Source organism: Narcine bancroftii, chromosome 3 (assembly GCF_036971445.1).
Source record: "Narcine bancroftii isolate sNarBan1 chromosome 3, sNarBan1.hap1, whole genome shotgun sequence".
In the NCBI taxonomy this organism is placed as follows: Eukaryota; Metazoa; Chordata; class Chondrichthyes; order Torpediniformes; family Narcinidae; genus Narcine; species Narcine bancroftii.
This window is the reverse complement of record NC_091471.1, coordinates 10,256,721-10,328,809: the sequence shown is the minus strand read 5'-3', so window position 1 is coordinate 10,328,809 and position 72,089 is coordinate 10,256,721. Positions and strand designations below refer to the sequence as shown.

The window sequence follows — 72,089 nt, the reverse complement described above, 5'->3', positions numbered from 1 at the left end:
TGACACGGGGAGAATGTACAAACTCCTTGCAGACAGCTGGAGTTCAGACCCTCGTCCAGATCAATGGCGCTGAGCAAGGCGTTGGGCTAACTACTACATCAACCTTGTCGCCCAAATATTCTGGAGAAACTCGCCATGTGCCCACTTGTCACTCTGTGCTCCTCCCCCACCTTTCATTCAGCTACCTGCTTTCCCTGATTCCTGACTCGGGGCCCACAGGCCTCAGACATTGGTCACCCTTTATTTTCTATGGATACTGCGTGACCTGCTGAGTTTCTCCAGCACGTTGGTGCATTGCATTCAACCCCAGCGCCTGTGGGCTTTCTTGATTGAGCAGCACAGTTGGCGTGGTGGTTAGTGCAACGTCTTTACAGCGTCAGTGATCGAGACCGGGGTTCGAACCCCACGCTCTCTGTAAGGAGTTTGTACATTCTTCCACATGTCTGCATGGGTTTTCCCCAGGGGCTCCCATCCTCCAAAACATATCGAGAGTTGTAGATTAATTGGGTGTAATTGAGCAGTGAGAGCTTGTTATTGTGCTGTATGTATGTATGTGGCTTACAAATATTTCCTGATCTAAAACATCCCATCCTGAACATTGATACTCAAAGTCTAATTTTATATATGTCTTTGTTATTTTTTTCCGGATGACCATAAATTGCAAGTCGTAACCAGCGTTTCAGGCTTGAGCCCTTCATCAAGATGTGAGCAAAATGTAGGTAAGCACTCAAACAAAATGGTGGGGGGGGAGGGAGGAAGACAGTCCCACAGGTCGGAGGTAATAAGGTTGGGCGGGCACAGCAGCAAACAAGTGGGAGGGAGGATTGTTCTGTGAATGGAAAGGGAAGGGGGTGGAGAGCTGAAGGAAAGAAGGTGCAGGGAAAGGGATGAGAGGGAGAATGGGGAATGGTCTGGCAGGAACTGGAGAAGTTGACGTTAATACCATCCGGTTGGAGAGTGCCCAGTCGGCAAATCAAGTGTTGTTCCTCCGCTGTATGGGTGGATGGTATTGGTGGGATGAGCCTATGGACAGACACGTCAGTATGGGAGTGGGGCACAGAGTTGAAGTGGTTGGCCACTGGGAGATCCCTGTTACTGATGCGGACAGAGTGAAGGTGCTCGGTGAAATGATCCTGGGTCTAAATTTTGGGTCAATTTCACCATCTAGTGGTGAGAGAAGAAATGGCAGCACAATGCCTGGCAGACCCAGCTGTCGCCCAAACAGCCATCGGGAGTCGATTCCTTTATTTTCATGCCCATCAATGTTTCAATTTTCATTTGTCATAAAGCCAGCACAGTTAGAGTATGGGGGCAGCACAGTTGGCGTAGTGCTCTAACCATGCCAGTAATCCGGGTTCGAACTCCACGCTGTCTGTAAGGAGTTTGCTTGTTCTCCCTGTATCTGCATGGGTTTACCCCAGGGGCTCTGGTTTCCTCCCTCCCCATCGTACTGGGGGTTGCAGGCCAATTGGGTGCGTTCGGGTGGCACGGACTCATGCTGGATGTCTAAATTTTTGTTTAAAATAAGAAGCAAAATAGAGTCCCAACAGAGTGGCAGAGGGCCCATAGATTCGCCTCCTGCATCCCGGCAACTTCCTGCCCATCCCAGCGGTCTACCCAAGCTCCCGGTTTTCGACCCCGGAAATGACTCAGGAAGGCTGCTGACGCCCCAGAACCTAATGGATCACAACTTGATCTTGAATGACAATAGATTAAGAGATGGGGAAATGCAGAGAGACCTAGGGGTACTTGTACACCAGTCTCTGAAGGCGAGCATGCAGGTACAGCAGGTGGTTAAAAAGGCAAATGGTATGTTGGCCTTCATATCAAGAGGGTTTGAGTATAGGAATAAGGATACCTTACTGCAGCTGTACAGGGCCTTGGTGAGACCCCACCTGGAGTATTGTGTGCAGTTTTGGTCACCTTATCTAAGGAAGGATGTTCTTGCAATGGAGGGAGTGCAGAGGCGATTCACCAGGCTGATACCTGGAATGGAAGGAATGACTTATGAGGAAAGATTGCGCAAATTGAGATTGTACTCACTGGAGTTTAGAAGATTGAGAGGGGATCTCATAGAGACATATAAAATTCTGGCAGGACTGGACAGAATGGATGCAGATGGGATGTTTCCAAGGATGGGAAAATCCAGAACCCGGGGCCATGGTTTGAGAATAATAGGCAAACCATTTAGGACCGAGATGAGGAGGAATTTCTTTACCCAGAGGGTGGTGAATCTGTGGAATTCATTGCCACAGAGAGCAGTAGAGGAAGGTTCATTGAATATATTTAAGAGGGAATTAGATCTATTTCTTCAGTACAAGGGTATTAAAGGTTACGGAGAGAAGGCGGGGACGGGGTACTGAACTTTAAGATCAGCCATGATCTCGTTGAATGGCGGAGCAGGCTCGAAGGGTCGAATGACCTACTCCTGCTCCTATCTTCTATGTTTCTATGTTTGAGACTCATTGATGCTCAAGATGGTCAGTGTTCTCCAGCACAGAAACAGGCCCTTCAGCCTGACCTGTCCATGCCTCTCCTACTTGTACATATTCCGCTAACCCTCTTTTATTCTCATACCCACCTAAATGTCTTATAAACATCTTCCATTTCCTCTGGCAGCTCTTTCTATACATCCATCGTCTTCTCCCCCTCAGGCCCCTTTTAAATCTTTCATCTTACAGACATCAGGGCAAGTTTTGTTTTAATACTCAGAGTGGTGGGTCCCTGGTGGAGGCTGAAACATTCGGGACATTTCAGAGTCTCTTAGACAGGCACGTGGCTGGAAGAGAGTTACGGGGTAGGGAGGGTTTAGTATTTTTTTTAGGAAGGAATTATATGGGTTACCACAACATTGAAGGCCGAAGGGCCTGTACTGGGCGATACTGTTCTATCTCTCACCTTAAACTTTCACCCTCCAGATCAGAACTCCACGCCCTGAGATAAAAGATGATCCCTATTTACCTTTTCGATATCCATCAAGGTTTATAAATCTCTATTTGTTCTCCCCGCCCTCCTTCGCCTCCTGCACGCCAAGGAGAAATTCTCCAGACTATCCATCCTCACGTTGTAACTCACTCCTTACAACATCCTCGTGAACCTTTTTCCGCCTCAATGGCATCTTTCCAATATTGGGCAAGAAGAACTGCGCTCAATACTCCACCTTACAATACGATGTCCCAACTCCAACATCAGAAACAGGAGCAGGAGTCAGCCATCCGGCCCGTCAAGACCGCTCTACTGTTCAGTAAGATCACGGTGATCTGATCGTGGACTCAGCTCCACCTACTCGCTTGTTCCCCATAACCCCTATTCTGTGGAAATGTGTCTTAAATACATTCAGTGAGGCAACTTGAATTTTCTCATCTGTCTTAACCTACATGTCTGAATCTTGAGGCCGTGTCCCCTAATCTCGTCTCACCTGCCCGTGGAAAACCTCTCCCTCCTTCCACCTACAGCACAGTAAGTGCAAACCTGTTACAGCGCCAGCTACCAAGGGTCAAGACTGGCATTGCCTTTAAGGGGTTTGTCTGTTCTCCCCATGACCTGCTTGGGCTTCCTCCAGGTGCTCCAGTTTCCACCCACCCTCCAAAAATGTATGGGGTTTGTAGGTTAATTGGGCAGCACGGACTTGTGGCCCGGAAGGGCCTGTTACCCTGCTGAATACCTACATTTAAAATTTAAATTTAAAAAAAGTAATTTAATTTAAATTTACCAATTCTTATATAATTTGCTGTCTCTATAAAACCCCCTCTAAGCTCCACTGAGTAGTCGCAGGCCACTCATTTCTGAAATCTTGCAGGCGAATCTCCTCTGCACCTGCTCCCACAAATTTGCAGACGTAAAAACAGAAATGCTGGAGGAACTCAAGCCTCAGATAGAAAATTTACAATAGTATGGTTAACAAGGGAAAGGATGGCAGAAAACATGCAGAGATGCCAAACAGAGCCCCTGTTTTGTCAGCTGCAGAAGGTGAAGAAATGTGGTAATGTGGTAGCCTTGCCCCTTCACTCTATCCTGACCCACTTGGAGAACAACACCTGCTATTCAGCTCGGCATTTAATATGATCATTCCCCAGAAGTTGTCCTCACTGGGACTCAACACTCCTCTCTGCATTTGGATCCTAGACTTCCTCACAGAAGACCACAGTCTGTCTGGGTTGGTAGCAGAATATCAAGCACCGTCATGCTGAACGCTGGCACACCTCCGGGCTGTGTGCTCATCCTGCTCCTGTTCACGCAACTGACCCGCTCCTGCATCACCAGATCCAGCTCCAACAGTGTCATCAAGTTTGCAGTTGACACAATAGTCGTCGGCCTCATCGGCAACGAGTTGCACTACAGAAAAGAGGTGGAAAATCAGGTGATATGGTGCGAGAATAAAAACCTGAGTCTCATCGAGGACAAGATGAAGGAGATGATTGTGGACTTGGAGGACCAGGAATGACCCCCCACCCCTCCCCTATGCATCAACAACTCTGAAGTAGAGAGTGGAGAGCACCAAGTTCCTTGGAGTTCACTTAACTAGTGACCTATCGTAGACACTCAACATCTCCTCACTTGTCAGGAAGGTGCAACAGTGACTGCATTTCCTGAGAAGACTGAGATAACCATATAACCACTTACAGCACAGAACAGGCCAGTTCGGCCCTACTAGTCCATGCCGTAACAAATTCCAACCCTCCTAGACCCACTGACCAGCACCCGGTCCATACCCCTCCAATCCTCTCCTCTCCATGTAACTATCCAGTCTTTCCTTAAATGTAACCAATGATCCTGCCTCAACCACGTCTGCCGGAACCTCATTCCACATCCCCACCACCCTTTGCGTAAAGAAATTTCTCCTCATGTTCCCCTTATAATTTTCCCCCTTCAATCTTAAACCATGCCCTCTAGTTTGAATCTCCCCCACTCTTAATTGAAAAAGCCTATCCACATTTACTCTGTCTGTCCCTTTTAAAATCTTAAACACCTCTATCAAGTCCCCCCTCGATCTTCTACGCTCCAGAGAAAAAAGCCCCAGTCTGCACAACCTTTCCCTGTAACTCAAACCTTGAAATCCTGTCAACATTCTTGTGAACCTTCTCTGCACTCTCTCTATTTTGTTTATATCTTTCCTATAATTTGGTGACCAAAACTGTACACAGTACTCCAAATTTGGCCTCACCAATGCCTTGTATAATTTCATCATAACCTCCCTACTCTTGAATTCAATACTCCGATTTATGAAGGCCAAATGCCTTCTTCACCACACCATCTACCTGAGTATCAGCCTTGAGGGTACTATTTACCATCACTCCTAAATCCCTTTGTTGCTCTGCACTCCTCAATTGTCTACCATTCAATGTATATGACCTATTTAGATTTGCCTTTCCAAAATGTAACACCTCACACTTATCTGTATTAAATTCCATCAGCCATTTCTCAGCCCACACCTCCAGCCTTCCTAAATCACCTTTTAATCTATGGTAATCTTCCTCACTGTCCACAACACCACCAATCTTTGTATCATCCGCAAACTTGCTTATCCAATTCTCCACCCCACTTCCAGATCGTTAATAAAAATAACAAACAATAGTGGACCAAGGACCGATCCCTGAGGAACTCCACTAGTCACTGGCCTCCAATTGGACAAACAATTTTCTACCACTACTCTCTGACACCTCCCATCCAACCATTGCTGAATCCATTTCACTACCTCCTTATTTATACCTAATGCCTCCACCTTTTTTCCTAACCTCCTGTGGGGAACTTTATCAAAAGCTTTACTAAAGTCTAAATAGACAACATCCACAGCTTTTCCTTCATCAACCTTTTTTGTAACCCCCTCAAAAAACTCAATCAGGTTTGTCAAGCATGATCTACCCCTGACAAAACCATGCTGATTACTCCCTATCAATCCCTGTACCTACAAATATTTTCCATCAACTTACCCACCACAGACGTCAGACTCACAGGCCTATAATTCCCAGGTTTACATTTTGACCCTTTCTTAAACAGCAGAACCACATGCGCCACCCTCCAATCCTTTGGCATTTCCCCCGTGATCAGTGACATCCTAAATATCTCTGTTAATGGCCGCACTATCTGTCCACAAGCCTCCCTGAGTGTCCTTGGGAATATTTTGTCCAGTCCCGGAGATTTATCCATCTTTATCTTTTTCAATACAGCCATCACTACCTCCTCGGTTATTCTTATATGCTTCATGACCTCCCCACTATTTTTCTTTACTTCAACTGGTTCAATATTTTTTTCCCTAGTGAATACTGAGGCAAAGAAATCATTCAAAATTTCCCCCATTTCCTCTGACTTCTCACTCAGCCTACCTTCGCTTTCTACAAGGGGTCCAATTTTATCCCTCACTAATCTTTTACTTTTAATGTACTTATAGAAACCCTTTGGATTTATTTTTACTGAGTAAGGCTATCGGCCACCATGATGTCAATCTTCTACAGGAGCTCCATCAAGAGCATTCTGGCCGGTTGGATCACACTGTAGTATGGTTGATCCAGAGAAATGGATTGGAGATCAATCACAGGACCATAAGAGTGGTAGAGAGGATCACTGGAGTCTCTCTCTCTCTCCCCTTCCACCCCCACCACCTCAGCTGCTCCTGTCTGGGAAGAGATACAGGAGGATCAGAGCCAGCACCACCCGGCTGAGGAACAGCTTCTTCCCACGGGCAGTGAGAATGCTGAACGTCCAAAGGAAATGCTCACATTAATCCTCCGAGACGCTCATATTCATGAAACAGTATTTATTCATTTATGTGTACATTGAATACTTGCCCTGCTTCAGTATTGTACGTCTGTATGTGTGTTATGTCTGGTTGTGTGTCTGTTTTGCACCGAGGACCAGAGAACACTGTTTTGTCGGGTTGTACTGGTACAATCAGATGACCATAAACTTGACCTTAAGCAAAAACAATGCTTGAGAAACTCAGCAGGTCAAATAGTGGTAAAGAAACATAACCAATGTTTTGGGCTTGAGTCCTTCAGGAGCTGTCAGATATATTTCTGGGGAGGGACAGAAGAATCCCAGGTGTAGGTGGAGAATGGGGTTCCAGCCAGCCTGTTGTGGTGCCTGGATCAGGGGTGTTGCTTCACCCTGAACCCTTTTTTCACACCCCCAAATCACCAAGCTGAACCCCACAACCACCCCACTTCCGTACCCTCACCATTGGCCCATCCACACCTGCCTGCCAATCGGTAAGAGCTCCTCAACAGCTGATTGGATGATTCAGATAGCACAGGTTCTTCAGCCCATCTCATTCATGCTGATCATCTTGCCCATCCACCCCAACCCATTACCCCGCATTAGGCCCACATCCTTTTGTTACCTGCCTCCCCATCCATATGAATACCACAGAAAGAGACAGCATTGAACCGGAAAACTGAAGACACTCCGATGCAAAGGGACCTGGGAGCCCTTGAGTAGGATAGCCAGATAGTAAACTCATAGATTGAGTCTGTGGTGAAGGAGGCAAATACAAAGCTGGTGTTCATTTCGAGAGGAATATAAGAGCAGGGATGTGATGTTGAGCCTCTATAAGACACTGGTGAATCCTCACTTGGAGCATTGTGAACAGTCTTAGGCTCCTTAATTAAGAAAGGATGTGGTGATGTCGGAGGGGGTTCAGAGGAATGATTCTGGGAATAAAAGGGTTATCATATGAGGAACCTTTGACCACTCTTGGATGTTACTTGTTGGAATATCAGAATGGGTAGGGGGGAATTTCTTTGAAACATTTCAAATGTTGAAAGGCATGGACAGAGTAGATGTAGAAAGGTTGTTTCTTTTGGTGGGAGAGTCAAGGAACAGTGGTTCTCAACCTTTTTCTTTCCACTCACATACCACTTTTAGTAATCCCTATGCCTAGTAAGGGGTTGCTTAATGTGGGATGGGAGTGGAAAGGGAAGGTTGAGAATCATTGCTCTGGTCCCAATTGTTACTGAAATTTTTTGCTTGAGATAAATTGTCATTGGCCCATTTCCTTTGGAGTTCTGAAACCATGCACATAACGAGTCAATGGACAGATTAAAACAGTGGGTTTTCAAACTTTTTCTTTCCACCCTCATCGCTCACTAATCACAGAGCATCTATGGCATAGGAAATACTTAAAGCGATATGTGAGTGGAAAGATAAAGGTTGAGAACCACTGGTCTAGAACAAGAGGCCACAACTTCAGAATCGAAGGGCATCCACTTAGAAGAGATTAAATTTAAAATTTAAATTAAATTTTAGAGACACAGCGCAGTAACAGCCATTTCAGTCCACCAGTCTGGGCAACCCAATTTATAACCAATAAACCTACACCCCCAGTACATTTTGAACAATGGAAGGAAACAAGAGGCCCCAGCGAAAACCCTCACCAACACTGGGAGAATGTACAAACTTTTAACAGACAGCGAGGGTTTCGAACCCAAGTCCCAATCACTGGTGCTGTAAAGGCATTGAGCTCACCACTACGCCAATCCTGCTACTCCAGAGCAATTTCTTCAGCCAGTGGATGGTAAATCTATTGAATTTGTTGTATTAGGGCCAGAGTGGAGGCCAGGTCATTGGGTTTATTTAAAACTTATATTCATAGGTTCTTGTTTATCCAGGGTATCAAAGGTTATGGGGAGAAGGCTGGGGAGTAGGGCTGAATGGGAAAATGAATCAGCTCATGATCAAATGGCATGGCAGACTTGATGGGCTGAATGGCCTATCTCTTCTCCTATGTAAGTAGGTCCATTTTCTTTTAAATTTCCAAGTTAGATGGTCAGATAGTGAAATTAAATATTTAGGGATTAAAATTGATAAAAATTTGGATAAGTTATACAAGCTGAATTATTTACTATTATTTTATAAAATTAAAGATGATTTAATTAGATGAAATGATTTACCTATGTTTAATGGGTAGAATAAATTGTATTAAAATGAATATTTTTATAAGGATTCAGTATTTATTTTTCAATCTATTCCTTGTACACTTCAGAACTTTTTTCAAAAAAAGGTTTTAAATTCAATTATTAGGTCTTTGTGGAAAGGGAAAATGGTGAGAGTTTGTTTGGAAAAATTAATTCAGAACTTTGAATTAGGAAGTTTACAACTTCCACATTTTCAAAATTATTATAAAGTTGCTCAATTGAAATTTATTAATAGAATGTTTGATTTAGATAAATCTTTAACATGGGCTAAAATAGAATTAGGTGTAATAGATGAAAAATGTATACAAGAATTCATTTATAAATCAATATTCATTTATAAATCAAATTCAAAATTATGAATTGGTACTAAGGATCCACCTATATTGAAACACCTAATTGAATTATGGAATAAAAAAGATTATGAGACAGGTGGAAAAGGTTTGATTTTGTTGAAAAAAAAACACCTTTATACTAAAATAAACTCTTCCTTTTTACTATTAATAATCAATTTTTGAACATTTAGAATCAAATTGGGATTAAACAATAGAAGGACTGTTTTGAGGCTGGTAAATTTATTTATTTTCAACGAATGAAAGAAAAAAAATTAATGCCCAAATAATACTTTTTTTGTTGTTATCAGGTTAAAGCTTTTTTAATTGATCATTTGATAAATTGGATTACCTAGACAGTTTGAATTAGAAATATTGATTACTAAAGGGGATACAAATAAATTTACTTCAGAAATGTATAGATTACTTCAAGGAAAAGCACCTAAATTAGATAGACGCAAGTCAAGATTGGAGAAAATATTAAAGGTAAGACTCCCGTTTGATCAGATGTTATTTTTATTGGGCAAAATTAAAACGGTTAGACTTAAATTAAGATTAACTAATGCACCAAACTGAATTTTTAAGGATTAGCATTAGGTCTGTGGAGGAAGTGTATAGCTATTACTTGGAAATCTGATATGGATTTAGGAATGCAAGGCTGGCATACTGAGTTAACATCTTGTACTTCCACTTGAAAAAAATAACTTGTAGTTTCCGTAATAAATAGATATTTTTTTAAAATATGGAGCCCATATCTACAGTATATTGGTCTGAAGACTTAGAGAACTCCCAATAACTCACCCTAGTGGTGATTTTGGGCTCCACAGTAATCGATTTGAGGTTGCATATGCACTTTTGATATTCTCCTTCTTTCTTTGGGGTTAGGGGTAGCATGGGAGTGGGAAGGTTGTTGGTAGGGAGGGGATATTAGAGTCATATATAACACATATTTTTTTCTATAATTCTTTATCAATTGTTAAGTGTAATTGTGGTTTCAATTTTTTTTAAATCTCCCGTTCCCAAATCTCCCCAATGTCGTAAATGTACCTGGTTCCACCACAACTTCTCGCTATTCCAGTTCTCATCAGCAACCATTCCCCAATTTCCACCCCATCAAGAGTCCATCCCCTTTTTCAAATGCCTTTTCTTACTCCCAAGTTGCTGAGCAGCATTCAATCCCCCAGAAAATGTATCAGAGCCATCTGAGAGCTGCAGAATATGTATCAAAACGAAGGTGGCTTTTTCTTTGCCATGGACACAGTTTGGCACTTGGGACACTGCCTCCCAGAGCCAGAGACATAGGTTCGATCATGACCTTCCAAAGCTGTCTATGGAGACACACTCTCTTCTTAACTTGTGTGGTTTTTCCCAAGGGTGCTCCGGTTTCCTCACCCGCTCCAGAGATGCTGCAAATCGGCCAGGTGGAAATTGGGAATTGTCAGGATTGACGGGATTCAAGGTCTCAATCCATTCAGCTGCTCCCCTGTGAAATCTCTTCGAGGGATGCTGTGATGGAATATTAGGGAATGTTTTTTGGGAGATGAATTGGTAAAATTAGAGTAGGTTGCATACATACACTTTAAAACAGACCTTATTTGAAATACTGAAGAATTAATATTCAGTAACTTTATAGAAACTATGGAGAATGCTATGTACATTTCTTGGAAGAACAATCAGAGCCAGGTTGTCTTGTTTTTGATCTTTTTGCAAGGCATTTGACCTCTCTGCAAAGTGCTCACACAGTGGTGATTGAGAGGTTATTGTTTACCTAAAACAACAGATGGACCAGAAGACTGACTCCTATCGTTTGCTGGAGAAGGTCAGGGTTTTGCAAGTGAGAAAGAGAAGGACATGCTGTGGCAGTTTGAATCTCAGATAGAGAGAGAGACAGAAGAGAGTCTTTGACTGTGTGTGACACAAAACTGTAACAAGCCAGGAGAAGCTTGTTGGAACTGAAACAGAAGCTCCAGAGTGGCGGATGGCTGGAAGTACTATCTGTCTGATGTTTCTCTTGGAATAAGTGGAACAGAAAGGAACTCTGTGGTAGCCTGAAAGAAAGAGGTTATCATCTGGAGAACCCTGATGGGGCAAGTTTCATCAGCGAGACATTGAGGTGACTAATGGTGGTACCTCAGTTGTGGAAATCCTGGAACAACAAATCTCTCTCTGCAAACCTACAAGAACCTTCCTGAATGGTAAACATTTACCTTTCAAGCACCAAAGCTGGTGAACTTTATACATGTTAAATTCTGTGCACAGCATAAGAATTGCCTGCAACTAGTGAACTTAGAAGAATGAGAAGTGAGATTGGATTGTGAACCAAAGAACTTTTCTTAAATTTACACACACATTACATACACGTGCACTTAGAATTAGAAGGGGGTTACGTTGGGTTAGTGAAGTTAATCGTGATAAGTTAAAGTTTGATTCTGTTTAAATATAATTAAAAACAACTTTTGTTTCAGTGACTACTTGTTGTGGTGAATATCTATTGCTGTTGGGTTTTGGGGTCCTTTGGGTTCGTAACAATGCCTACCCTGAACAAATTCTCCTCCCCTCTCCAAAGGGAATTCTGTGAGAGTCTCTCTCACTACTCTCTATCTGTAATCCCTGCTGCTCTCAAGCTCTATGACAAAGTACTCACTCAGACTCCCGTCCTCAGGCCATGTGTCCTCTCTTGCTACTTGTCTCCATGTCCACCTCCAGTCTTTTGTCTGCTGGCCTGTGTACCTCCCCCTGCCCCTTCTTCCCTCCCCCCTCACCTTTTAATTTATGCACCTGCCTGCTTTTTGCCCTTCGGCGCACAAAGGGCTCCGGCCAGAAACATCAGTTGTACAGCTTACCTTTACCTCCTGACTTTCAGTATTTTCCAGCATTTCTGTTTTCACTACAATCACAGCGAGACATTGAGCCGTTGTCATACCCACACTCCTGTTCGGCTCCGAATCATGGGTCCTCTACCGGCACCACCTACGGCTCCTAGAACGCTTTCACCAGCGTTGTCTCCGCTCCATCCTCAACATCCATTGGAGCGCTTACATCCCTAACGTCGAAGTACTCGAGATGGCAGAGGTCGACAGCATCGAGTCCACGCTGCTGAAGATCCAGCTGCGCTGGATGGGTCACGTCTCCAGAATGGAGGACCATCACCTTCCCAAGATCGTGTTATATGGCGAGCTCTCCACTGGCCACCGTGACAGAGGTGCACCAAAGAAAAGGTACAAGGACTGCCTAAAGAAATCTCTTGGTGCCTGCCACATTGACCACCGCCAGTGGGCTGATATCGCCTCAAACCGTGCATCTTGGCGCCTCACAGTTTGGCGAGCAGCAACCTCCTTTGAAGAAGACCGCAGAGCCTACCTCACTGACAAAAGGCAAAGGAGGAAAAACCCAACACCCAACCCCAACCAACCAATTTTCCCCTGCAACCGCTGCAATCGTGTCTGCCTGTCCCGCATCGGACTTGTCAGCCACAAACGAGCCTGCAGCTGACGTGGACTTTTTACCCCCTCCATAAATCTTCGTCCGCGAAGCCAAGCCAAAGAAAGAAGACAATCACAGCATCTGCAGGCTTTAGTGCTTCACTCCATGGGATTTATGGTCATGGAGAGCATGGATTAGATGGGTTGAAGGGCTTGTATCCATTTGTAACAGCACTGATTCACCAGAGCTTACAAATAACATCTGAGATTTATCCCCCATATACTGACACTTAACCCACGCATGAACACTATTACCCCCATGCATCGCATTGCTTACGTCATCAATGGTTACCGGCACCGCTCCCGACGAAGGTAAGTACATGACCGCAACACATTCTCTCTCTCCCTTCCCTCCCCCCACCCCTCTCTCGCACCAATAGGAGTTGAGGACTGGCACAGATCGACTCCACTCAGGGCAGAATGAACGACTCCCATTGACAGATTGACTCATTGGAGCAGGGAAGGGATGATGGAGATGTCCCAATCCATCTCATCCAACACTTTCCTCCAGCACACCCTCCACAGACCCCTCATTGCATCAGCCCTAATGGAGGCAGAGGTTAATAACAGAAGGGTAGGTAGTTGATGGAGAGCATGGGTCTGTCTCTGGTTCATATAATTGTGGGACACAGTGTCATACAGCATGGAGAAGGCCCTTCACCCCAACTTGTCCATTCTGGGCTGATCCCATTTGCCTGCGTTTCATCCCTATCCTTAGGAACCCTTCCCACCCATATCCCCTTCCAAATATTTTTTTTTCATTTGCACTTGTACAGCTTCCCCTGATTTAGAGAGTAAACATTACCCCTCAGGCCCCTCTTAAACCACACCCCTGCATTTTAAATGTATTCCCTTTGGTTTTAGATTCACCTATCCTTGAGGGGGGGGGGAAAGGCTGTGATTATTGGGTAGCATAGTTAGTGTAGCAGTGGGCACCAGTCATCAGGTCCTGAGTTCGAATCCCGCGCTGTCTGTAAGGAGTTTGTACACTCTCCCCTTGTCTACGTGGGTTTTCTCAAGAGGATCCAGTTCCCTCCCACCCTTTGAAACATACCAGGTATAATTGGGTAGCACAGGCCTGTTACTGTGTTGCATGGCTAAATTTAAAATTTACTTTCTAAAAATGTTAAAAAAAATTTAAATTAAAAATATAACCATGCCCTCGTGATTTTATAAACCTCTAATACAGTGGTACTCAACCTTTTTATTTCCACTCATGTATCATTTTAAGTATTCCCTATGCCATAGATGCTCTGAGATTAGTAAGGGATTGCTTAAGGTGGTATGTGAGTGGAAGGAAAAAGCTTGAAAACTTAATCGTACCTAATTGACTCGTTATGGGCACGGTTTCCGAACTCCAAAGGAAATAGACCAATGACAATTTTTCTCAAGCAAAATATTTCAGTAACAATTGGGTCGAGAACAGTGATTCTCAACCTTCCCTTTCCACCCACATATCACCTTAAGAAATTAAAGAAAAAGGTTGAGAATCACAGCTCTAATAAGTCCCCACCTAGTCTCCTTCTCCCTGTCCCATCCATATAACATATAAGAGTTTATGGCATGGAAACAGGCCATTCCAGCCCTACAAGTCCACGCCGGTTCACTTAACAACTCCACTAGCTCCCCCCATCTATTCTTCGCCCATAATCCTCTAACCCCCCCCTCTCTTATCCATGTATATATCCAGCCTCCTCTTAAATGAAAGAATTGACTCTGCCTCAACTATTTCCTCCGGAAGATTATTCCATTCAGCCACCTCTCGCTGAGTGAAGAAACATCCTCTAATGTTTCTCCTAAAATGTTGCCCCCTTACCCTCAACTTGTGTCCTCTTATTTCAACCTCCCCTGCTCTCAGGGGGAAGAGTCCACTTGCATCTACTCTATCAATTCCCTTCATAATTTTTAAACACCTCTATCAAATCCCCTCTCAACCCATCTACGTTCCAATGAATAAAGTCCTAACCTCTTCAATCTTTCTCTGTATTCTAGGTATTTTAAGCCAGGCAACATCCTTGTAAATCTTCTTTGCACCCTCTCCACCTTATCTATATCCTTCCTATAATTTGGAGACCAGAATGGAACACAATACTCCAAACTTGGCCTCACCAACGCCTTAAACAGTCGCAACATCACTTCCCAGCTTCTACTCTATGCTACGATTTATGAAGGCTAACATACCAAATGCCTTCTTAATCACCCTGTCAACATGGGAATCTAACTTCCAGGAATGCTACACCAAAACTCCAAGATCTCTTTGTTCTTGTGCATTCCCCAACATCGTCCCCTTTATCACATATGTCCTATTTTGATTATTTTTACTGAAATGAAGCACCTCACACTCTACATTAAATTCCATCTGCCATCTTTCAGCCCAACTCTCCAGACAAACCAAATCCCTCTGTAATCCCTGAAAACCTTCCTCGCTATCCACCACTCTCAATATCCATTAGAGCTAAAGATATAGTACCAAACGTTCCGGCATAGACCCTTCAAGGTAGGTTTAAAATTTCACACCATTTTACATCTCCAGCCTACTTCCATTCTTTGCTTCGCTATAATCCTGAATCTTTCTCGCTTTCTCTTTGAATCTTTCAATCTCGCTTGCTCTCTTCTTGAATCTCAATCTCTCTCAATCGGTCTCTCTCCCTCTCCAGCCATTTTCCTTTCTCTTGGTCTCTGTTTGTCTGTCCATCTGAATATCTCTTTTGCTCCTCTCGCTCTCTCCTCCTTCCTTCTCCCATTACCTTCCACACCATTTTACTTCGTCTGCACCTGCAATACAAAAGTCTCTTTGATTTCAACCCCCCTCCCTCTTTTCTCTGCCTCTGCATGAAAATACTAAACCATAACGAGGAGACTATCTGCCCCACCACCAGGCCCGCTCCGCCATGCAGTGAGATGGTGGCTAATCTGTTACCTCTGTACCATGTGCCTGCACTAACCTTCGATAGCTAAAAACTTAGCACCAATTTCTCCCTCGATGATCGGAATTCATTCAGAAACTTGCCAATCTCTCAACTTTTTCCAGAGCTGAGAATGTTGACTGATTCGCCCTCCACAAATGCTGCCTTGGCCTGCTGAATTTTTCCAAACAATTTTGTCTTTTAAAATTGAACTTAGACATACAGCCCACGCCATCCATATATACCAATTAACCCACATGTTTTGAACGGTGGGAGAAAACTGGAGCGGCCGGAGGAAACCCACACAGACACGGGGAGAACGTACAATCTCCTTACAGACAGTGGAGGATTCAAACGAGAGTCACGAGGCACTGCAATAGCGTGGTGCTGACTGCTAGGCTTAAATCTGGATATTTTCTGACTTTTTAAAGTTTAAAATCATGGGCTACACCTCTCAAGATGGAGCTGAATGTTCCACGAGCATTATTGGAACGAATGCCAGTTCACGATCTGTAAGATCCTCTACAGCTTTGGGGACTGAGGGGAGACCTGACTGAAGGTTATAAAATTACAAGAACTGTAGACAGGGTGCACAGAGACTTGCTCCCCAGGGTGGAAATGTCAAATGGTAGAGGACTAATGTAGCAGGTGAAAAATCATCGCACCGGAAGTAATTCAGAAGATCATCAAAATGGCCGAGGAGATCACGTTCACTGGGACCATTACTTCAATAGAGCTCAAAGAATTATTCAATCCAATTTGACCCACTACCATCAGGAAGGAGGTATAGAGCATTAAAGTCAGGACTACCCGGCTGGGAAGAACCTTCTTCTTGCAACTGTGAAATTGATGAATGGAATCCTGTAACTGAGTAAATCACCCCAAAATATTTAGAACATAGAACATCACAACAGAGTACAGGTCCTTCAGCCCACAATGTTGTGCCAATCACATATACCTGTCAAGATATACTAAATCCTGTCCCCCAAACACCTAACCCTCTATTTTTCTTTCACCCATGTGGCTATCCGAGAGTCTCTTAATTATTCCGAATGTTCCGCTATCCACCACCACCCCTGGCAAAAAATTACCCCTGATGTCCCTTCAGTTTGTACAGATGTCCTCTGGTGTTTGCTACTCCTCCCCTGGGAAAAAGTTGCTGGCTCTGTCCGTCGCAGTAGCGTGGATCTCCCAGTGGCCACCCATTTCAATTCTCCATCCCAATGTTGACGCTGTCAATGGTCTCATATACTGCCAGACTGAGACCACCCACACATTGGAGAAACACCTCACCTTCCATCTTAGTCGGATGGCATTAATATCAACTTTTCTGGTTTTCATTAAACCCTACCCCCTTTGTCTCTCCATTCCCTGTCTCCTTTCGCACTGACATGATAAATTCCACCTGGTCCCTTATCACATCCAATTAACCCCTTTTATTGGTCTGGATTCCCCCCACCCCCCACCCCCCACCCCCCACCCCCCACCCCCCACCCCCCACCCCCCCCCTCTCCCCCACTGTTTGAATTCTGAGACTCTGATATATCCTGTTTCTGCTTTTTTTGATTTTTTCTTTGAAGGGCTCAGGCCTTATATCTGAGTCTCCTATAGAGGCTGAAAAGACCAGCTGAGTTCCTCCAACATTTTGGTCTGTTTACTTCTTAACTATCCCTCACCTGTGCGACAGCCTTGAGAGATGTATGGATTTGGACCCCAAGGTCTCTCTGTTCTTCCACACTTCAGTATCCTGCCATTAACCATGTACTCTGCCTTCAAGTTTGACCTTCTAATATGCAACACCTCACACTTAACCAAATTGAACTCCATCTGCCACTTTTCCGTCCAACTCTGCATCCTGTCTATATCCTGTTATATTTCTTTTGAATAACATCTCTACATTTCTATGTGATTATTATGTGTGTGCATCATGGTCCAGAGAAACACTGCTTTGTCTGCTTATCAGATTATAATAAACTTGAATTTGAGAGGTGAAAAGTTTAAAAAAGTTGATGATTTTGTTTTTGCCGAGAATGGCAGATGCCTGGAATAGGTTAGTGGAAGCAGATACAATGAATGTTTTCAAGATGTATTTAGTTTCATGATCACACAAGGAATGAAGTTTGTGGATCAACATGAAGGCAAATGGGCTCAGTTAAAACTGGTGTCATGGTTGGAACGGATATCATAGACTGAAGAGCTGCGACCCAAATGGATCACCTGAGGTAGACACAAAAATCATCTGCAGAGGCTGGAGTCGAGTGTAATGCACAGAATGCTGGAGAACCTCAGCAGGTCACACAGCATCTAAAAGGGTAACCAAGGTTTCAGGCCCAAGCCCTCTGTCAGGAATGAGAAAACAGGCAGGCAACTGAATAAAAAGGTGGTAGGGGGAGGGAGGGGGAAGAGCACAGGCTAACAGGCAAGAGGTCATAGGTGGATGTAGGTGAGAGTAGAAGAGAAAAAACACTGAGAAATGATCAGAAGCAAATTGGAGGAAAACCTCATGTTCTGTCTCAGCGGTTACCAACCAGATGCCATTAATGTTCACGATCCAACGAAACAAAACCAGTTCTGCCCCTCATCGCCTCTGGTCCAGACTGAACCTGACCACCCACGACCATATTACACCATCTCTCAATACTGGAGTATAGCTAGGAAATGGAGAAAAGGTGCAGGCATCTCAATTAAGCTAAAAAGATATACCTGTATTTTTACCAGGCACTACAATCGGGGACCCGGACGATCTCACTACTTCATCCATCAACACAACCTCGTGACCACATATACCTTTCTCCGAATGATAAACCCAACAACAAACACCAAAGTCAAATCACCACCCCGCTAGCTCCCCGCTAGGCTGTTGGCGAAGCATGGTGGACTAGTTTTCCAAAATCTGTGTTTTTTTTTTAAAATGGAGCCCACTGTCAAACCACAAAATCATTCCAACTAAAATGGGTCTGGTTAATGCCAGATCCTCATTAAACAAGACTTTTATCCTTTATGTCTTCTCCACCACCCAAGGTTTGGACTTCCTACTATTGACAGAAACTTGGTTAAACACTGGCGAGATTGCTCCATTGCATGAGCTTTGCCACAACACTGTGACTTCCTCTGGACAAGTTGGAGCTTTAGCTGTTGTTTTAAAATAGCAATACAAATGCTGTTTATTGAATTCCTCCTTTGAAGTCCAACTAATTAAAGTGGGCACAGTTAACCGCTTCTTTATCATTCTGATATATTGCCCACCAAAAATTCATGAGGATTATATCACTCAGTTCGCAGACTTCCTTTCAAGCACCATGGCCAACTTCAATCGAGTTCTGATTCTTGGTGATTTCAATATCCTCGCATGTTGTCCAACCAAATCTCTTGTAAGTGAATTCATGCACCTAGTTGAGTCCTTTAACTTGGAACTGCTTCCAACAGGACCCACTCGTAAGCTAGGACATACTCTCGACCTAGTCCTATCGTCCGATTTATCTATGAGCAACCTGGTATTAATTGATACGGTGAGTCGGACCATACAGCAGTCACTTTCAATCTAGCCCTGCTTTGCTCCCCAAATAAACCTAGCCTTCCAATACAATACTCCCACTACATTAACTTACAAACTGTGAATAGATTCTCAGAGGCCCTTAGACCTGCCCCAAGAACTACCACCATGGAGATTCCCCCTCCTCACCTCAACACTGAGGAAGTTCGTCCCTATTTAATACCTCCTGCTCTTCTATTCGGAATGCCGAGGCCCCACTCAAGGAGAAAAAAAACTAAGCTCAAGACTACACCTTGGCTTAATAACATCACCAAAGCCCTGAGGAGGGAGTGCAGGATAGCCAAACGTAAGTGGCAGCGAGACAAATTACAAATTTCCTTCAAAATTCTGTAAAACAGTCTGCACACATACCAAGAAACAGTAAAGGCTGGAAGAACAAAATATTTTGCCAACCTAATTTCCAACAACTCCCCAAATCCCACGGTCTTGTTCAATTCTATCAACTCAATCATTGATCCCGCACCTAACACCAATTCTGATGCTTCCCTTACCAAATGTGATTTTTAAAATTCTTCATAAAGTCGAGAATATCAGGACCAACATTCGCCCCTTCCCCCGCAATCTAACTGTACCACAGCTCGATTCTTCCAACCTGGGCTGTTTCCAGCCCAATCACACTACCCACTCTTAGAAAGAGCATGCTCACCATGAAGCCGGCAACCTGCCCCCTCGACACTCCCCTCCTGAGGGATGTTTTCAATGCAGCTGGTCCTCGCATCCTATTATTAACAGTTCCTTAGCCACTGGGACAGTTCCAATTTGTTTCAAGCGTGCTGTAGTCCAGCCCCTTCTGAAAAAACCCAAAAATTACAGACCTGTTTCTAAGCTACCATTCCTGTCAAAGGTCCTCAAAAGAGTTGTTCTTAGCTACCTACCTAAATCAAAAAAAAATCTGAAAAATTCCAGTCAGGCCTAAGGCCTTACTTAGAGTAGACAATGACCTACTTCTCGCCACTGACTCAGGAAGCTCCACCATTCTAATCCTCCTAGACCTTAGTACAGTATTCAATAAGGTGGATCATCTCCAGCAGAGGGTCAGTGTCGACAGGACAACCCTGAACTGGTTTATATCTCATCAGTGATAGGACTTTCTCAGTCAACATGGGCAAATTCTCATTCTTGTCTGCTACCCTTTCTTGTGGGGACCCACAAGGATCTATTCTGGGCCCCATTCTCTTCTCCTTACACATGCTTCTCCTCGGCCATATCATCCAAAAACATGGCATCTCCTTTCACTGCTAAGCTGATGACACCCAGCTCTATCTTCCTCTGAAGCCCAACAATCAAGCAAAGATAACCAGCCTCATCAAATGTCTGGAGGACAAAGTGCTGGATGGCTCAAAACTTCCTGAAACTAAATGAAAGCAAATCTGAGATCATTCTATTTGCCCCCCACCCCCAACCAAAATTATCTCCAGTACCCTCATTAAACCACAGGTCAAATCCCTTGGAGTGATACTCGATTCCACCTTGAAGTTTGACAAACTTTTTCCAGCTCCGCACTGCTGCCAAAATCAAATCATTCTTGTCACTCAAAGACCTCGAGAAAGTTATCCACACCCTCATTCTCTCCCATTTAGACAACTCTAACTCTCTTTCCACAGGAATTCGTCGTCTTTATCCTTTCTGCAACTGGTGCAGAATGCTGCAGCAAGGCTCCCGACTGGAGCCAAGAAGAGGAACCACATCACCCTTATTCTCACCTTCCTTCACTGGCTGCCAGTACAGCTCAGAATAGATTTTAAAGTTCTCCAGTTGGTTTCCAAAGCCATCAATTGTCTAGGCCCCCTCCTACATCACCGATCTCCTAATGCCCTCAGACCCTTCAGATCGGCCAATTTAGGGTGCTTGGTTGTTCCTCACACAAATCGCAAACTCCTTTCCACAAACTGTGGAACAACATTCCTCGCTCCATCAAATCAGCCCCTTCCTTTAACTCTTAAATCAACACTGAAGTTGTATTTTTACCCGCGTTTTGAAGTGATTGTTGATTGTTACCATGTTGTACGTACAGTTCTAAACCTCGGGTATCTGTTTTATACGGGGCTTTAAATCACTGCTGAAATTGAGATGTCATTTATGATCTGTAAAGCATTTTGGTCAACACGAGTTGATTTAAATGTGCTATATAAATCAACTCAACAGCAACCTCCAATTTCCGTTAAATCCCTCCCCATCCCCTTTCCTCCTGCTCCCCATCCCTCTCCATTCAAAGCTACCCTCCCCCATCTATCACCTCAGCTTTTTTCTCTTTTACCCATGTCCACCCATTACCTCTTACCTGTTGGCCTTTGTTCCTTCACTTTTCTCCCTCCTTCTCCACCTTTTAGCACACAATTTTTCTAATAGCTGATGAAGTGCCCAGGCTCAAAACGTTGGCTATCCTTCTGTTCCTCTGGATGCAGCAAGACTTGCTGAGTTTCTCCCACATGTTTGTGTGTTGAAGCAGAGGTTAACAATTTGGTCAGCGTGGATGGGCTGGGCCTATTTCTTATGGTGAAAAGCTCTGTCTATGTCTGATAAGACTCACCATGTCACCACACATCAGCAACTCTGAGTGGATCTCTGTGGCCAAGGAGAGGGGGAGTGGAGGGGAACACCACCCTCTGCCAGATCCCTTCACTTGGGAAGGGATTGTTGTGTCCAAACCCGTCGACTCCCTCCCCAACTGCACTGAGAGAACTCCTTCACCAGAAGGATCGCAATGTTTCAAGAAGAGGGCTTACTAGCATCTTCAGGGAGCCAATTCATGATAGGCTTTCGATGTCGACTTGGGTGGGGGAGGAGGGGGGTGGTGCACAGATGATCCGTGCTAGGTGAAAGGCCATAAACGCTGGTGCCAGGGGACAGTGATTCAATAAACGCTGGCACGTGGGGATGGGCGATACATGCTGCCACGTGGGGATGGGCGATACATGCTGGCACGTGGGGATGGGCGATACATGCTGGCACGTGGGGATGGGCGATACATGCTGGCACGTGGGGATGGGCGATACATGCTGGCACGTGGGGATGGGCGATACATGCTGGCACTTGAGGATGGGCGATGCATGCTGGCACGTGGATTTGGGCAATACATGCTGGCACGTGGATTTGGGCGATACATGCTGGCACGTGGATTTGGGCGATACATGCTGGCACGTGGATTTGGGCGATACATGCTGGCACGTGGGGATGGGCGATACATGCTGGCACGTGGGGATGGGCGATACATGCTGGCACGTGGGGATGGGCGATACATGCTGGCACGTGGGGATGGGCGATACATGCTGGCACGTGGGGATGGGCGATACATGCTGGCACGTGGGGATGGGCGATACATGCTGGCACGTGGGGATGGGCGATACATGCTGGCACGTGGGGATGGGCGATACATGCTGGCACGTGGGGATGGGCGATACATGCTGGCACGTGGGGATGGGCGATACATGCTGGCACGTGGGGATGGGCGATACATGCTGGCACGTGGGGATGGGCGATACATGCTGGCACGTGGGGATGGGCGATACATGCTGGCACGTGGGGATGGGCGATACATGCTGGCACTTGGGGATGGGCGATACATGCTGGCACGTGGGGATGGGCGATACATGCTGGCACGTGGGGATGGGCGATACATGCTGGCACGTGGGGATGGGCGATACATGCTGGCACGTGGGGATGGGCGATACATGCTGGCACGTGGGGATGGGCGATACATGCTGGCACTTGGGGATGGGCGATACATGCTGGCACTTGGGGATGGGCGATACATGCTGGCACTTGGGGATGGGCGATACATGCTGGCACTTGGGGATGGGCGATACATGCTGGCACTTGGGGATGGGCGATACATGCTGGCACTTGGGGATGGGCGATATATGCTAGCACTTGGGGATGGGCGATACATGCTGGCACTTGGGGATGGGCGATACATGCTGGCACTTGGGGATGGGCGATACATGCTGGCACTTGGGGATGGGCGATACATGCTGGCACTTGAGGATGGACGATACATGCTGGCACTTGGGGATGGGCGATACATGCTGGCACTTGGGGATGGGCGATACATGCTGGCACTTGGGGATGGGCGATACATGCTGGCACTTGGGGATGGGTGATACATGCTGGCACTTGGGGATGGGTGATACATGCTGGCACTTGGGGATGGGTGATATATGGTGGCATTTGAGGATGGGCGATACATGCTGGCATTGGGTGAACGGGCGATAAACATTTGCCTTGGTGAACACTGATGAAATTCTGAAGAGGTGCCACTCGGTTGTTGCCAAATAGTTTAATTCCAGCAATAAACTGCAAATGAAAGATTGGACAGATTGGCTCATTGCCCAAGTTATATTCCCTATTGCCGCCAATGTAACCAAAATGGAACCCTCTCTCCAACCCCAACGGCCCAAAGGAACCCTCTCTCAATGCTGCCCCTCAAAGAAACATTCTCCCCATCCCCTCAGCAGAACTCTTCCCCCCATCCCACCCACTCTCAATAAAGGGCATGCTCATAAAAGGTCAGATTTCAATCACCTTTTTTATCCAATTATACAGACCTCATCACCCAGATTGTCAATATAAGGCAAATGTGTTTTCACAGCCACACAGTCAATAAAGTTTATATCCATCCTGAACATTTGTTTGATGGATTTGCACATTCATCTCTCCTTATCCCATAAACTTTGTTCTATTCCTGAGACATTGTTCCCTTCAGATAAGGATAAAGGTTCCTCCTCCGTTGTTCCTTCCAAATCCGGGAATGTTATCAAGTCCTGATTGTCGATCAGCGACACAGTTCATGGGCCACCTACCTTGTTTCCCCCTTTGGAGCTGGGGCTGAGGCTCAGCTCTGCAGTAGAAGCCTCCTATTGGTTAGGCTCCTTTTGCCCTGCCAGATTTTCCGCTGGCTCAATCACTTCCAACTTGGTCGCGCCGAGCTCTGCGGTTCTGTCCACCTCGTCAACCGGAGCGCCCGGAGGCTCTCGGCTGTCCAGACCCTTCCTCCCGCTCTCGGCCTCTCTGCCGGGCCCAGACCCTGCAGCCTCCACTTGTCCTTGTCTGGATGACGCAGAGACCAGTCCATCATCCACGCCAGGGCCCTCACGTTCAGGCCCCCGCTCCTCGAGCACTCTGGGAGGTTCCAGCAGAGGATGGGGGGGGTTGATGAGCTGGTGACACATGGGACACGTCTTCTGGATATAGAGCCAGCGGCGGAGGCAGGAGGAGTGGTAATAGTGGCCACACAGGGTGATGACAGCCATCCTCATCATCTGCAGGAGGAAGGCCACCATGAGAATCTGGACAGCACAGGCATACATCTAAACATGCACTCCCATCACTGCTGCTCAGCGACCATGGTGCACACTGTTCGCACAGAGGAGGTCCTGTAGGAATGCAGCAACATGCTGCAAGAACAGCCATCGGGCTCCTGAGTGAACTCCACCATGGTGCTCTCATGCTGCCCTTGCTTGTTACTAACCAATGTTTCACTGCAAGGACTGGACTGCACTATGATCTAAACATGATAGGGTGGACTTGCTGGACGAGTGAGAAGGGGAGGGGGAGGGAAAGAGCAGGATGTTAAGGCACAAATGCTGGAGGAATTCAGCAAGTGTTGTAGCATCCAGAGGAGGAAAAGATACATTACCCATGTTTCGGGCCTGAGCCAATCTTCAAGGCATGAGAAAAAGCAGACAGAGTCTGAATGAAAGAGGAGTACAGATCATCAGGCAAAATATGATAACTAGATATGGAGAAGAGGCCATGAGAAAGGAAAGTTGGAAATTGAGGGGGGGTGGGGGAGGGAAAGTTTGATTTTATGAAAGCAGAGGTGGGGGAATGGAAACAGATAATAGGGAAGAGAGTTACAGGAAAGGAGACTCGAGGGTCAAAGATTTACAAGGATGTTGCCACCCACTGCACACCCCCCCCCCCCCTTTACATCCAATTATCACCTTTTGTCTGTACTCACCCCACCCCCCTGCTGCCATTTCTTTTCTTCAGACACTGCCTGCTTTTTCCATACCTTGAGGAAGGGCTCAGGCCCAAAACATCTGTAATATATCTTTACCTCCTATAGTCACTCTAAGACCTACTGAGCTCCTCCAGCATGTGTTTTTATGACAATCACAGCGACTGCAGACTTTCATGTTTCACAGGGGGCATGATGTTGCCTGGGATGCAGTTTTTTTCTAGTTATAAGGGTAGGTCTGTCTCCCTAGGGCATAGAAGAATGAGGGGAGATTTAATAGAGGTCTACAAACTGAGGAGTATGGAGAGATTGAAAACAAACAGGCTTTTTCCTCTGAGGTTAGGTGAGATAAAAAAAATAAGGGGAAAAGTTTAAAGGGAACATGGGGGTGGGGGGTACTTCTTCACATTGTGTGATGGGAATGTGGAACGAACTGCCAGCTGAAGTGGTGAATATAGACTCACTTTTAGCATTTAAGAAAAATTTGGACTGGTACATGGATGGGAAATGTATAGAGTGCAATGGTTTGGGAGCAGATCAATGGGACTGGGCAGAATAATAGTTTGGAATGGACTAGATGGGGCGAAGAGCCAGTTTCTGTGCTCTAATATTCTATGGTTCTGTTAGTGGAGGTTGAGGAAATCATGAGGAGACAGTAGGCAGATGTAAGAGTGCCTCGGCTTGGCGGTCCTGGGCAAGGTCCTACCTGGTAACAAATGGCACAGACATCCCCGTGGTTCTGCAGCTGTTCGGAGGTGGCGTGGGGCAAGGCACTGATCTTCTTGATGGCCTCCCTGCGGAGGAGAAAGCTGGACCAGCCAGCTCGGGCCCGCAGCCAAACGTTGAAATAAGAGTGGACGATGATGACCGAGGCCCCCATCCAGCTCCACTCGCCCAGCACTGACTCCAGCCCTCCACACGCCACCACACAAACTGCCACCAGGAACTCCAGCACCCGGCAGCCACTGTTCACATAGTAGATCACGTCCTCCATGTCCTCGATGGGTTCCCTCTGCAGGTTTTCCACAAGGAACAAGCAGTAGATGAAGAGGGTCCCAGTCACCTAATAGGAGGAAAGTTTCAGTGATGCGGGGCAGAGGGACCAGCCTGTGGGTGATAGTGGTCAACACCCACCCCCATCCAAACGGCAAACCCCGAAGCTTCTCGTACCTGACACAACTACCCTTCTTCAAACATAGGCTGGAATTGGTGAGTCCCCTTCCCTAAACCCACTTTGGCTCATGGTCCCTGACCTCCCAGCACCCAGACCATGACCCCCTTTGGATCGCAGACCTCAAAAGCCTCTGCATCCTGGACGCAACCACCATTCACCCCCCTGGACCCAACTCCCCCTTTGGTTCATGGACTTGAACCCCCTGCTAGGCTCCTGGACATGACCCATCAGCCCCAGATACAAACCCAGCTCCCAGAGCTCAGCCACCCCCCCCACCCACAAGCTCCCAAGACCCCAACCCCCACCCCCCCCCCCGAGCCCCAACACCTAACCCATGCTGCCGTTGCTTAATACTAAGTGAGCTTTCTTTGATTCTCTGCAATTGTGCTCTTGATCATCAAGTTGATATGGATGTACAAGTTAACCTGGTAGACTGTACTAGATATTAAATGACAAATTAACACCTACTCTAAATTCCTCCTTCAAAAACATCAAGGGTAAGGTTTATTTTAAAAATATACACAGAGTTATGGGTGCCTGAAATGACTTGCCAAGGATGATAGTGGAGGCTGAAACATTAGTGGGCATTTAAGAAAGTCTTAGATAAGCATATCATAATCCAGGAGCTGCTGGCAAAGAAGCGAGCTGCCCACCAGGCTCACCTTACAAAGCCGTCCTGTCCAGAGAAGAAACAAGCCTTCCGTCGCGCATGCAGCCATCTTCAGCGCAAACTCCGGGAGATCCAAAATGAGTGGTGGACTAGCCTCGCCAAACGAACACAGCTCAGCGCGGACATTGGCGACTTCAGGGGTTTCTACGAGGCTCTAAAGGCTGTGTACGGCCCCTCACCCCAAGTCCAAAGCCCGCTGCGCAGCTCAGACGGCAAAGTCCTCCTCAGCGACAAGATCTCCATCCTCAACCGATGGTCAGAACACTTCCAATCTCTTTTCAGTACCAACCGCTCAGTGCAAGATTCCGCCCTGCTCCAGCTCCCTCAACAGCCCCTAAGGCTAGAGCTGGATGAGGTTCCCACCCTGGATGAGACATATAAGGCAATCGAACAACTGAAAAGTGGCAAAGCAGCAGGTATGGATGGAATCCCCCCAGAAGTCTGGAAGGCTGGCGGCAAAACTCTGCATGCCAAACTGCATGAGTTTTTCAAGCTTTGTTGGGACCAAGGTAAACTGCCTCAGGATCTTCGTGATGCCACCATCATCACCCTGTACAAAAACAAAGGCGAGAAATCAGACTGCTCAAACTACAGGGGAATCACGTTGCTCTCCATTGCAGGCAAAATCTTCGCTAGGATTCTACTAAATAGAATAATACCTAGTGTCGCTGAGAATATTCTCCCAGAATCACAGTGCGGCTTTCGCGCAAACAGAGGAACCACTGACATGGTCTTTGCCCTCAGACAGCTCCAAGAAAAGTGCAGAGAACAAAACAAAGGACTCTACATCACCTTTGTTGACCTCACCAAAGCCTTCGACACCGTGAGCAGGAAAGGGCTTTGGCAAATACTAGAGCGCATCGGATGTCCCCCAAAGTTCCTCAACATGATTATCCAACTGCACGAAAACCAACAAGGTCGGGTCAGATACAGCAATGAGCTCTCTGAACCCTTCTCCATTAACAATGGCGTGAAGCAAGGCTGTGTTCTCGCACCAACCCTCTTTTCAATCTTCTTCAGCATGATGCTGAACCAAGCCATGAAAGACCCCAACAATGAAGACGCTGTTTACATCCGGTACCGCACGGATGGCAGTCTCTTCAATCTGAGGCGCCTGCAAGCTCACACCAAGACACAAGAGAAACTTGTCCGTGAACTACTCTTTGCAGATGATGCCGCTTTAGTTGCCCATTCAGAGCCAGCTCTTCAGCGCTTGACGTCCTGCTTTGCGGAAACTGCCAAAATGTTTGGCCTGGAAGTCAGCCTGAAGAAAACTGAGGTCCTCCATCAGCCAGCTCCCCACCATGACTACCAGCCCCCCCACATCTCCATCGGGCACACAAAACTCAAAACGGTCAACCAGTTTACCTATCTCGGCTGCACCATTTCATCAGATGCAAGGATCGACAATGAGATAGACAACAGACTCGCCAAGGCAAATAGCGCCTTTGGAAGACTACACAAAAGAGTCTGGAAAAACAACCAACTGAAAAACCTCACAAAGATAAGCGTATACAGAGCCGTTGTCATACCCACACTCCTGTTCGGCTCCGAATCATGGGTCCTCTACCGGCACCACCTACGGCTCCTAGAACGCTTCCACCAGCGTTGTCTCCGCTCCATCCTCAACATCCATTGGAGCGCTCACACCCCTAACGTCGAGGTACTCGAGATGGCAGAGGTCGACAGCATCGAGTCCACGCTGCTGAAGATCCAGCTGCGCTGGATGGGTCACGTCTCCAGAATGGAGGACCATCGCCTTCCCAAGATCGTATTATATGGCGAGCTCTCCACTGGCCACCGTGACAGAGGTGCACCAAAGAAAAGGTACAAGGACTGCCTAAAGAAATCTCTTGGTGCCTGCCACATTGACCACCGCCAGTGGGCTGATAACGCCTCAAACCGTGCATCTTGGCGCCTCACAGTTTGGCGGGCAGCAGCCTCCTTTGAAGAAGACCGCAGAGCCCACCTCACTGAAAAAAGGCAAAGGAGGAAAAACCCAACACCCAACCCCAACCAACCAATTTTCCCTTGCAACCGCTGCAATCGTGTCTGCCTGTCCCGCATCGGACTGGTCAGCCACAAACGAGCCTGCAGCTGACGTGGACTTTTTTACCCCCTCCATAAATCTTCGTCCGCGAAGCCAAGCCAAAGAAAAGATAAGCATATGGATGGAAGAAAAATAGAGGGTTACAGGGTAGGGAGGGTTTAGTACATCTTAAAAAAGAAATTTGAGTGGGCACAACATGGAGAGCCAAAGGCCTGTACTGTGCTATGTTCTATGTCCCAAAATAAATTGTAATTTAAAAAAAACTTTTATTTAAAACATGATAGAAACTGGATTCCAGCCACTTAAACCAATGCCGTCCAGTTACACTCAATTAAGCTACAACCCCATACATTTTGAAGGGTGGGAGGAAACTGGAGCACCCAAAGGAAACCCATGCAGACATGGAGAGAATGGACAAACTCCTTACAGACAGCGCTGGATGTGAACCTGCAATAGCGTTACGCTAATTGTGCTGTCCATAACTTGGCTCTTCACTGGATTAAACTGCATCTGCCCCAGATCTGCCCACTCAGCAGCCTGTGCTGTTTACTGTAATTCACAGTTCCATGGCATCCACAAACTATGAGATCATCCCATGTTCTGGTCATCAATGTGAGGGGATTGGAGGGTTCTGGGCAGGGTGCAGGTAAGTGGGACTAGAGGAGATCATTTAAATCAGTATGGACTAGAGGGGCTGAGATGGCCTGTTTCTGTACTGTAATTGTTATATGGTCATATACATAGATAAATACAATTTTCCTTCATAAGCTTTAAAAGCCTTAAAAGAACATGTGAGCATTTCTTCCCACATTTGCTTTCTCATCCAAGCATAGAGTCTTATCCTTGCCTGAAAGGTGTAATGAAATGGGACAGGAACATCAGACATGACCTGTGCACCCCTCCCCTCCACCCACCCACCTGCAAAGAAGTGAGGGCACTGCTAGAGATGATGATGATCAGCCAGAAGTCCATCTCGAAGAACTGCGCGATCTTGTATGCCATGAAACTCGGGAAGACCAACAGGAAAAGGCACATGGAGACAGCTCGGAAATGCTTCCACAAGCTCCTGCCGGGGATGAGGAAGGGAGAAAATTACAGCATCGTAAAATCGGAGACACGTGAGGAACTGCAAAAGCCGAGAGGAAAGGTAAAATGCATACTGCTGGAGGAATTCAGCCAGTCGAGTAGCATCTGTGGGAGAGTAGAGACTACAGGAGGAGGCTCCCAAACAGAGGAGCAAGATTCCTTCAAAGTTGGCAGGACTCAAAAGGACTTTGTAACGAAGCGGAAAACTGAAGTCACACAGTAGTCTGGAGATGTGGGAATTTGGAGCGACACCAATCTACAGAAGCAACTCTCATCAGAGAGAAAAACAGTATTGAAGGGGGATTTGGACAGAACAGTTAGGGTAGCTTTTACAGCTCCATCAATGGTGTTCAAATCCGACAACGTCTGTAAGGAGATTTTAAAAGTTCTCCCCATGTCTGCAAGGGTTTCCTCCCACACTTCAAAACGAACGGGGCTTGTAGGTCAATTGGGTATGATTGGGTGGCATGGGTTCGTGGGGCAGTTATTGTGCTGTATTTTAAAATTTAAATTTAAAACATAATTTAAATTTAGACATACAGCACGGTGAACAGGCTATTTCAGCCCACAAATCTATGCTGCTCAATTTACATCCAATTAACTTACACCCCCAATATATTCTGGAGGGTGGGAGGAAACTAGAGCACCCAGGGAAAACCCACGCAGACACAGGGAGAACGTGCAATATCCTTACAGTGCGGGATTCGAACCCCAGTCCTCATCACTGGGACTGTAATTGCATTGCACTATTCACTAGGCCAATCGTGCCACCCAAATGTAAATTTAAAAAAATATTTCCTCCTGAAAACATATCAACATTGCCTCCCTCCCTCCCTCCCCACTGATGTTGCCTGATGTGCAGGAGTTCCTGGCACCAGGAGTAGATGACTCCAGAGATTTACCATCTTCAACTTGATGTTTAAAATGACTGCGTCAGAATCATGTAATGACATCGCCCTGAAGTCACTCAATCTTGAACCACAATGAGAGAAACTAAAATCTGTTCCTGGGGAAATCAGGGAGTGGGTTTGAAGAGGGAATGAGGAGTAACAAACCAGCTCTTGCAGAGAAACACAATTGGGAAGCAGGGGAGGAGATTGACAGAGGAAAACAAAAAGGAGGGGAGACTAGAGAACATCCATGCTGACAAAGTTTCCTATCTGAACTGGTCTCCTTTACCTCAGCCTCATTCATATCACTTAATCCTTTCCCATCCATCTATCTCCCCGGGTGCTGTAATTGTCCCTACCTGCAACACTTCCTCTGGCAGCTCACTCTTCATGCCCACCACCCTCTGTGTGTGTGTGTGTGTGTGGGGGGGGGGGGGGGGGGGGGAAATTGCCCTTTAGGTCCCATGAAGACCACATTCTTTTTCCACCAGGGGGAAAAACGTCACATACAAGAGGGTGAGCATTTAAAGTGAGGAGAGAGTTGAAGGAGATCTGTGAGGCAATTTTTTTTAAAAACCAAGTGATGGGTGCTTAGTATGGACTACCATACTAGCAGACACAATAGCAGAGCTTAAGGGACTTTGAGATAGACACATGAATAAGCATGGAATGGATGATAGGGACCATGTGCAAGCATAGTTTGATTTGGGCATTGTGCTTGGCACAGACAAATGGGCTGAATAAGAGTAACAGCACGTCCCTTCATGCCCAAGACCCTGCACCACCCAGTTAACCTATAAACCCTGTATGCCTTTAGAATGTGGGTGGAAAGCAGAGTATCCAGGGAAACCCCACATAGATAAGGGGAAGGGACAGCATGGGAGGCACGACATTATTACGATGCCAGTGACTGGAGTTCGAACCCGGCATTGCTTGTAACGAGTTTGTAAGTTCTCCTGATGTCTGCATGAATTCCCTTTGGGTGCTCTGGTTTCCTCCAACCTTCCAAAAAGCAGACAGGGCTGTAGGTCTACTTGGGCAGCATGGGTTTAAATTGCCAGAATCAGTTTCTACCGTGCTGTAAATAAAAATTAAATTAAAAATTTTAAACTCCTTATAGACAAGGCCGGATTCAAACCTGTGTCGCTGAACACTGTAATGGTGTTGAGCTAAGCTCCCTGTGCTATGTTTGCTCACCTGTTCCTGGAGGCTCCCAGCGCTAGGACGATTGGGTCGGTGATCTCCAACATGGACTGCAGGATAGAAGCCACAATGATAAAAAGGATGATGCTGAGAAGGAAGGTTCGTTGTAGGATCTGCAAGTTGATTAGGTCTGTCTGAAGAGCGAGCAGCAGGAACGTCACTCCTTCTGTCACACCTCTAGGGGAAGACAGCATTACAGTATCATGGAGTTCCACAGCACAGAGACAGGCTCTTTGGCTCAACTTGTCCACGCTGACTAAGCTGGCCCCACTTCAGGTCATATCCCTTGAAACTTTTCCTATTCACGTACTTGTCCACTTGTCAATAAAACATAACAAAAGTCCCTGCCTCCATCACCTTCTCTGGCAACACTGTGTGAAGAAGGTGCCCCCCCCAGGTCCCCTTTAAATCGTTCCCCTCTCACCTTAACCCTATGCCCTCTAGTTTTAGGCTCCCCTATGTGGTCTGGTTGCCTCATTTCAGGAAGGATGGGAGTACTTTGGAGAAGCTGCAGAGGAGATTTACCAGACTGGAGAACATGACTAATGAGGCAAGGTTATCAGAGCTTGGGCTTTTCACTTTGGAGTCGTATTGGAGGATTTAAACCATGTTTCTTGCTCCGGCAAGGCTGAGAATCAGTAACCTGCTTGAAACTCAGCAGACATAAGCTAAATTCCAACATAGGGCCCAGAGATGCAGTTATCTGACAAAAAGACATCTGTGTACCAAGAACGTTTAATCTCCCTGCTTGTTTTGGTCACAGTCTTTCAGGCAGAGACCTAACCTTGACGCAAAATAAACCATTGTATTCAAAGTGATAAGCTAGAATGGGTAATATATGCCTTGGTCCCGCTGCTGAAGTTTTCAGACTCTCTGAGAGGTGGCAATATCTCTCAGCAAGAGTCCAGCCAACGTCCTGGTTGGGGGAGGTGGAGAAGCTGCTACCAGCGCCCCGACAACCTACTACAAGTGTGCAGTCGTTGCCTCGCTTCGGCAGTTGGGACCAGTCCAGGCATTGATAAGTATAATTGGGAACGTCTTGCATATTGTAGTTTGATATCAGCTTTAGAATTTGTAATAAAGACTTGTATAAACTGAAGTGCTCTCAGCGTGTGTGTCTATTTTCTTTCGGTAGCTCAAACACTGTGACCAATCTAAAACGAACAAAGTGAGAAATACAAGTTTACCCAGGACAATTGGCGCAGTCAGCAGGATTGGTCTCGAGATGTTTCGCCGAAAGAAAGAGGTGAGCCCTGAGCAGTTCTTGATTCTGGGATGGACATCCAAAACGATGGGTTTGGCATGTTGGCCAATATTGTGTCTTTGTTGAGACCACCCATTAGTTGGGATGAGAAGTTAGATCCATCAAGTACGCCTCTGGGAGAGCGGGTTGCCACTCTCCTTCGAGAAAGTAAATTTCCTGTTAAAAATGGGACACTGAAGGACGGCTTTTGGCTGCTGGCCACAGCCTTACGCCGCGCTGTTCAGCGTGAACCAGAATTTGTTCAGCGAGAAGTGGAATCCCAGCATAAGAGAGAGCAACTAGAGGAGAAGCTAGAAACCCTGCGACAACGCTATTCCATGATGAGCGAGATTGTTCGCACCAGTCAGGACCGAGCCAAAGAATGGGAGGATAAGCAGGTCCAAATGATCTGCCGTAATATTAAATTCCGGCAGCAGCTCTGTGCAGATAAGGAAAGGCATGGAGTAGAACCCGATCCACATCATATTCGTGCCATGATAAGGAATGGTGACGATCCTGATGTAATTGATGATTGGGACGGGAATATCTGGAATGATATTAGGATTGAAATTGAAGGGATAGATACCCCAATCTTCCAAGCAGTCCCAGGCGAAGCTATCCGAACCCCTGCTTATGCTCTATGGCCTCGGCCTGCTCCCGACCACTGGGTAGAGGGCCCTCTTGTGCGCCAAATTGGGAACAGGGGTCGGGAGCAGTCAACGATACGTGACTTTTCTATAAAAGAGCTGGCCGCCATTGGAGATCGATTTAGGCAAAAGACGGGAGAAACTCTGGCGGCCTGGATCCTGCGTGTTTGGGAACAAGGAGGGGGTAATGTATATTTAGCCCCTGAGGAATTGTTGGGATTAGGAACATTGACTACTGATATCCGGGTCACTGCTGAGCTACGTGGTAGAAGGAGAAGGGTGGATTACTTACTTGCCACTCTAGGGGATGCCCTGTTACGAGTATACCCATCACCAGTAGATTGGGATTTACACTTGCAAAACAATTGGGGCACCCCAGAGGAGGGTATAGCAGTAATTCGTCAACAGGCCCTGGCCTCTGCCTTGTATGCAGGGCGTTTGAGGCTGCGGGTACATGGGGGGAGCCCTGACGAAGAGATATTCACGGCCAGAATGCATACCAGATTGGTTCGTTCCGCCCAACCCACTGTATGGGGACTGGTTCTGTCCATAACTAGTCCGCTAATTGGGCACCCTGTGTCTGAGGCGGTGCACGCCTTATCTGGGCTTCGAGAATTAGAGTTGGGAGGTAAAATCCACTCACGTACAGCCCAGGTTAAATCAGACAAGCAGGATGAAAAGAGAGGGCCTGCTACTAATAACGGACCGACAAGAAAGGACCTTTTTCTAACCTTGTTAAAGTTAGGCGTACCTAAAAGTGATATTGATGGGAAACCTACTGCGGTCCTTTATGCCCTTCATAAGAGAAAAGCAGGGGAACATCATCCCCAGCTGCTGAGTCCTCCTGGCCCAGCTGTGCCCTCTGCTCCCACTGCTGTTCCCAGTGAGCCAGTTTCTCTTGCTCCAGTTACCTGTGATGAGATTCAACAATTGGTTAAAAAGGCTCTTATGGATAATAGTAGCATGTGGTGTTGGAAGCCCCCGAAACCTACTAAGGCATAAGGGTGTGGGAAGGGTTCCTGTGTCTACTCCATTGAGATACGGGGGATGCACGGGGAACCGCGGCCCTACATACCGTTAACAATCCATTGGGATGGGGGTAATAACCGCCAATATTTGGCCTTGGTCGATACCGGTGCGGAGCACTCAGTGATTCCTGGTAAACCCGACCTCTGGACTAGACCGACATTTCAAATAGAGCGAATGGGAGGAGCAATCACCCTGGCAAAGGAAATAAAAGTCTGTGCCACGGTGGGTGATGGCCCTTCCCCTGTATGGTTACATGCCCCGGTGGCTGCCACTGACGAGTGTATCCTGGGTATCAATATGTTGGCCGGTACGGCCCTTAATAGTAGCCAAGGGGGATTTGCATTTGGAATTCGGACTATTGGTGGGTCGGGCTAAGTGGGATCCTGTGATGGTGCCTCCCCCCCCCCCCCCCCCCGCCATGAAACCAGTATGCATTCCACAATATCGCCTCCCTGGGAGGAAGGAAGAGAGTACTGCTACCATTGATGCTTTGCAAGAAGAAGGGGTAGTGAGGCCCACAATGTTGCCCTTTAATAGCCCTGTTTGGCCGGTCCAGAAGCCGAATGGTTCCTGGAGAATGACAGTTGATTATCGATTTTTGCACAAACACGTCCCACCACTTACTTCAGCAGTTCCGGACATTGCTACCCTTATTGAAAACATTGCTACTGGGAACTCGGGAACATGGCATGCTGTCATTGATCTCGCTAACGCCCTCTTCAGTATTCTTATAGCTGAGGTCTCACAGGATCAGTTCGCCTTTACCTGGAAGGGGCGTCAGTATACCTTCACCCGCCTCCCTCAGGGTTATGTACACTCTCCCACTATTTGCCACAGCCTAATTGCCCGTGATTTGGAGACGGTGCCAGTATCCCCTTCTCTCTCGATTCACCATTATATTGATGATGTGATGATCCAAAGGGACCACGGAAGAGATGGTACAGGAAGCAGAACAAGAGGACGCCTGGTTTACTGATGGTAGCAGTCGGTGGGTGCAAGGAAAGCAAAAGTGGAAGGCGGTGGCTTACCATCCCCAGATCGGGAACTCACTTATCGGAGGAGGGGGGATGGTGGCTCCAGCCAGTATGCTGAGTTGAGGGGGGGTCATTTTACCACTAGACCCCCATGATCACCCACTTCGCCTGTTTACTGATTCCTGGGCTGTGGCTAATGGAATAGTGGTACGGATGCCTGATTGGCAAAAGAACGACTGGCTTGGTAAATGACAGCCCAGTATGGGGCAAACAGTTGTGGCAGCTGTTGTGGGATGCTTCCCACCATCGTGGGATAACCGTATATCACATTGACACCCATGCAATGTGACGACGAACATGGCACAACATAATGCAGTAGCAGACCAGCTTGCCACTATCAGCTGCTCCGATACCATCCCCTTGGCTCAATGGGCACATGAACAGAGTGGTCATTTGGGGGAGAAGGGATCAGCTATGTGGGCCCGTACACATGCTTTACCCGTCCATCAGGATGATGTCTGCATGGTCATGTGTACATGCCCAGCATGTCAGCTTGTGAAGTCCTGCACCGTTTCTCCTGGTCCGCATGGCCAAATAAGATGGGATGCTCGCTCAGCTGCGGTCTGGCAAATTGATTACACAGGCCCCATGCCAGACTGTACGGGTAAATGTTATGTCCTAGTAAAGGTTGACACCTTTTCAGGCCTGGTTTTTGCTTTTCCCACCAAGACGGCTGACCAAGCTAGCACTATCCAAGGACTAAACCATTTAATTTCTCGTTATGATGTACCAGAGGAAATTCAGTCTGATAATGGCTCGCACTTCTCCAGGAAGGCAATCTGTGATTGGGCAACTGACAACTGTATCTTATGGATCCACCATATTCCTTATTTCCCGCAGGCTGCCGGGTTAGTTGAAAGAATGAACGGCTTACTGAAGGAACAAATTCGTTTATTAACACCACTGGGGACCCTGAAGGGGTGGTGCCATGTGCTGCAGCAGGCAGTCGACAATTTGAATCATTGCCCTTTAAAGGGAGGTACGCCTTTTCACCGACTTCTTCACGCTTCTGAACTACAGCCTATTCCAGAGGAAAAACAGTCAATGCCCCCCATCCCCGAACTAGAGAATGTTGGACAAAAGGTATGGGTGGCACCACCAGGTAGTGGCCCTCCTGTAAAAGGGGAAATAATGACACCTGCCCAGGGTAACACTCGGTAGGTAGCTATTGAGGGACAGGATGGTTTAGTTTAAATACTGAACGCTTACGGCATCGTGAGTGACATATGTCAGGCTTCTTTGTTCCAGGTCCTCCGTCTTGCGCTCCTGCTGATCTGGCTTAACAGCTGCTTTGATGCCAGCAATTGGATTTGTAATGTCGAGGACGTTCCGAGGGAGTTGCCCGTGGGGGACATGGCCCGATGTATCCACTAATATATCTGATATTGTTCAGCATGTTTCAAAATCTGTTCGTGAGCTCCAGCGTCTGGGTATTGTGGCCCACAAGGATAGTTTGAGCCTTGGTTGGAATCCTTTTTCATGGTTAACTGGTATATTTGGCGGATTGGGCCACACTATTCTCCGTTGGTTGCTCGCATTATGGTTTATTTTTGTGATTTATTGTAGTTTTGTTTTCTCTTTTTCGCTCCTTCTGTACTCGAATGCTTGTTAGGTCTCGTAAGTGATAGACTGTGACCAAGGGGTGGAATGTATTGGAGGATTTAAACCATGTTTTTTGCTCCGGCAAGGCTGAGAATCAATAACCTGCTTGAGACTCAGCAGACATAAGCTAAATTCCACCATGGGGCCCAGAGATGCAGTTATCTGACAAAAAGACATCTGTGTACCAAGAACGTTTAATCTCCCTGCTTGTTTTGGTCACAGTCTTTCAGGCAGAGACCTAACCTTGACGCAAAATAAACCATTGTATTCAAAGTGATAAGCTAGAATGGGTAATATAAGCCTTGGTCCCGCTGCTGAAGTTTTCAGACTCTCCGAGAGGTGGCAACATCTCTCAGCAAGAAGAAGAACTTGTAGAGTCCAGCCAACGTCCCGGTTGGGGAGGTGGAGAAGCTGCTACCGGCGCCCCGACAACCTACTACAAGTGTGCAGTCGTTGCCTCGCTTCGGCAGTTGGGACCAGTCCAGGCTTTGAGAAGTATAATTGGGAAGGGCTTGCATATTGTAGTTTGAAATCAGCTTTAGAATTTGTAATAAAGCTTGTATAAAATGAACTGCTCTCGGCGTGTGTGTCTATTTTCTTTCAGTAGCCTGCAGCTGACGTGGACATTTACCCCCTCCATAAATCTTCGTCCGCGAAGCCAAGCCAAAGAGCAAAGAGCTCAAACACTGTGACCAATCTAAAACCAACAAAGTGAGAGGTACAAGTTTACCCAGGACAGGAGTGAAGAAGGATGAAAGGTGACTTAGAAGTCAACAAAATTATAAGTCATAGATAGGGTGGAGAGCCAGCACCTTTTATGCAGGGCTGGAGTAGCAAACACCAAAGGACATCCGTCCGAGGTGAGTGGAGGAAAATTCAAGAGAGGTAACTGGGTGAATTGCACCCTTCCACCCCCTCCCCCCCTACCCCCAAGAGTGTGGGTACCTGGAATGTATTGCCAGAGGTGGTGGTAGAGGATGGTACAATAGGGATTTTAAAAGACCAAGAAAAATAAAGGATTATGGATGTGAAATATGGAAGATTTAGATTGCAGAGAGGGTTTAGCAGAACAGTACAGACTGCAACGTTCTAAGAATCGCTGGGAAAGTGACTACTTAGCCTCTCTGTGCCAAAAACCCCAAGGAAACCCACCTTGAACCCACAACCAGCAACAGGTCGAGGGTTCAAAAACCAGGCAGAGCAGGCCTGAGGGAGTGCTGGAGTGTCAGAGGTGCTACCTTTTTACTCAGGGAATTAAACAGGAGGTGAAGCTTACAATCCAGAGAAGTGTTGGGGGACTTTTCCTGATGGCACATCATGGCCAATATTTGCCCTTTACACTAAAAAAAGGGGGGCTGGACGGACGTGATGGGAATTCTCATCAGGTCAGGCAACCGGCACGGAGAAAAGCAGCAATTCCAATAAAGGTCCTTTGACTTGAAACATTGAAAGTCTGCAGACGCTGGGGTCAAGGGCAACGCACCAAAGTGCTGGAGAAACTCAGCAGGTCACGCAGCATCCACAGAAAATAAAACACTTGGGGCCTGATGACATCAATATCAACTTTTCCAATTTCTCTTCAACCTCTCATCTCCTTTCCTCTAGCACCCACCACCTTCCCTCCTCCCATCAGAGAGCTTCCCTTCTGCTCTTTCCCTCCATCACTTTCTAACTTTTTTTTCTGTTCTACCCTCCCACCTGCATTCACCTGTTTACCTCTTACCTGTTGGCCAGTGCTCCTCCCTTGCCCCCCACCTTTCTATTTGGGTGCTCCATCTGCTTATTCTGCCCCAGGCCCGAAATGTTGGTTCCCTTTCTCTTCCTGTTGATACTGCAGGGCCTGCTGAGTTTCTCCAGCAAGTTTGTGACTTGAAAGATAAACTGTTTCTCTCCACCTCCCACCCAACACAGTTACTATATACCTCTCTACCGATTTAACAAAACACTTCAACACTTCTCCAGGCCAAATTTCTAGCATCGACAATCCTTCTCCTGTGCGTCATGAGGAAGGATTTCTGGCATCACACTGTACGTAAAACGGCTACCTCGCAACCCCCATTATCTCGCTGCAAAGGAGATTCCCCATGTTCTTCCCACCACCCTTACCTGTGCATGAGACTGCCATTTAGGAGACCGGAGTAGCCCTGCAGGTAAAACTTGCAGAGAGCAAGTAGGCCAAGTGAGAGACGGGAGACAGCGAAGGTCAGGCCGATCATGGAGTATGGTGTCACGCAGCAACCAGCCACGCTGTCAAAGGTCAAGGGGAAAAGGTTAAACTGGCATTGAGCATCAGATGACAACATCACAAGAGGAACACAAACTCTTCTGCCCAGAGTAGGGGGAAAACGGGAACTAGAGGACAGTGGTTTAAGGTGAGGGAGGGAAAATTTAACAGGAACCTGGGGCGTTAACTGTTTCTTTTAATAACATTGAGGGTGGTGAATGTGTCGAACAGACAGCTAGAGGAGGAGGTTGAGGCAAGAACTATTGCAGCGTTTAAGGAATATCCACATGGATAGTAATACGCATTCTGTATGCGCTGGATAAACTCAGCAGGTCAGGCAACATCCAGAGGAAGTAAAAGGTAACCAATGTTTTGGGCCTGGGCCTGTCATCAAGGAAAACAGGGCCCAAAGCATTGGTTACCCTTTATTTGCTATGGATACTACGTGGCATACCAAGTTTCTCCAGCACATTTGTGCACTGCATTCGACCCCCATTGTCCGCAAACTTTGTTGAACAGTACAGTCCATTCAGTTCTCGATGTTATGCTGACTTTCTAACTTATTTTCTGTTCTACCCTCCCACCTTCATTCACCTGTTTACCTCTTACCTGTTGGCCAGTGCTCCTCCCTTGCCCCTTCCTCCCTTGCCCCCTGCTAGGATACGTGGACAGGATGAAGTTAGAGGCACAAGTGCTAAACAGGCAGGTGGGCAGAGTGTGGCTGGGATATTTGGTCAGCGTGGGCAAGTTGGGGCAAAGGGCCCACTTCCTCGCTGTCTGACTATAACCAGGGAAGTAGCACACAACGAAATGGAGGAACTAGAATGGTTTACGTGTAATGCCAGACCCTTCAGACAGGGACAGAGACCTCTATTCCACACCCTCACGCCTGATGAAGGGTTCCAGTTCGAAACGTCAACTCTTCTGTCTGTCTATGGGGTAGCACGGTTGGTGTAGCAGTTAGTGCAACACCAGTGATTGTGACTGGGTTCGAATCCCACGCTGTCTGTAAGGAATTTGTATGTTCTCCCCGTGTCTGTGTGGGTTTCCTCCCACTCTTCAAAAATGTACTAGGGGTATAGGTCGATCGGGTATAATTGGGCGGCACAGGCTCATGGGCCGCAGTGGCACGTTACCATGATGTAGGTCTAAATTTCAATTTTTAAAAAAAATTATTTTATCCTCCTAGTGATGCTGCTCAACCCACTCAGTTCAATCCTCCAGCAGATTGTGTGTGGTGCCAGGTTCCAGCACCTACATCAGAAGTAGGCTAGCTGGTCAAATCTGGCCCCTATTACCTGTTATCTGGTACTCCACTACCTGCACCTTCCTCCCTCCTGTCCTTGATCTTTTTAGTCAAGCATTTGCTTGTATTTTACTTAGCTGACCAAGGGCTCAGGCCCAAAACATTGGTCACCCTTTACTTACTGTGGATTCTGCATGATCTGTTCGAGTTTGTATCCACATCATGGTTCATTTTCTACCTCAATGCCATTTCCCTGCATTATCCCCCATCTTCCTTGATTTCCCCCAATATTCCAGAATCTATCCAACTCTGCTCTCAATGAACTCAATAAAGGACCCTCCACCACTGAAAGAGAAGGCCAGAGCAAACCCTTGCCACCTCACCTGCGTGGGAGCCTGAAATGCATTGCTGGGGGTGGTGATTGAGTCTGGTGCAATTGGGAGATTCAAAAGACTCTTAGAAAGGTGCATAGATGCATATCAAATAGAGGGTTGTGTGTGTGAGGTAGGGAAGGTTTAGTTTGTTACGTAGAGTCAGCACAACATCGAGAACCGAATGGACTGTGCTATAATGTTCTATGCAAGTGGCACTGCACAGCAACATGGAGTCATAGAGCAACACTGCATGGAAACAGGCCCTTCAGCCCATCTTCTCCATGCTGATCAAGTTGTCTACTTGCATTAGTCCATTTGCTTGCATTTGTCTAATATTCCCCAACCCTTTCCAATCCATGTACTATCTAAATACAAGACCATAAGACACTTCCTCTGACAGCTTATTCAACATCCCTGAATTTAAATCTCCCCCCCCCCGCCCCCCCATCACCTTAAACCTATGTTCTCAAGATTGACATATTCACCTTATCTATACCCCTCATCATTTTGTCTGCCTCTGTGAGGTCACCTATCAGACAGCTACACTCCAGGGGGAAAAAGTCTCAGCCTACCCAGTGTATCCTTATAATCCAAGCCCTCTCATCCCAGTTACAGCTCTGCACATCTTTTTTGCACTCTTTACAATTTAATAACATCCTCCCTTGTTGTGAAGTGACCAGAACGACACACACATTTCCAAATGCAGCATGACGTCCTGTCTGATGAAGGAAAGTGTGCCAAATGCCTTCTTCACCACCTTGTCTATATTTTACAGATTTTGGAGAGCTTTGCTCTTTTTCTTCTGGCTCTCTTTGTAGAACAGAAAGGGCCAGTTAAGTGAATGAGCCAAGGTCTGGAAGATGGAGTAGAATGTTAGTAATTGCGAGGTCATCCATAGGAAAAATAGAAGAGCAGGTCATTATTTAAATGGTGAAAAACTGCAGCAAGCTATTGTGCAGAAGGACTTCGCAGGGCTTGTGCATGAATTTCAAAAAGTTGGGTGGCAGGTACAACAGGTTATTAAGGCGGAAAATGGAATGTTGAACTTCATCGTTAGAGGAATCAAATTCAAGAGCAGGGGGTCATGCTGCAACTGTACAAAATCTTGGTGAGGCCGCACCTGGAGAACTGTGTACAGTTCTGGTCTCCACACTTGAGGAAGGATAGACTGTCCAGAGGAGGTTCAACAGGTTGATCCCAGAGATGAGGGGGATGACCTACAAGGAGAAACTAAATTGCCTGGGATTATACTCACTCCAATTCAGAAGAATGAGAGGAGATCTTTTAGGAACATAAAAATTATGAAAAAGAGAGATAAAGATAGAGGCAGGAAAATTATTTTCACTGGGAGGTGAAACCAGACTGAAGGGACACAGCCTCAAGATTCAAGGGAGTAGATTTAAGATGGAGATGAGGAAAAACTGTTTTTCCCAGAGAGTAGTGAATCTGTTGAATTCTTTGCCCAGGGAAGCAGTTGAGGCTACTTCATTAAACATATTTAAGGTTCAGTTAGTTTCACCCCCCCCCCCCCACATAAAAAAGGAATTAAAGGATATGGGGAAAAGGCAGATGGGGGAGTTGAGTCAATGATCCGATCAGCCGTGATCACATTGAATGGTGAATCGGGCTCGACAGGCCGGATGGCCAACTCCAGGAGCTTAAGGAACATAAGCTCCTATTCCTTATGTTCTTACCACATTAGAGACTGTTGTGCTGAGCATCTTCCTTCAGTCTGCTGTTAGCAGCAAGAACCTCCAAGTGGCCAACAATTTTAACTCCACACACCATTCCCACCTGCCTGTCCACAGTCTTGTGCACTGCTAAACCAAGGCTACCCACAAATTAGAGAAACAACACCTTATAATCTGTCTGGGCACTTTCCAACCAGATGGCATAAGCGTCGACTTCTCCTGTTTCTGTAAAACCCAAGTCCCTTTTCCTCTGTCACCTCATTGCAGGAAGTGTGTCAAAACTTTAGAGAGGGGGCAGAGTTGCCTGGATTGGAGAACATCTTTTGAAGCAAGGTTGAAAGAGCTCGGGAGCGACGAAGGATGAGAGGCGAATCAACAGGGGTGCAGAAATATTTAAAGCCAGCACCTTTTTCTGAAGGCAGCATTAGCAAATGCAAAAGAAGGTCTGTTTAGGATGAGAGGAGGAAAGTTTAGGAGCTGTCAAAAGCTATTTCTTTTTTAAAAAGTAACAGTGAATGCCTGGACTACATTGTCGGCTGGGGGTGGTGGTGGAGGCAGATATGATAGAGTATTCAAAAGATTCTAAATGGGCATAAGAATATAAGAAAATGAGAGGGTTATGGGTGTGAGGTAAAGATGGATTAAATCATTGTGCAGTTGGTTTACTGGGGGTTAGCACAAAAATGTGGGTGGAAGGGCCTGTACTGTGCTGTAATGTTCTGTGATTGCTTCAAGTGAGGTCAGATGGGATCAACCGTACCTGGTGAGGAAGGAGAAGATCAGACCCTGTTGGCTCTGGGAACTGAGGTAGAAACAGATCTCAGCGGCAAACAGCACCAGCCAGAAGACAGTGAAGAGGACAGGCACAGCAAACTGGTTCCACAGCATTATCCCCAGGCCCAGGATCCCATATAGCTCGGTTCCCTGTTCAAAAAAATAAATAAATCAATCACACGCACAGTCGAGGCTAAATTTTCACACAACATGCATTAAGGATACAGTCAGCTTTGGAGTTTGAAAGACCCTTAGGGGGAAAAAAATTAGTTTTGATCAAATTTGCAAAATATCCCTCCATCTTCAATGCAGACTTAAGACTGGAATTTAGAATTGCAGCCTCCCACTCACAATAATCAGAATCTTAGCAATTTACAATACGTTTAATTACAATCTGCACCATCGTGATGCCCTGTGCCTTATATTGTTCTCCAGTTGACATCACCAGATGGGTGGCAAGATGGCTTATTTTCTGGTTGGAGAGTCGAGAGCAGCCATTCTCAACAGGGGCCTTACTGCTGGCTGCAGCACAACTAAACGGGGCCCCAGACTGAAATCATCATTTTTTAAAATTTATTTGGAAAGTAGCAGAAACACAGAAGAAACCAACTGAACTCAACTGCTTTTCAGAGTCCCAAGTGGTCCAGAACGAAAAAAGGATGAGTCAAGGAGGCTCAAGCAGATAAGAATATTTAAAACTGAGCGGCATAGATGAAGCAGAGACTTTTTTTGCCAGGGTGGGAATGTCAAATACAAGAGGCCATGGATTTAAGGCGAGACTGGCAAGTTTCAATACATGTGGGGCAACACTGAGTGGGTCCTTGGTTGTATCAGTCATACAGTGTGAAAACAGGCCCTTCAGTCCAACTTGCCCATGCTGACTGAAATGTCCCAACCACACTCATCCCACCTGCCTTCATTTGGCCTATATTTCTCCAAACCTAAATTTTCCATGCATCCATCTAAATGTTTCTTAACCGTGGAAACAGTTGCAATAACAGTGTTTAAGAGGTATTTGGAGACATGGAATGGAGGGATATAACCATGTGCACTCAGATGAGATGAGTTTAAACTACCGCACAAGCATGGTGGGTCAATGGCCGAGAAGATCACCAGGATCTCCCTTTCCTCAACTGACAGCGTTCACTGGGAGCATTGCTTAAACAGAGCTCAAAGATTTATTGAGGACCCCTGTCATTCATCACACAGCATCTTTGACCTACCATCAGGAAGGAGGTGCTGAAACATCAAAATCAAGACCGCCAGGTTGGGAAATAGCTTCTTCCCACAGGCTGCAAGACTGATGAACAGTATCCTGTAACAAATTTGCTTGCGATACCACAAGAGTGAGCTGTATTAAAAGGGGCGAGATTGAAATCTTGGTTGAATGGTGTACTAACCACCACCTCACACTCAATGTCACCAAAACCAAGAAGCTGCCTGTAGACTTTAACCAGTGGTGTACGATCCAGTGATTATTGGGGGATCAGAGATGGACAGGGTGAACAAATTTAAATTCCTTGCAGATACCATCTCAGAGGACCTTTCCTTAACACGCTAATGTCACCTTAATATTTTTTTAAACTTTATTTATTCGTTCAAAATACAAATAGTAAATAACATATACAACAATTAACCATAAGCATGAATGTTATATTTTATAGAAAAAAAAGAACCCCCCCTTCAGCCAACTCTCCTAAGGAGAATCATAAAGAAAAAAAATTAAGGAAAAATTAAACATACATATTGAGATCTAATCAACGTAAATCAAAATGTAAATATTCTGAATATAACAACCACTTATTAATAAAAAAAACTGTAGTTATCATGCAAAACGTAATTTTTTCCATTATTAAACAACATCTCATTATGCCATCTATTAATATCAATCATATTTGTATCTTTCCACGTACTAGCAATACATTTTTTTGCTACGGATAAAGCTAAATATTCAAAAGCAAGTTGAAATTTATCTAATCACAAACCTTTCAGAGGTTGCAAACTACCCAATAAAAATACTGTCGGATCTAAAGGTATTTTAATCTTATACAGGTATTCTAAAAACAATTGAATTTTCTTCCAAAAAGATTGTGTATATATACATGACCAGACAGCGAAAAAAAGTTCCAACAGAATTACCACATCTAAAACACAAATCTGATTCACGAAAACCATTCTTTTTTAGTTTTTCAGATGTTAAGTATTTGCCCATTCAGAGCCAGCTCTCCAGCACATGACGTCATGTTTTGCGGAAACTGCCAAAATGTTTGGCCTGGAAGTCAGCCTGAAGAAAACTGAGGACCTCCATCAGCCAGCTCCCCACCATGACTACCAGCACCCCCCCCCCCACATCTCCATCGGGAACACAGAACTCAAAATGGTCAACCAGTTTACCTACCTTGGCTGCACCATTTCATCTGATGCAAGGATCGACAACGAGATAGACAACAGACTCGCCAAGGCAAATAGCGCCTTTGAAAGACTACACAAGAGTCTGGAAAAACAACCACCTGAAGAAACACAGAAAGATCAGCGTGTACAGAGCCGTTGTCATACCCACGCTCATGTTTGGCTCCGAATCATGGATCCTCTACCGGCATCACCTATGGCTCCTAGAACGCTTCCATCAGCGCTGTCTCCGCTCCATCCTCAACATTCATTGGAGTGACTTCATCACCAACATCGAAGTACTCGAGCTGGCAGAGTCCGCAAGCATCGAATCCACGCTGCTGAAGACCCAACTGCGCTGGGTGGGTCACGTCTCCAGAATGGAGGACCATCGCCTTCCCAAGATCGTGTTATATGGCGAGCTCTCCACTGGCCACCGAGACGGAGGTGCACCAAAGAAGAGGTACAAGGACTCCTTAAAGAAATCTCTTGGCGCCTGCCACATTGACCACTGCTGAATGCGGCTGATATCGGCTCCAACCATGCATCTTGGTGCCTCACAGTTCAGCGGGCAGCAACCTCCTTTGAAGAAGACCGCAGAGCCCACCTCACTGACAAAAGACAAAGGAGGGAAAAACCCAACACCCAACCCCAACCAACCAATTTTCCCTTGCAACCGCTGCAATCATGCCTGCCTATCCCGCATCGGACTTGTCAGTCACCAACAAGCCTGCAGCAGACGTGGACATACCCCTCCATAAATCTTCGTCCGCGAAGCTAAGCCAAAGAAAGAAGTATAATTGATGTAAAAAATTATAATTAATCATTGCATAGCGTGCATTTATCAATCTAGTTACACTATCATAACAAACATCTAACCAATCATCCTCAGAAAAAATAAAACCAATATCCACTTCCCATTTACTTTTGGATTTATCCCAACCCTTTTTATCCATACCATCCTGTAATATTTGATACATAGAAGAAATATAACCCTTCTCTGGTATCTTCATAAAAGTCTCAAATTTAGTCATTTCAGGTAAAATCATATCTCTACCAAACACGTTTTACCAAAGATCAAATTTGATAATAAAGAAACAAAGAGTTCTTATCAATACCATAACTGTCCTTCATCTGATTAAAAGATAAAAGTTTACCTTCTTTAAAACAATCTCCCAAATTTTCCACACCTTTAAATTTCCAATGTAATAAACTTCAATTGTGTATTGAAAAAGAAATAAGTTGATTATTATACAACGGAGTCAAAGCCGATAATTTACCCCTAGAACCTATCATTTTCTTTTTCTTTATCCATAACTTCATTAAATGTTTTAATATAGGCACATTATGTTGCTGTAACAAATTTATATTCCATCTAAACAAAAATTGATATATTTCAAATTCAGAAATATTTGCCATCTCAATTTAGGCCCAACTAAGGGGCCGTTCCAAGTTAATTTATTCAAGGCTACTCTTGACAATTTACCTCTCCATAAAAACTCCCTAACCATTTTATTCAAATCTCAAAAAAATATATTATCAAGTAAATACAGAATAGATTGAAACAAATATTGCATATGCGGAAAAATATTCATCTTAACTGTATTTATCCTACCCAATAAATTAATAGGTAAATCTTTCCATTTAATCAAATCAGTTTTAAGTTTTTTTATTTAACGGAACATAATTTAATTTATATAAAGATTGATAATTAACATTCAAAATTATACCAAAATACTTAATTCGATCAGTCCATTTCAAATTAATAATATTCTTATAAACTGAATAATCTCCTTCACTTACTGGTAATATTTCACTTTTTTCCCAATTAACTTCATATCCAGAAAGACATTCATATTGTATCAGACACTCCTTCAAGTGCAAAAGTGATTGAGCTGGATTTGTTAAATACACCAATATATCATCGGCAAATAAATTAATTTTATATTCCTCATCTAAAACTTTCATACACTGCATCTGTGTATTTTGTCTTATCAGCTGTGCTAAAGGTTCGATCACTAATGCAAACAAAGCTGTTGATAAAGGACAACCTTGACGAGTTGATCAAGTCAATTTAAACGGTTCCGAAATCAAGCCATTCGTCAATACTCTAGCTACCGGTTTACTATATAAAGCCTTAATCCAACCAATAAAGATAGGACCAAACTTAAATTTCTCCAGATCTTTAAACAAAAAATTCTACTCAACTCTATCAAATGCTTTTTCTGCATCTAAAGATATCACCATCGGGTGATCTAAAGATTGTCGAAATCTATTAATCAAACTAATCACACGCAAAATATTATCTGAGGCATATCTATTCTTTATGAAACCTGTCTGATCCATGAATCAACTTAGGTAAAAGTTTAGCCAATCTATTCGCTAAAATTTTAGCTATTATTTTATAATCTACATTTAACAACGAAATTGGTCTATATGAAGATACTTTCAAAGGATCTCTATCTTTTTTTGGGATTACTGTAATTAAAGCACTAGAACAAGACTCAGGTAAATCATAATGTTCTCCAACTTGACGTAATACATCGGCAAACACTGCAGAAAACTCATCATAAAAAATTTTATAAAATTCAACTGAAAATCCATCGTCACCAGGCGATTTACCATTCAGCATTTCCCTCATAGCCATTTTAATTTCCGAATCAGTAAATAATGCTTGCAACTCCTGTATATCTGCATCCTCTAGTCGGTAAATTCAACTGTGATAAAAAAAGATCAATCAATCCATTTTCTTGTTTTCCTTCAGATGTATATAACTTTTTATAAAATGAACAAAATTCTCATTAATCTCATGAGGTTTATAAGTGATAAGAGAATTCCGTCTAACAGCATTAATAGTCCTTGAAACCTGTTCTTTCTTTAATTGCCATGTCAATATCTTATGTGCTTTCTCTCCCCATTCATAATACCGTTGTTTAGTCTTATTAATGATACATTCAAACTGATAAGATTGCAAAGTATTATATTCCAGTTTCAGCCTAGATAATTCTATTTTCTGATCTTCTGTAGCATCTTTCTGAAATTCCTTTTCTAACTCATCAATCTGTTTCTCTAATTCAAGACTCTGATTTAATCGATTCTTTTTTTATTTTAGAAGTATAACTAATTATTTGTCCTCTCAAATAGGCTTTCATAGCATCCCATAATACAAACTTACTTTGAACAGAATTAGAATTTTCTTTCAAAAAAAATTAATTTGTTTTTTTTTCAAAAAATCAATAAAGTCTGTATTTTTTAATAACATTGTATTAAACCTCCAACGATAGGCCACTTGAATTTTCTCAGAAGTTTCATAGGTAAAGTATAACAAAGAATGATCTGAAATCACCCTACTTTTGTATTCCGCTTGTTGTATTTTCCCTTGTAATGTGCCGATACTAAAAAAAAGTCAATCCTTGAAAACGATTCATGTCTAGATGAGTAAAAGGAGAAATCTTTCTCTGTCGGATTAAGATGTCTCCAAATATCTACTAAATTAAGATCTTTCATCAACGCTTGAACCTGAACTGCCATTTTAGATTTCTTAACTTTCTTTGGAGATTTATCTAATAAAGGTTCCAAAACACAATTAAAATCACTACCAACTAAAACATTATCATTACCCTGACCCAGATATAAAAATGCATCTGAAATAAATATTTCATCATCTACATTTGGGGCATAAATATTAAGTCCAAAATTCAGTAAAAATCTTACAATTTAATTTAAGAATATATCCTGCCTTTTCCTCCATTGATTGTAATTCAAAAGATAAATTCTTATGTATCAAAATTGCTACACATTTAGCCCTGGAATTAAATGAAGAATATGCATGCCCTACCCAGTCCCTCTTCAATTTCATACTTTCTTTAACATTCAAATGTATTTCTTGTAAAAAAGCAACATCAATTTTCATTTTCTTAATATACGCCAAGACTCGTTTACACTTAATCGGACTGTTTAAACCTCGAACATTAAAAGTAGCAAACCTCAACTTTGACATATCTACTAATATTACTAAAGACCAATAATATCTTTCTATAAAAACTCAAATCAACGTATATAGGCCAATAGGAGAAAAAAAATCAAATTAAAAGCTAGATAAAATGAAAATAATAAAATAATTAATTTTTAAAAAAATTAAACTCCCCCCCCAAAAAAAAACTACCAAAAGGTAGTAATCCCTAAACAAAATTTGGGTGTGATCACCCACCTGTGGCTGATGACTAATAGAACTTAGAGCAAATCTCTCCCTCCCCAGCCAAACAAAGAATAACATAGAAACATTATAATAACATAAAAAGTAAAATAAGAATAAGAAAATTCTTCTATTCATCCAAGAGATTCCAAACTCGGAGATCCCATTTCAAAAGAAGTTGGACTCTTTTCATTCCCATTTTTCCCATTTCTGCCATTTCTTCCGTTTGCAGAACAACCAGATTTTTTTTTAGGAGACAATGATGGTCTACGTCTTTGTCCTCTTATATCTGGCAAAGACTCAGCAAAAATCATTGCTTCACGATCATTCTCAAAAAACCGAGATTGATAGTCTCCATAAAACACCTTCAACACTGCCGGATAGCAAAAAGTAGACTTATAACCTTTACGCCACAAAACTTCTTTAACTGGATTAAATCGACGTTGACGTTGAATGACCTCTTGACTCAAATCAGGATTTAATAAAAACTCTGCTATTCTGAATTAATAATGAAGTTTGTCATTTTCTCGCAGTTTGCACCGCCAGTCGAAGTATTGCTTCTCTTTCCAAATAATTCAAACATCGAATTATTACAGGTCTCGGTGGTTGACCAGGTAAAGGTGTTCTCCTTAAAGTTCTGTGAGCTCTTTCCAATACCAAGCCTCCAAAAAAAAATTCTTGCCCTAATACTTGCGGGATCCAATCTGTAAAAAAACGAAGAGGATCTCATCCTTCCATACCTTCTGGCAAACCAACAATTTTCACATTATTCCTTCTACTTTGATTCTCCAAATAGTCTATTTTCCTCTCTAACTCCTTCTCACGTTCTCGTAATTCTATAACGGATTTTTCAACCTTCAACACTTTTTCTGTATTAGAAACCACTTGCTGTTTACATTCCAAAAAAGCAGACAAATTTTTTTAAATCTTCACAAGATGCTTCCACACGCGCTTTAACTGTATTCAATTCTGAACTTATACTAACATTCATTTGAGCCAGCTCATGCATTATAGGCTGGATGACAGCATTTAACTGCTTACATTGTAGCTCAGAAAAGCTCAGCCCTGCTTTCTCTGATGTAGTGGCAGAACCAGGTAACTGCAGCTCCTGCTGCAACTCAACAAAAGGCATTTTAATGGTTTTACTGCAGGTCTGGACTCCCAGTGATGGCACCCTGACTTCCTCAGCTCATTGTTTTTCCACAAAATCACAGAGAAAATCGATATCTTCAGACAATGGAGTCGTCTACCTGCGTGCTCCCTCCGTTAAAATCGAAAGGCTTCCAGAATCGGGATCCACGTCTTGGGAACACGCAGCTTCCTCCAGAGAACGGGTAATTCCAGCGCTATCCTTCACTTGGTGAGTAGTAAACATTTTTTTTCAGCTCCCATAGGCAGTCTTTGTAGTTTAGGCACTGAAGAAATTAAACCTGAGGCTGTAGCAAGTTGTTTAGGCCCCAAATCTTCAGTACTTTGAAAATGTAACTTATTCTGCACTTGAGGTTTAATCTTTTTACCATTAATGGCCATAACAGTTCCTTAATACTTTAAACTAAAATTTAAGAAGTTTAAATTTGAAAACAAGGGGTTAAAAACAGGTACTTAAAAGTCCGGCCAGAGAGGTTGAGATCACACGTCTAGATTCTACACCATCTTGCCACGACCCCCGCTAATGTCACCTTAATGAAAGCATGTCAGTGCCTCGACTTCCTCAAGTTTGCAGAAGTTCGGTATGGCATCAAACTTTTACAGACGTGTAGTGGACAGTGTGCTGACCAGCTACATTGTAGAAATGTAGAAGGTTGTGTTCATAATATAAATGTAGAAAGTTGCATTTATAAGAAAACCAGCATAAGTTTTAGTCAGTCAGAAACTTCCAGAGAACCTCCCAGACAGGGGTCAATTCTCACCTCTTCAACAGAACCCCCAGGCTCCAGATATCCTGGTGCCTGCCTAATATTCTTTAGCACAACTCCGCTGGGTGGGTCACGTCTCCAGAATGGAGGACCATCGCCTTCCCAAGATCGTGTTCTATGGCGAGCTCTCCACTGGCCACCGAATCAGAGGTGCACCAAAGAAGAGGACTGCTTAAAGAAATCTCTTGGTGCCTCCCACATCGACCACCGCCAGTGGGCTGATATCGCCTCCAACCGTGCATCTTGGCACCTCACAGTTGGGTGGGCAGCAACCTCCTTTGAAGAAGACTGCAGAGCCCACCTCACTGACAAAAGACAAAGAAGGATAAACCCAACACCCAACCCCAACCCACCAATTTTCCCTTGCAACCGTGGCTGCCTGTCCTGCGTCGGACTTGTCAGTCACCAACGAGCCTGCAGCAGACTTGGACATACCCCTCCATAAATCTTCGTCCGCGAAGCCAAGCCAAAGAATAGTGCTAAATGACTACTGATAGAGTCAATGAGCTATCAAAAGGCAGCCCATTCATAAATCGGTTTCCTGACTAAAAGCAGCTGATTGAGTTAGACATGATGTAGATTGTCAAAGGATGGAGTAAACATTCAGTAACGCTGATGGCACCCCTCACTCCCAGGATGGCATTGTTTTCGCCACCATTGTTAACTTCAATAATTTAAGATTAAAGTGAAACAAGCCATTTGCATGTGTTAATTGGAAACCAGAAATCAGGCAGGCAGAGAACTGATATTGATGAACAACCTTTCCAGACTTCCGCTTGATTTTTGTATACCAGAAGGATGTGTCTTAATTATGACTTGTAGGTGAGAATAAATGACTGACAACAAATCATTTCCCTGTCTTTAAGGAAGAGGATGCGCAAAATGCAAAACATAAGTTGTAATAACCATATATAATAAAGAAATTATATCCAATTTGTATGCAGGAAAATGCCTTAAATATTGTACCCTGTGACTGTGTTCTTTGAATGAGATCAGTCTTAGTGAGGTGACCTTGTCTACCCAACACTACAGACTGCTCATTCCCGCTAGCATAATTTGAATAAAGTCCGTTTGAATTGTACCGTGTTGCTTGGTTGTACTTTTTGTACCTTGGCAGGAGTGAAACTATCACCACTGCAAAAGGTAGTGAACACAGGCCAGTACATTGCATGCAAAACCTCCCGACCCTCGAGAAAATCGACATAGAACGCTGCTGTCAGAGAGTGGATCCACACGACTGCAATAAGAAGTATAGGTGGCCACATGATGCACCATCACATCCAGGAACAATTGCTACTCCTCCACCATCAGACTCCTAAACAAAAGACTTAGAGACTCAGTTAAGACTCTCACTATTCACATTACTTATTACTGATTTTTTTTTCTGTATTTGCAGTTTGTTTACATTTTTTCTATATGCATCTTTCCCTTGTATAATGGTTATACTACTGGCCCACAGGCAAAAGAACCTCAGGGTTACACATATCATTCTGATAATAAATTTGACCTTGAACCTTTGCGCCTCTTCCAAATGAAGTATTCCAAAATATTTATAATTAGTTTATATTGTTAGGTATATATGTGATTATTACGTGCTGTGCATTGTGTGAGTGAGCCCAGTGGTCCAGAGAAATGCTGTTTATCTGATTGTATAAGTAGTTAGATTTTTGTAAACCTGAACATGCACAAAAGGCCTGTTCCTATACTGTTTTGTGTTTGTGTCTGACCATGCACAAGTTGGCCAGAAGGGCCTGTTTTTATACTGTGGCACTAGGACAGCCTCAAGAAACTCACAAAAAAACATTAGGGAAAATAAATAGGCAAAAGTTATGGAAGTTTAAAATTGGCACACCTCGCCATTAGTTCACCATTCAGACAACAAGCAACCGGAAAATTCACTTATCCAGCATCCATCAATCCCCATAGGTTCCAGATAGCAGGGGCATTAGTGTAGATTCCCAGATTTAAATTCCACAGCTGCTATCAGATTGGGAGAGGTGGGGGGTGGGAGGATAAACCTGAAAACAAATCCCTGATTTGTTAGTCCAGGGCTCTGGGTTACTCTCCAACACGTCCTGCTTCTGAGCAGTGACCAAGGGCGAGCCCTCGAACTGCAGTGTCCCACGGTGCCCAATGCCATAGAAGCAGAGAACATTACAGCACAGAAACAGGCCTCTTCGACCCATATTGACTGTGCTGAACCATTTTTTTGCCTCGTCCCACTGACCTGCACCAAGTACATACCCCTCCATACTTCTCCCATCCATGCACCGCTCCAAATTCTTTTTAAATATTAGAATTGATCCCACATTCATCACTTCAGCTGGTAGCTTGTTCTACACTGCCACCACTCACTGTGAAGAAGTTCACCCTAAATTTTTCCCCTTTCCCTACATCCTCAGGTCTGTATCTCACCTACTCTCAGTGGAAAAAGCCTATCAATATTTACTCTATCTATCCCCCTCAATTTTAAATACCTCTATATCTCCCCTCATTCTTCTATGCATCAGGAAATAAAGTCCCAACCTTTCCCTGTAACTCAGATCCTGAAGTTCCGGTAACATCCTAGTATATCCTCTCTGCACTCTTTCTATCTTATTGATATCTTTCCTGTAATTAGGTGACCAAAACCTCACACAATATTCCAAATTTGGCCTCACCAATGTCTTATACAATTTTACTAGAACATCCCAACTCCTTATACTTAATACTTTGATTTCTGAAGGCCAAGATGCCAAAAGCTCTTTACAACTCTCTCCACCTGTGACACCACTTTCAGGGAATTATGTATCTGTATTCCCAGATCTCTCTGTTCCACCACACTCCTCAGGGCCCTTCAATTTTCCATGTATGTCCTTTCTTGGTTTGTCCTTTGTCTGCATTAAATTCCATCTGCCATTTTTCAGCTTTTAATCCAGCTGGTCCAGATCCCTTTGCAAGCTAATGAAAACCCTTCTCCGCTATCCACAATGCCTCCAATCTTAGTGTCATTTGCAAATTTGCTGATCCAACTTACCACATTATTATCCAGATCATTGATATTGATGACAAACAACAATGGTCCCAGCACCAATCGCACACCACTAGACTCAGGGCTCCAGTCTGAGAAACAATCATCCACCACAACTCTCTGGCTTATCCTGTCCAGCCATTGTTGAATCCAGTTGATGACTTCACCATGAATATTTAGCGTCTGAACCTTCCTGACTAATCTCCCATGTGGGACCTCCTCAAAGGCCTTACTAAAGTGTAGACAACAACCAGACCCATTTCTTCTTCAACTTTCTTGGTAACCACCTTGAAAAACTCTAAAGATTCGTTAAACACAACCTACCAGGCACAAGGCCACGTTGGCTATCCCTAATCATTTTCCGGCTATCCAAATAAATGCACATCTGATATCTTGGAGTACCTTCCAATAATTTACCAACTCTGACATCAGGTGCTCCAGTCAATAATTTTCAGGGTTACTTTTGGAGCATTTTTTTTTAAAACAACACTGTGAGCTATCCTCCAATCCTCAAACACCACACACGTGGCTAAGGACATTTTAAATATTCCTACCAGAGCCCTGCAATGTCCACATTAGCCTCCCTCAAGGTCCAAGTGAGTATCTTGTCAGACCCTGGGGAGTTACCCATCTTTATTTGCTTTACGACTGCAAGCACTTCCTCCTTTTTAATCTATATAGGTTCCATGACCTTACTGCTTGTTTTCCTTACTGCCCACAACCCTGTGCTCATTTTGGATCCATTCAAAGTTGATCACTGATCTTCAAGGGGATCAAATTTGTTTCTTACTATCCTTTTGCTCAAGAGAAGGTCAATTTCTACTCTGACCACCAAAGCAGTCAGGAAGTGTGCACCACTCCAAACTTTGGGTTGGAGAGATTGGCTGGGGAGGTTAAGTAAATGCTCAAAGCCCACTTCCTAGGGCAGACGATTCTAGAACCAATGAGCATAGATTTAACGCTAGGGATTGACTCGAGGGACCGGAGGGGAAACCCTTTCACTCAGGTTGATGGGCCAGATGGCCTAGTCCTGCTCCTATTTCTTATGTTCTTAAGTTATCAGAGGGTGGTCCACATATGGAGCAAACTGCCAGAGGATATGCTGATGAATAAGGCACACAATGACACCACCCGAAAGGCATTTGGGACAATATATGGATGAGCTGAATGCAGACTAATTTGTCTGCACAGAATGCCATCTTGGGCTGAAGGGCCTGCTCCGTGCTGCAGGACTCCATGCTGACAGCTCCCGGTATCACAATGAGAAGTGGGTCCTGCTCATTCAATGAGATGTGAAACTGCTGCCTCAGTGAAACCAAAGTAGCAGAGGAAATTGTCCTCCCCTCCACCAATTCTGGACTTTCGCCTGTCATAGAACCACAGAAAACATAAACAGACCCTTCAGCCCATCTACTATGCACCAAACTATTATTTTATCTCGTCCCATTGACCTGCACCCAGACCACTACCATCCATATACCTGTCTAAATTTTTCTTAAGTGTCAAAATGCAGCCTGCATTCAACATTTTGTTCCATATTCTCAACACTCCCCCTAATGGTTCCCTTTAAACAGGTCACCATTCACCCTTAATGCATGTCCTCCAGATCTTGTCTAATATAATCTCAGTGGAAGAAGTCTGCTTGCATTTACTCTATCGATACCCCTGTGAGCATTCTCCATATCTATGCCCATCGTAATTTTGTAACTCTCCAAACTCACCCCTCAGACTCCTACGCTCTGGGGAATAAATGCCAATAATGTCCAGAACAATCAGACTTGACAGCCAGGTCTAGATCAGTCATGCATCCCTGCATTAAGATTCACCAACAAGGAACACTTCCAGCGCACAGTGCTTCTGAGATGTCCTACCTGGAAGATCTCTTGGTAGGCTGACTTGGCCAAGTAGTACGGCACAAACATGTTGTAGAGCAGGAAGTAGATCACTTCGAAGGTGGTGAAGACCATGGTCAGCTTGTTGAGGAACAAAAGGGCACCCAGAGGCACCATACAAAGCCGGGCCAGCAGAGGGAGGAGGTGAGCACAGAACACCCAGAATGGCTTGGACTTCATGAAGTTGGAACAGAAAGAAGTGATCAGCAGCTGAGCTGGGAAGGCACAAAAATAATCAAGGACTAAAAATGATGCACAAAACACAAAAAGCGTTCAGAGGTGACAGGCACCAGCAGAGAGGTTTCGTTTCCGGAGAAGAGTACAGATATGGAATGATTCTCTTAGCAGATGGTTCGAGGGCTAGGGCCATGAAAGGACTAAGTGGGAAAATGGTTCAGCTCATGATTAAATGGCGGAGCAGACTCAATGGACAGAATAGCCCATTTCTTCTATGTCTTATGTCTAAAGATGCAGGGGAGCAGGGCGGCCACCTCATCCAAACATGGAATTGGTTTCCAGAGGAGAATGGGGACCGACTATTGGGGGCAGGGTTGCAGTAGTGAACAATTGGGAGCTAGGCTGACAAAGCTCAGTATGGATGTGGCGATTCAATATAGAGTCATGGTCACCACTGGGTGGTGAAGTAGGATTGGCTGTTCTTCCCACTGGCTCAGGGGAGGAGCTAGCCACTTTGCCTGATGGGATAGCTAACTGAGCAGAGGCAGCCAGTGCCTGCCAGGCCCTCTCTGTCAGCCCACTCCAGTTTCCCTGAAGATACCCCACGCACAGCAGAGGGTGCGGAGCCCCTACCTGTCAGTGTGCTGACAAAGCGTTGGAGGGAAGCCAGGTCAAAGAAGACTGCTCCATCATACCCTGTCTCGACCTCTCGCAGTACATAGTCTCTGAGGAGGGAAAGCAGAAGGTCAGCCAGTTACAATCTCCAGAGACATTCTGAGAAAACAGCTCTAAAAAGCAGGACCAACATTTTCTGCAACAAGTTGCATTGAGAAGAAAAAAAAAATCAAAGAAGGGGTCATTAACCCCATTGAGTCTTACAGACCCAGCTTGTCCACCCCGAACGACATACTTTATTCCCACTTCGGCCCTCACCCCTCAAGTCCATGCTCTCCATGTAGCCAAGCCAAAGAAGTTATCCAAGTGTTAAACTAATGTACCTGCCTCCACCACAGCTTGCTCCATGTGCCAGGCACCCTCTGAGTGAAGAACTGTTCCTTACATCCCTTCTAAATCCCACCCCCTCACCTTACAGTTATGCACTCTTGCTTTAGATTACTCTACTCTAGGATAAAAACGGTCAACATTCACCTGTCGAGATGCTACATGCTTTTCTAGACCTCAGTGAGATCCTCTCTCAACCTCCTACATTCCAAGGAAAAAATAGGCCAAACTCTCACGAAAACTCAACCTCCCTAATGTTGGCAACAAATTTTTTTAATCTCCTCCATACATGCTCCAACTTTATAATATCCTTCCTATGATAAGGTAATTAAAACTGCAACCAAGATTCCAAGTGTGGCCCCACCAACATCTTCTATATCAGCCATTCTCAACTTTTTTCTTGCCTGCGGACCCCTGAGGATTCTGCTCAACGTTTATGGGGCCCCTTCCTGGTGAAGCACCCAAGTTTTGGTTTATTCCCTCTTCCTCTCTGACATACAAATCATGAAAAAATATCTATGTTACGTGAGGTGAGAAGAAAACAAAACTTTTACTTAAATGTGCTGCACGATTGTAGTAAAATCCCATCTGGTTCTCTTGCATTCTTTAGGGACAAGAAATGTGCCATTCTTGCCAAATCTGGCCCATGTAATTTCACAACTAAAGAGTCTGAAACAGCCCAAGAAGACCACAAGGATGATAAAATAGTAGCTGGCCTCTTCAGCAGTAATGAGGAACCGCTCAACAGAAAGGAAGTTGAAAGGCTCATAGAGTGGTGCAAGAACAACAAACCAGCACTCAACGTGGAAAAGACAAAGGAGGAGATTATTACAGATTTCAGAAAGGCAAAGGTTGACCATTCTCCACCATCTTGGCTTGATAGGAGGTGATATGCTCGATACAAAGAGCTTCTGCTGGTATATTAAGAGCAAAAAGATAGTGAGGGACAAAATTGGTCCCCTTGAAGATCAGAGTGGTCAATTATGTATGGAGCCAAAAGAGATGGAGGAGATCTTAAATGATTTTTTTTGCATCAGTATTTACTCAGGAAACGGGCGCAGAATGGAGGGAAGTGGGGAAAACAAGCAGTGAGGTCCCAGAACCTATACAGTTTAAATAGGAGGATGTGCTTGCTGTCTTAAAGCAAATATGGGTGGATAAATCCCCAGGGCCTGTTAAGATATTCCCTCAGATCTTGAGGTAGGGTTGTGTAGAAATTGCAGAGGCTCTGGCAGAAATATTTAAAATGTCCTTTGACATGGGTGTGCTGCCAGTGGATTGGAGGGTCGCTCATGTTATTCTGTTGTTTAAAAAAAAACGGATTTGACAACGGCTGGACAGTAGTAAACCGGATTTGACAACGGCTGGACAGTAGTAAACCGGATTTGACAACGGCTGGACAGTAGTAAACCGGATTTGACAACGGCTGGACAGTAATAAACCGGATTTGACAACGGCTGGACAGTAGTAAACCGGATTTGACAACGGCTGGACAGTAGTAAACCGGATTTGACAACGGCTGGACAGTAGTAAACCGGATTTGACAACGGCTGGACAGTAGTAAACCGGATTTGACAACGGCTGGACAGTAGTAAACCGGATTTGACAACGGCTGGACAGTAGTAAACCGGATTTGACAACAGCTGGACAGTAGTAAACCGGATTTGACAACGGCTGGAGTAGTAAACCGGATTTGACAACGGCTGGACAGTAGTAAGCCGGATTTGACAATGGCTGGACGGGAGAAGCCAGAGAGTGGTGGCGGTAGATGACTGTTTCTTAGTCTGGGGGGTCCGTGACAAGTGGTGTGCCTCAGGGATCAGTACTGGGATCATTGTTGTTTGATCAGGATTATCACTTGGTAATTGGATCAGATAGTTTTCAGATGACACCAAGATTGGAGGTGAAGGAGGTTTTCAAAGCTTGCAGAAGGATGTGGATGAGTGGAAAAATGGGCTGAAAAGTGGCAGATGGAATTTAATGCAGACAAGTGTGAGGTATTGTATTTTGGATGGATAAACCAAGAAAGGACATACATGGTAAATTGAAGGGCACCGTGGAGTGTGGTGGAACAGAGAGATTTGGGAATACAGATACATAATTCTCTGAAAGTGGCACCACAGGTGGATAGGGTTGAAAAGAGAGCTTCATAAATCAAAGTATTAAGTATAGGAGGTGGGATATTATGGTAAATTTGTTCAAGACATTGGCGAGGTCAAATGTGGAGTATTGTGTGTAGTTATGATCACCTAAACACAGGAAAGATATCAATAAGATATAAAGAGTGCAGAGAAGATTACCCGGTCTTCAGGAACTGAGTTACAGGGAAAGATTAAACAGCTGAGAACTTTATTCCCTGGAGCATAGAGAATGAGGGGAGATTTGATAGAGGTATATAAAATTATGAGGGGGATAAACAGATGAAGGTAGGGTTTTTCCACTGAGGGTGGGTGAGATACAAACCAGAGGTCATGGGTTAAGCGTAAAAGGGGAAAAGTAAGAGGGAACTTCTTCACATAGAGTGGTGGGAATCTGGAATGATCTGCCAGTTGAGGAGGTGAATGAGAGCACAATTTTAACATTTAAGAAGAATTTGGACAGGTACAAGGATAGGAGAGGTATGGAGGGCTATAGACTGGATGCAGGTCAGTGGGCCTAGACAGAAAAATGGTTCGGCACAGACTAGAAGGGACAAAGATGCCTGTTTCTGTGCTATAATGTTCTATGGGGAAAGAAGTTAGGTGGGGATATCTCCTTTCGCTCTTTGTTCTGTAACATCACCTTTTTTCTATAAACTTAGTCCCATACCAAAATGTTATTTAATTTAGACGTACTGCACTGTAGCGTCTTTCCGATCCATGAGCTAGTGCTGCCAAAAACCCAATTAACTTGTCACCCCCAAATGTTTAGAACAGTGGCATGAAACCTGAGCACAGAGAAGAACATCATAGTTACAGAAAGTGCCGGATTCGAACCCTGGTCTCTGGCACTGTAACAGCATTGGCCTAACTGTTTGCTAACTATGCAGCCTGATTATTTGTAAGTATGGGTGCTGTTTGATCTGACAAGTTCCTCCAGATTCTCAATGTTTACTCACTTATACCAGATTGCTGTGCTAAAAACAGTGGTTCATGGAAGAGACTCACCGCACCCAAGTCATCTTTTTTTAAAAATTGTAGAGAATTTTCAGGATGTGAACAGTTCTAAGCAAAGTCAGTATTTACTGCCCATTCCCCTGGCCTGCTGCTGAGAAGGCAGTGATGAACCACCTTCTTGAGCCACTGTGATCCTTCCGGTGAAGGTACTCACACAGAGCTCTAGGGTAGGGAGATCCAAAATTTACACCCAGTGATACTGGTCACCAATAAAGGTTAGCGCGGCGCTATTACAGCACCAGCGACTCAGGTTCAAATCCAGCGCTGTCTGTAAGGAGTCTGAATGTTCTCCCTATATCTGTGTGGGTTTCCTCTGGCTTCCTCCTGCAGTCCAAAGATGAGCAGGGTTGGTAGGTTCATTGGGTGTAATTGAGCAGAACAGAGTTCATGAGCCAGCATGGCCTTCTGCCATACTGTATCATTAAAAAAATACGCTTCCAAATAAGGACATGAGATTTGATAATGATGTCTATTGTCGTACACATTGTGCAATGAACTTATGCCCCACAGTTCGTACATTCTGCAACCGAACAGGGACGTTGCAAAAGAAAATCACACAGTCTAAATTGAATTTAAAAATAATGATAAATACATGATAGAGATAAAGATTCAGTTATCTTAGTGCAAAACAAAAGTGACTGTACAATAAGAGATGCTCAAGAGCCTGATCACGGTTGGAAATTAACTGCTTTTGACTTTACTGGATATTATTAATTCAAGGACTGGTTCTTTAACACTGTTATCGGTCTCCTACACGAAACTTACCCGACCAAAGCAAATCTATCTATCTATATGTAACTCTGTACATTTATGGTTTCATGAGCTAGAATACTAGCAAAGCAAACTTTCTCACTCTATCTCGTCACATTTGACAGTGGGCTTGAACTTGACTTTCCAGATGAGGAACAGGACAGGTGTGGGACCAAAGGTACATCGTCTCTTCAAAATTTACATCAGACTCACCTGCAAATCTGGTGTCCGACATAAAGAAGTAAGGTTGTCAGCAGGTAGAGATAGAGCTTCACCAGGTGCTGGAGAGGCAGCACAAGAACGACAACGCTAAGGAAGTGACCTGCAAATTAAGAAGCGAATCAAAGCAAATAATACGAGGAAGGAATGATCGATCATCAACGACTGAAGATCTTGTTGAATGACGGAGCAGGCTCGAAGGGTCAAATGACCTACTCCTGCTCCTATCTTCTATGTTTCTATGTTTCTAAGCAGAAAACCCTTCGGCTGGATTTAAATAGGAAAGTCTGAAGATGCTGAGATGGCATTGCAATATACAAAAGTGCTGGAGAAAAGTTGGAGCGGCATGGTTAGCGCAGCAGTGACCTAGGTTTGAATCTGGTGCAGTCTGTCAGGAGTTTGCATGCTCTCCCTGTGCCTGCATGGGTTTTCTCTGGGGGTTCCAGTTTCCTCCCACCTTTCAACTCAGGCTTACTGCCATCTGATTGTACGAGTACAACCTGGCGAAACAGCGTTCTCCAGTCGTCATTGCAAAAATGCGCAAACAAACACACATAACACACATACAGGCAATACATATCCATATATACAAATAAATATTGTTTCATGAATGAAAGTCTCTGATGGTTAGTGCAAGAGGCTTTTGATTATTCAAAAAAAATGGACTGGGGTTGTAGGTTCATTGGGGTATTTGGGCGATACAGACTCAGGGGCCGGAAGGGTCTTTTCCTGTGCTGTATGTCTAAATTTAAATTGAAAGAAACTCAGCCAGTCATGCAGCATCGAAAGGAAGCAAGGGGATTTAACCAACATTTCAGATCTGAGGCCTACATCAAGGTATGAGCAAAAAGCAGACAGGCATCTGAATAACAAGGTGGGGAGAGGGGAGAAGGAGCATAGACTAACAGGCAAGATTGGAGAGAGGTGGGAGGATAGCTCTCTGAATAGAGAGGGAAGCAGATTGGGAACTGGAGGAAAGGAGACAGAGAGATAGGAAAAGAGAAACTTGGGAGGGGCTTAAAAGAAACTGAAGATCACGTTAATGCCTTCTGATTGGAGAGTGCCCAGTCAGAATATTCTCTAACTGGCAAGCAAACTTGGAATGGCAATGTACAAGGGCATGGACAGACAAGTCAGTGTGCGAATAGGGTATGGAATTAAAATGGTTGGTCATTGGGAGGTCCCTATTATTGCACTAGACCACACATGTCAAACTCAGGCCCGCGGGCCAAATTTAGCCCGTGATATAATTATATTTGGCCCACAAGATCATATCAAATATGTATTACAGCTGGCCCGCTGGCCGCCGCGCCAGTATAGCGCATGCACAGGTAATACTACAAATCCCAGAATGCTTTGCAAATGCATTGGCGCCGGCCCGTCAGCCCGCTAATCGCCCCCACCTCCTCTCTTTACTTTAATTAGCATCTGCGACCTGTCGCCTAACTCACATGTAATAAACCCCTTACGAAAAATGGCCAAACGAAAGACAGAAAACAGGACCTTTCAAGACAGGTGGGAGGCAAACTCTGACCCCAGAGTTTGATGAACTTGCATCTAAGAAGAGATGCCAAGAATCTGGTTTAGACCCAGGTGCATCAGAGTAAATCACAGTGGAGCAAGCTAAGCTTGGATTCATATTTTCTTTGCTTAACTTTGGACTGTTCATCGTTGAAAGATTGGATTTTCATTGAAGCAAGTTGTTATTTTTTTGACTTGTTGGGTTGTGAAAAACAATACATTTAAAAGGAGCTTAAAGGCTATAGAGAAATATTATTAATTGAATATTTTATTTCTCATTTGTTAATGCTTCTTCTGGAAAGAGTTTAACCAAAACTATTATTAAACATTTATTTTAATAAGAAAAAGTTTAACATTACATATGTTGAAAGAAGAGAAAACATGCAGATGTTGTTGAAAATTTTCAATCAATATTTAGTTTGGCCCACAACTTAGTCCAAGTTTTTAATTTTGGCCGTCTGTGAATTTGAGTTTGACACCCCTGCACTAGACAGAACAAAGGTGCTCAACAAAATGACCTCCCAATCTGTGTCCATTATTTCCCATGTAGAGGGCACAAGGGAACACTGGATGCAGTAGATAATCCCTGCAGATGTACAAGTGAAGTGTTGCTTCACTTGGAAGGACCTTTTGGGGTTCCGAATAGTGGTGGGCACAAGTGCAGCATTTCTTGCAGGTCACAGGGGTAGGCACTTGGTTGAACACTTTGTGGGAGGGGAGTAAATGGATGAGGGAGTTCCACAGAAAGCAGTCCCTGCAGAAAGATGAGAGGGGAAGATGTGTCTGGTGGTGGGATCTCGTGGTAGGTTGCAGAAATTGCGGAGGTCATATTGTATGTGGAGGCTGCTGGGGTGGGGGTAGGTGAGAACAAGGGAAATCCTGTTCTTGCTGCGTGACGTGGTAGAATGGGTCAGTCCAGATGTGTTGGAAACAAAGAAGATGCGGGTAAGGGCTGAGTTAATGACAGATGTCCCAGATCTTCTGGGATGGAAGACCTCATGCTAGGAGCAGATGTGTCAGAGGAGGAAGAATTGAGAGAAAGGAATAAAATCTTTACCGAGCCCAGGGTATGGAGGTGTAGCCAAAGGTTCCTTTTATTGTCATGTTATCCAATATATATATATTTGTGCATGCATGTCTGTTCGCCATGCAAATCAATATGGAACACTCTAGAAATGTCATTGCCACACTGAAGGTAATAGAAGTTCAAAAAAATTTGAACTTTGAACTTGCAACAGGGGACATTTCCATTAGTTCAAGAGCTGTGCATCAATGTACATTCAGAAACCAGTTCAACGTGGGCCCAAAAAAGCGAAGGAACATTGGCAGAAGCTCTTCACTCGCCCGTAGAGTTAGACAAAGGAGAAAGCAAGAGACGGCTGAGGGACATCAGTCTCACGTAACTGTTGATGCTTCCAAGACATGCAAGAAGCAGGCAGCAGGAAACAACACTAGCACTGACTTGCATTCCTATTTACTATAAAGTATTACTGTTTATTATAATTGTGGTAACATTTGATGGTGAATGTCATGACCACATTTTATGCAGAATTACCGTGAAGTGTTTAGATATTTTGTTTCATGTAGTCAACAACTAAGTGTTTTATTTCCTGGGGAACGCAGGTCCCCTGCTAGTAATACATATAAATGGAATATATATGATATACTTCAACATTTGTCTGCCGCAAACCATTGGCAATCCAAGCTACAAATCTAAACTTCCGATTCGAACAAGAAGCCTTCAGTGCTCGGGATCCATTAGGAGCCCTTCTTGTCCTCTTCAACCAGCATTTGCATACAACACATTTTTCTACAATTTTCATCGCGTACAAAGTGATCCCAAAACCAGACACGTCTTCCCCTCTCCTCCCATCTCCAGTTTCCACAGGGACTGCTTCCTGCGGGACTCACTCATCCATTTATCCCTTCCCATGAATTGTCCCCTCAGTACCCGACTCTAAGAAATAATACACATGCTCACATAACACCTCCTGTACCACCATTCGGAGCATTCTCTCAAATCCTGTTCCAATACTTGGTTCCAACGAGCCGCGGTCCAGCAGCCCGCAGCCTGTGTGGGTCCTTCAACAGTAAGTCACCAGCAGCCATTACAGCAGCAATGCCTCCCCTACCCACCCCCCCCACCAAGGTAACTGTGGAGTTGCTAGGTTTGTAGAAAATATCTGAAGAGTGTATGTCTTACTAGATGGAGACAGAGATGGAGAAAGGAGAGAGCGTTGCCAGAGATGGGCCGAGTGAATTTGAGACAAGGTGAAAGTTAGGACAAAGTGTATATTTTTTTTAGACGTACAGGCCATTTCAGCCCACGAGTCCATGCAACCCAATTAACCTACACAGCCAGTATGTTTCGAACAGTGGGAGGAAACTGGAGTCCCCGGAGAAAACCCAGACACTGGGAGAATGTACAAGCTCCCTTCAGACAGCAAGGGAGTCAAACCCTGGTCCCAATCACTGGCACTGTAAAGGCGTTACGCCAAAAGAGGTGCACGAGGCAGCATCACGGAGTCGTCGAAGTGGCAGAGGAATAGCTGAGGAAAAGTGCCGACGTTGTAATCTTGAGTGAACAGAGAAGCTGGTGGAACTCAGCAGGTCAGACAGGATCCATGGAGAGAAGTGGTCAATGTTTGGGTCAGGATCCTCTTGCAAGACTGAGCTAAAGTCTCAATGTACGACCCAACCTGAAGAATTGCCTAATCGTTATTCACAATGGATTCACAATAAGCCTTCTCCAACTTTTATACCACGACCACAACATTATGATTGAAGTAGGCTCCACTATTCCATCATGAGCTGATCCATTCTCCCACTCAGCCCCACTTCGCTACTTTTTCCCCATAACTTTTGATACCCTGACTATTCAGAAACCAGTCTTAAATACACCCAACAGCCTGGCCTCCACAGCCACCCTTGGTAGCAAATTCCAGAGGTTCACCTATCTCTAGCTAAATATATTCCTTCACATCAATTTTAAATGGGTGCCCTTCAATCGTAAAGTTGTGCCCCAAACCCCACCCTAGACTCCTGTACCTTTGCCACATCTACTGTTCAAGCCTTTCAATATTCTTCTGAACTCCAAGCAGTCCAGTCCAAGATCTATCAACTGTTCTTCATATGCTAATCCCTTCATTCCAGGACTCATTCTTCTAAATCTTCTCTAAAGCCAGAATATCCCTTCCAAAACGGTATCCAACTCTTCAAATGAGGCCTCACCAAGCCTAATAAAGCCTCAACATCACATCCATGCTCATATATCCTATTCCTCCAGACATGAATGCCAACATTGCATTCACCTTTCTCCACCAACTCAACCTGGAAGTTAATCTTTAGGGTATCCTGCACGAGGACTTGAGTCCCTTGTGCCTCCAAATATTGAATTTTCTCCTTATCCAAATAAAAGTCTGTCCTTTTATTCCTTCTACCAAAATGCAGGACTATACACTTTCCAACATTGCATTTCATTGCCCACTTCTCTGTCCGTTCTCCTAATCCAAGTCTTTCTGCAGCCTCTCTGTTTCCTTCTCACTTCCTGCCCCTCAACCCATCTGCAAACGTAACCACAAAGCCATTTATTCCTCAATCCAAATCAATAACATCCAATAGAAAAAGAAGTGGGCCCAACACTGTGGTTAGCCAACCAGAATAGGATCCACTCTCTTTTACTGTTTTCTTCAACTCCTGAAGAACTCTTCCAAAGTAAATATTTGCCTAACATTCCCTGATACAATTTATGGCAAGTTAATGTAAATTCCCCCCCCCCCCGTAATTGAACAGGATTCTCGTCAGCACTGAACACCCTGAACTGCGGAGGTGGGTGAGAGATGACTTTGTCCTGGAGTTGCACTTCACACAGATAATGAGAGAGAAGATTTCCCTCTCAAGGGAGATTAGAGAAAAAGAGGAGCAGGAGTAGGTGATACACAACTGGTGCTGGAGAAACTTAGCAGGTCCCGAGGAAGCCAAGATATATAACCAATGTTTCAGGCCTGAGCCCTTCAGGCTGGGGGAACGGGGCGGCTTCCTCCTGACAGCCCATCGCCAGCCCTCAATGATAGATTGCAGTGATGGTAGCAACAATTATCCTGTTGACAATACTCACCACTACCACCCTAATTTCATCTTCGCATGAAAGCCCAGGGGATATTTTGGGAAAAAAAAATGCGTCTTGTATGCCATCATATACGGTACTTATATGACAATGAACTCTCATGTCACCTCAGAGACAAATATAAGGCAGCAAGACAAATGTTTTAACTCACATCTTTAGGATGAATACAGAAGAGCAGAAAGATTTAGGAGTGACGGTACATCGTTCCCTGAAGGTAGAAACTCACGTGAATAGGGTGGTGAAGAAGGCTTTTAGTATGCTGGCCTTTATCAATCATTGCATGGTATATAGGAGTTGGGAGGTGATGTTAAGATTGTATAAGACGTTGGTGCGGCCTAATTTGGAGTTCTGTGTGCAGTTCTGGTCGCCTAATTATAGGAAGGATATAAACAGAGTGGAGAGAGTGCAGAGAAGGTTTACCAGAATGTTACCTGGGTTTAAGCATCTAGAGTATAGGGAGAGATTGGACAGATTAGGTCTTTATTCTTTGGAGCGTAGAAGGTTGAGAGGGGATTTGATAGAAGTATTTAAGATTATGAAAGGGATAGACAGAGTGGATGTGGATAGACTATTTCCGTTAAGAGGAGGAAAGATTAAAACAAGAGGACATGAGTTAAGAATTAAGGGGCAGAGATTTAGAGGTAACATGAGGGGGAACTTCTTGACTCAGAGAGTGGTAGCCGTGTGGAACGAGCTTCCGGGAGAAATAGTGGCGGCGGAGTCAATTGTATTATTTAAGAAAAGGTTGGACAGGTCTATGGATGAGAAGAAGATGGAGGGTTATGGGCATTGTGCAGGGAGGTGGGACTAGAGAGGGGTGTTTGGTTCGGTGCGGACTAGAAGGGCCTAATGGCCTGTTTCCGTGCTGTAATTGTTATGTTAAGAAGACTTGCTTTCTTCATAGGAAACGATCCTACAGGCCGGTGCCCACTGCAGCAGACCTGCGAGGGGATCGGTGGCTGAAAGATTTACGCCAAGCTCATCGGCTGTTGGTGACTGGTTCACGTGATCAAGGTAGAGGAACCGGGATTTGATAGGATGCAGAGGGCAAGAAGAGTTCCTGAAGGGCCTCAGGCGATGAAGGCCTCCTGATCGTGTCGATGGTTTGGATCTGGACTGCAGGTTGCCGATGTTTTGCAGAGGCTTCGGGAGCGCTGGAGAATCCACTGTTACTCAGTGTCTCTGAAGGTGCTTCTCTTTCTCTTTATATTGAGAGTTCCAAGCACTGCTCATGGCAACTCTTAGTTTATCCTGTATTACATGAGAATAAAGGAACCTTGATCATGGACCAAATGTCCCTCTCAAGCACTCCTCTCCTTCACCCCCCACCCTCCAAATTGATCTACCAGGATGGTTGTCTGAAGAGGGTGCATAAAATCAATGAGGACCCCTTCCATCTGCACGCACCATCTTTCAGCTGATACAAGAGTATCAGAGCCAATACAACCAGGCTGAGGAAGAGCTTCTTCCCATGGGCAGTGAAAATGCTAAACGACCAAAGGAACAGATCACACTAACCATCCAAGACTCTCATATTCATGAAAGTAAATTTATTTATAATCGATGAATGCCTGTCCTGCATATGTATTGTTTGTCTGCATGCACGTTATGTCTGGATGTATGTCTGCGTGTTTTACCCGGAGGACTGGAGAACGCTATTTCGTCGGGTTGTACTTGTGCAATCAGATGACAATAAATTTGACTTGAATTTTATCCACTCAATCTGTAGCCCTTCACAAGAGGACCCACAATAAAGCAGCAGCTTGCCCACAGACCACAATGGTGACAATGCACAGTTGCACCCATCAGGAATCTTAAAGGCTGCAAAAAATCAATCCTTACCCAAGTAGTAGACATTCCAGAGAACATACTTGTACTTATTGAGCATCTCCTCATTCCTGGCTCGGATCTGTTCGGCAAAGAGAACCACATCCCACTTGTAGAGCAAGTCCAACACCATGAGGCTGGGGATGCGTAGAGCCACGTTGGTCACAGCTTCTGCCAGAGACATCCTCCACACTTGGCGCAAACTGCTACTTAATCCCCCTTGGCCTTCAGGCTGAGTGATCGCAGAAGCGTGCAGCACCAATCAGGTGAATTCCAGGGTTGTTGAGTTCAGAAGGTCACATGCACTCACTGAACAGACCTGTCCTGTATACAGGACATACAGCCTGCTCTGTATGTATCACCTGCATTCACTGCCCAGCCAGCCAAGTATACACCCATCCCTTCAATCACTGCTCAACCTTCCCTATACCTGCCCACCTTTCCACTACTCGCACAAGACTTTCCAGTCAATACCTCACACTTCTCACCCTTGATCTGACACAACTACCCAGTGTATGGCCTATTATACCCAGCCCTGCACTGTCTATTCCCCACAATTACTGCTCAATCCATTCTATGCCCTTCCTTATTTTCTTGAAACGCCTTCTGCCCTCCCTCTCTCTCTTTTGAAATAACCTTCCAACCCAACTGAGCAGAATCAGTTCTCTCTTTCCCCCAACTCTCCCCTTTCCCCTCCCTCAATCACCTCTTCTCTCCCTCCTTCTTCCACTCCCTCCCTCCTGCTTCCACTCCCTCCCTCCTGCTTCCACTCCCTCCCTCCTTCACTCTCTCCTCCTTCACTCTCGCCTTCACTCTCGCCTTCACTCTCGCCTTCACTCTCGCCTTCACTCTCGCCTTCACTCTCGCCTTCACTCTCGCCTTCACTCTCGCCTTCACTCTCGCCTTCACTCTCGCCTTCACTCTCGCCTTCACTCTCGCCTTCACTCTCGCCTTCACTCTCGCCTTCCCTCCCTCCTTCCCTCCCTCCTTCCCTCCTTCACTCCCTCCCTCCTTCCCTCCTTCACTCCTTCCTTCACTCCTTCCTTCACTCCTTCCTTCACTCCTTCCCTCCTTCACACCCTCCCTCCCTCCTTCCTTCCCTCCCTCCCTCACTCCCTCCTTCCCTCCTTCCTTCACTCCTTCCCTCCTTCCTTCACTCCTTCCCTCCTTCACACCCTCCCTCCCTCCTTCCTTCCCTCCCTCCCTCACTCCCTCCTTCACTCCCTCCTTCACTCCCTCCCTCCCTCACTCCCTCCTTCACTCCCTCCTTCACTCCCTCCCTCACTCCCCTCCTTCCTTCACTCCCTCCCTCCTTCACTCCCTCCCTCACTCCCCTCCTTCCTTCACTCCCTCCCTCCTTCACTCCCTCCCTCCTTCACTCCCTCCCTCCTTCACTCCCTCCCTCCTTCACTCCCTCCCTCCTTCACTCCCTCCCTCCTTCACTCCCTCCCTCCTTCACTCCCTCCCTCCTTCACTCCCTCCCTCCTTCACTCCCTCCCTCCTTCACTCCCTCCCTCCTTCACTCCCTCCCTCACTCCCCTCCTTCCTTCACTCCTTCCCTCACTCCCTCCCTCCCTCACTCCCTCCCTCCCTCACTCCCTCCCTCACTCCCTCCTTCACTCCCTCCTTCACTCCTTCCTTCCTTCCCTCCCTCTCCCCCTCTCCACAGCCCCGTCCAACTTCCCCCCCCCCCCCCCAAACAGCCCAGTATCACTGCCCGCTCCCCCCCCTCCCGCCGCCACTCAACTCGCCAACTCCACCACTCTATCCGTCTCCTCCATTTTCCCTGAACTTTTACCCCGGCGTGGACGCGCGCTCCCGGGCCCGCCCTCCGAC

At 45.0% G+C, this 72,089-nt stretch overlaps 1 protein-coding gene across 2 annotated transcripts; it reads right to left on the bottom strand.

Annotated features, from left to right (window-relative positions):
- Nucleotides 1-23,685: 23,685 nt before the first annotated feature.
- Nucleotides 23,686-70,957, bottom strand: LOC138756971 (RING finger protein 145-like). 2 transcript variants are annotated; one of them, XM_069923495.1, is made up of 10 exons: nucleotides 70,269-70,957; nucleotides 62,774-62,882; nucleotides 58,287-58,378; nucleotides 57,456-57,691; nucleotides 44,062-44,225; nucleotides 39,873-40,013; nucleotides 32,206-32,388; nucleotides 29,951-30,098; nucleotides 25,845-26,201; nucleotides 23,686-24,437 (listed from the first exon to the last, which is right to left on the bottom strand). In XM_069923495.1, exons 1-10 carry the CDS (start codon nucleotides 70,435-70,437, stop codon nucleotides 24,033-24,035), a joined length of 2,004 nt encoding a protein of 667 aa, XP_069779596.1. In that variant the 5' UTR covers nucleotides 70,438-70,957; the 3' UTR covers nucleotides 23,686-24,032. The 2 variants fall into 2 exon arrangements, with proteins under 2 accessions (XP_069779596.1, XP_069779597.1); XM_069923496.1 differs by having other exon boundaries at nucleotides 70,298-70,448.
- Between the last annotated feature and the right edge of the window lie 1,132 nt (nucleotides 70,958-72,089).

Bases quoted from the DNA above. Each gene is read 5' to 3' on its own strand.
- LOC138756971 (XM_069923495.1), bottom strand. From the start codon at position 70,437: ATGTCTCTGGCAGAAGCTGTGACCAACGTGGCTCTACGCATCCCCAGC. The intron at 40,014-44,061 runs GTACGGTTGATC...GACCTTTGACAG, and splicing joins ATCTTCTCCTTCCTCACCAG to CGTGGCTGGTTGCTGCGTGA. The intron at 32,389-39,872 runs GTAAGGGTGGTG...GTCTTCCCCTAG, and splicing joins AATGGCAGTCTCATGCACAG to AGGTGTGACAGAAGGAGTGA.